At 45.1% G+C, this 69,121-nt stretch overlaps 1 protein-coding gene and 1 pseudogene across 2 annotated transcripts; both read left to right on the forward strand.

Annotated features, from left to right (window-relative positions):
- Positions 1-27,539: 27,539 nt before the first annotated feature.
- LOC127690713 (mast cell protease 4-like) lies at positions 27,540-32,323 on the forward strand (annotated as a pseudogene).
- Positions 32,324-37,395: 5,072 nt separating this feature from the next.
- On the forward strand, positions 37,396-40,602 carry LOC127691496 (chymase). 2 transcript variants are annotated; one of them, XM_052191382.1, is made up of 5 exons: positions 37,396-37,553; positions 38,170-38,320; positions 39,338-39,473; positions 39,674-39,928; positions 40,256-40,602. In XM_052191382.1, exons 1-5 carry the CDS (start codon positions 37,496-37,498, stop codon positions 40,397-40,399), a joined length of 744 nt encoding a protein of 247 aa, XP_052047342.1. In that variant the 5' UTR covers positions 37,396-37,495; the 3' UTR covers positions 40,400-40,602. The 2 variants fall into 2 exon arrangements, with proteins under 2 accessions (XP_052047342.1, XP_052047343.1); XM_052191383.1 differs by having other exon boundaries at positions 37,467-37,553; positions 38,267-38,320.
- The last annotated feature ends 28,519 nt before the right edge of the window (positions 40,603-69,121 follow it).

Here is a 69,121-nt window from a genome sequence, read left to right on the forward strand (position 1 = left end):
CCTCAGCCCAGCTCTCAGGAGTCTCCACCTGCTCCCCTATGACTGTGGGCCAGGCTGCAGGGTGTGGCAATCACTCTCTCCTCACCTCCAGTTGCCCAGCTTCAGGGAGGAAGACTGTCCCAAGTCCATGTGGTCCTTAGACTGTGGGGTAAGAGGCAGTGTGCCCAAAGCTGCAGGTCAGTGAGTGTTCCCATCTGCTGAGAAAGACACAGCCACTGTCTCTGCTCTGTGCTTCACAGTTTGAGCCTTTTGTGTAAGGTGAGGGTGGTGTAGCAGGCTTGGGGACCCCGCACTAGGGAGGCTGAGGCTGAAGGATCATGAATTGGAAGTCAGTCTGATCCATACAGTGACAGTATGCCTAAACCACACCAATCTAAGTACAGGTGAGAAAAGACTCTATGATTTAGTTATACAACTATAAATAAAAGTTATAAAAAAAAAATGATGGTCATCCAGGTAACAATGAACTAGCATGGATTCTCTGTTGTTTAAAGATCCTTTTAGGTTGTTTCATGCCATATGTGCTCCCTGCCCCCATAGAGTTAGAACAGAACTTACAGTCAGTCTTGTATTTGATAGCTATCTTTACATCTGTGCTGAACAGTGCTGAAACCAGAAACCCACACATGAGTCTTACAGGCTGTGGGGATAGCCGAGGTGCTGAGGTCCTAGTCTGAGACTGGTCATAGAAGCAATTTTCATAGTACAGTAGTCAGAGGGCCAAGCCTCTTTGGGGCACCGAAGTCCTCATGTGTGGTCTCTTCCCCCTTCACCTTCCTTAGTACCCTGTAGTAAAAGCCTTGTTTCCCTTGACTAAAGACACTGGGGGCTTTAGATTGTAAGAGGAGAGCAGGCCACTTACAAATTCACCTAACTCAGTCATTCTTCTGAAAGACTGGATCTTTGAGGAAGATGGCAGGTTTATGTGGGTGTCTCAGAAGCAGGTCTAGAGCCACAGTGCTTAAGTACTAGAACATGCTAAGTGCTAGGCAGTTTCTTTCCAATGGTTGCTAGTTCTGACCTGTGTTTGGTTCCAAAAAGTGCTGACGTGGTCTCCTGTTGTGATTGCTGCAGTCACAGTCATGGTCCAAGGACTTCTGAGGGCAGGCTTTCCTCTATGCAGGTGCAGCACTGAGAGGATGATGATAGCAGGGTAGGTGGTGAGGACACAAGGGTCGACAGCCATGTCTGACCTAGACATGGCTGCTATGATATGTGGAAAGTCTGTTATGATATGTGGAAAGATGCAGCACTCAAGGCATGGAGTCTGTGGGCAGAAGAGCTGAGAGACAAGGATGGCGAAGTTGAGAAGACAGGACAGAGGAGGAGAAGAACGGAACAGTGTACATCACCCTGGATGTGGAATCTTACTGTACACATCCATGCATGTTATTTAATATTCAATAATCACAGTGGTACACCTATTCTAGGAAGTCAGGATTCATATTGATTAACATGGCAAGAGAGAAGCACAGATAGAGAGGGGATTGGATGTTTTGAGCACAGCCTGGAACCACACAGCTGTAAAAGGTTATGTCTTTATTGGGGTCCATTACAGGGAAAAATCCATTATCACAGACTTGTGTATCTTTGAGATTGTCTTGGGGATAGACTGGGAACAGGTTGGGGACAGGCTGGAGCCAGGGTGGGATGGGCTTTGTTAAAACCAAAGAGCACCAGATGAGCTCTGGCTTGGAGAGTCTGACTCAGGCTGATCTCATTTTGGAGCTACTTCCCCTTTATGACTGTATTAATCCAGGGCACATGTGAGGAGACCGGGTCAAGATTATAGGGGGCCTTCCTTTTCCATGTCCATGAGATACAATGCCATGGGCCACCCCAGCACACACTAGAGGTCCCCCGGAGTCTCCCTTTAGGTGAGAAAAATAAGACTATGAGCAAAGAATTCTCTCTCTAAACAAGGGCCCTTCCACCAGAGTCAACCCCAAAGTGACATAAGAGGACTTAATTCCTACTCCCCCCCCCTCCTCCTTGCCCCATTGTTTAGACTGTGTCCCTTTACTCCCTTCCTTTCTGTTCTGGAGCATCATGGGAAGGTTGCAGGAAGGGCTTGGGCACAGGGAAATGAGACAGAGGGAGAATTTCAGTTCCCAGAGCCTCGGGATTAGACTTGAGAATCCAGGCAGAAATCACTGCCGTGGAGAGCTGTTGGACACACTTCCTCCACTGATGTTGTGGCCTGGTGAGGGGAGGGAAAGCAGGTGTGGACTCACCTTGTATGCTAATCCTGGGTTCCTGGGACTCCCACGCAGACCTGGAAGGTATTGCTGTAACGCCTATATTCTTTACAGGCCTCTTTTCCCATGATTCTCATTTCAACCTCTCTCAAGGTGGATGAGAGAGGTTCTGTCACTGCAGTTCTTCCCCAGCCAGCTGCCCAGCACATTGTCCCAGGCTTGATAAAGTCAGAGGAACCGGGCAGGGGAATTACATCCACAGCAGGAGTCAGCTCAGCTTGCTCTTCAAGCTGTTGGGGGAAGGAGAGAGGAGGTGGCAAGCCAGAGAAGGGGGCTTGGACATATGTTCTTTCCCAGTAGGGCAGCAATGACGTAACATTCCGGGGTAGGTTCTAAGGAAATGGACTGGATGAGAAACAATTTGAAGTTCTGAGCCATGAGGAGAGTAAAGGGCAAGAGACTTAAGAAGAGTAAGAATAAAAATGGCACCTTCAGTAACATGATGTCATGGATTTGGAAGATACATTGTACTTTGGGTGAATGACTTGTTTTTCAACTTTAATCTTCTGCTGTGTGGATTCTCTCTTGTGCAGGTTATGAGCTCCAAGGGTGACAGTGATTCTTCTGCTGACAGAGAAAAGAAGCAGTGTGAAGGGCTAAAGGGCAGGTCTTGGGGGGAGGAAGGGAGGACTCCTTCCAAGGAGAGAGGCACCAGGGTCTTTCTTCTCTATCCCAGGGCAGAGCCCCTACAGAGACTTGAGATGGGGCTCCACAGCCTTGCCAGAAGGATGCAGCTCAGGGAAATGCAGAACAGAACACGCTCCCCACACCCGACCCCCAGTACTTGCATTGAAACCATGGCTTTGCCCATGGCTGATGATGAGCACTCTACATTGTCTTACATTCCAGCACATGTCTGAGCTCTGGTGACACCAGGACAAGTTAAGAGCTGTAGTTTTCATTCTGACTGGAGCTCTGCCTAAAGCTCTGACCTCTGAAAATGGAGACCACACATGAGAAGGTCCACTGCATGGCCTTGTGCTCCCTTTGTCCTCTTGGTGTAGGGAGAGCCCATCTGGAGATGAGGAAGGATCAGAGCCTTCCTCAGAGCTCTCCTGCTCTGTGACTCTGGCTCCTGCATTTCCTCACAGGAAGAGAAGCCTCTTACCTTCCTCTACAGTGTGCAGCACTCAGCACAAATTGGCGGGTGATGAGAAACCCACCACAGACATAACTTTTCTTACGGAAGATATTCAGATGCCCCATGTAAGGGCAGGAGTGTGCTTCAGACTCAACACCACCAATAATCTCCTCTGGAACAATAAATCCCCAGTCCCTAGCCACACACTTGTGGAACACCCCAGCACAGCACTAGCAAGGGAAGATGGGGCTATGACTGAGTGATTGCTCCCCAGCTCACCCCGCCTCGCATGGGGCTCAGGCCCCTCCATACATCCTTTGGTCTTTTCTCTCCTGCCGATCTGTCCTCCCCAGTCCTCCCTGCCCACCATCATCCTTCATTCAGAACACACTGGCCATTCACATTTCTGGGTTTTCATTTCATTAGACTTTTCTCCACACCATCATCCTGTCTTGCTCAACACTAAGGGAAGGCCAGAGAAGAGCTGCCTGTCAGAGCAGAGAGTAATTTGATGAAATGAGATGAAATGTCGTGAAGGGGAATTAGTTTTTCATTCTTCTTTGACCTACAGATTTGCCCTGGACTATGTTAGTTTAGGATCCTGCCTCATGTTAGGGTCTCTGTTACCAAAGCTAACAGATTAAGGGCAGATTCTGAAATCTCAGAGGTTAGGGAGATGAAGACAAACTCACCAGCTCTAGATGCAGAAAGCAAGAGAAGTGCTACCAGGAACAGTAGGGCCTGCATTTTGCCAGTGGTGCAGCCTGGGTGAGCTTCTGGTGTGTTCCTGTCCTGGCTCCTCCAGTGTGGGAGAAAGGGAGGGTTGCGAACCCCAGGTCTGACATGGACAAGCTTTATTTTCTTTATCAAAATTTATCACAACTCTGTTCTCTGGGGATGTTGAATCTGTGGCCCGATTCTGAGACTCTTGGATCGCACGATGAGGGGGTGACTGCACCCTTCAAAGTGGCTCCCAGGAAGCAGGACAGCAACACAAAGGGAGGGGGATCTTGATCAGGGATCCTGGAACTGTTCTTGTAAGCATCCAGGTGTTATTGTCAGCTTTGAGACCCATGCTGCATATGTGTAAAGTCTTGTAAGACCCCAAAAACCGAGGGTGCCCCAACACCCCACGCCCCGGGAGGCGACACCCAAATCACTCGTAAGAAACAGTCTCAATGCAATAGCATGAGGATTTCTTTATTCCAGAATTCTGGGTTCCACAGCTGTACACCATGCAGGGGTAGAGGACTGAGGACCCCGTGCAACTGAAGTCAGGGATATTTAAAGGGGGAAAAAATCACAAGACAAGGGTTGGAGGACACAATTCACAAGGCAAGGGGTAGAGGACAAAACATGCATGGAATGGGGAAGTACAGAATGAGGAAGTAAGGAAGGTTAGAGATTATCTGGAGCAAATGTCCTTGGGGCATTGTATAGTTAAACTTTGGAACTAGAACAGGGTGGGCTACCTTTCTCAAACTGAAAGCAGAAAAACAAGTTACTCTGTGCTGGGCTAGTTGTTTAGGGGTCTAAAAACATTGAGTTGGGGGTCTCTCAGTCTCACTTCTGTTGCTGTAGCACAAACACAGGCATCTGTAGTGTGTGAACATATGGGGGAGAGGGAGTTCAATTTATTCACCAAAACTGTTGTTGGGCTGGTTCAGCCTGAGGCCATTGCTTGTGTTGACCAGTGAGCTGTTAGGATGTGGCTGAGGGAGGAAAGTGTGGGGAGAGTGTGTGGAATACTCAGCATGCAGGGCCTGACCAAGACCTTAATTAAGTCAGTGGTGCCACAGTAGCCCAGTGATATCTGTAAAACAAAATTTTACAGACAGAGGCGAGAAATGTCTCCTGGGAATGTGGAACACCCTGTACAGAAGCTGAAAATCTCACTTGGCAATTTACTATACTTCTGAAACTCTCCTTCCTAGTGGCCGGGACTAAGAAATACTGAGCATATTAAGATGTAAAAGAATCCATCTTGTAGCCCAAAAATTCTGCAATGCTTTGTTCCAATCGTTTATGTAATTACATTTACCTCCCAACAGGATATACTATAGTATGACTCCAAATATGGTAGAAAAAAGCATTTTTAGCAGACAGTAGAATTCTCCTGGAACTCTAAACTCACAAATTCCTTTTTGTTTTTCAGTCACCCTTGCAGGACAAGTGGATTTGAAACTATACGCCCAGACTATTTGAGGAACTACTTTTGTTTTGCAGACCCCACTTAGGGAGTCTTTTGGGCAAAACAACATTTTTAGCTTATCCAGGTGTGATTTAGGAGACAGTATAGACTTTTTACTCTGAGAGACACTCTGGGTAGTTAGTTGGTTAGAAGGTAGTTAGTTCACCAGGCTGAGCCTAAGGGTTGCAGCTAGTTAGTTCATCGGGCTGGGCCTAAGGGTTGCAGCTGGTTAGTTGCAGCTGGGGGCTAGAGGCTGCTACCGGAGCTGATCGCAGGGGGGGAGGGGGCAGGTATGGCACAGAGAAGAATGCAACTGGCAGACTAGGCAGAAGTACTCTTGGAGGACAGTGCAGGCCAGGCAGCTCTCCAAGCTCTGCAATGCCGCCATCTTCACCCGGAACAGCAGGCGTGGGAACCGTCCTTCCTCAGCTCCCGGGCTAGCATGACAGCGGGGCACCGTGAAAAAGCAGTTTAACCGCATGCGCACTGGACTATGGGTAAACACCCTATACTGCCCAAGAAAACTGAAGTGTTAACAGATGAATGTGATGCTTAATTTGAGATGTTAACTGAAAGGGCTTAAAAGGGGAGAGTATAGTGAGTTAGGTCAGTGTGGCTAGGCAGCGTGGGGGAAGGTGTCCAGGCGGGCCCTTGCCTGGGCACCTCTGTCCCTGAGGGACCCCACACACACACAGACATGGTATAGAATAGAGTTTATTCAGAGTAGGGGATGGGAGTTAGTGGTAGAGAGAGGTAGAGGGAGAGAAAGAGAGAGAGAAAGAGAATAGAGAGAGTGGAATGGAGGCCGGCCATGACCACGTGGAGGGGGGAAGAGCCCCAGGGACAGAGAGGTAAGAGAATGTGGGAGAGCGGAGAGCAAAGAGGGAGAGGAGGAGCAAGTAGTCCCTCTTATAGTGGGCCAGATCTCTGGGGCAGGGCATACCTGGCTATTGCCAGGTAGGTGTGGGGTGAGGCTTAGACAAAACCCCAACATTTCCCAATGTTTGATTAATTAATAAAAGAAAAAGAAAAAAGAAAAGAAGTGACGGCGAATATGGCGAAGCAGGAATAGGGTCGTTGTTGAGATCTGGCTGCTTCATGCTGACATTGGGGCGGCGTGTCTCTGGGGAACCTAGAGAAAGGGGTATGGGGGTGATTGTCCAGTCTCAGGAGGACTGGCTGCTTCTTTGCTGTCCAGGGTTTGTAGAGCCATTTGAAGATAGGTCAGGAGAACAGGTCCAGTAGAAGCTATTGGAGCATCTGAAGGTTGCTTCTCTGGAGCTTTCCTGGATATGGCAAGGGCCTGGACTTAACAAGATGTTGGAACACATTAGTATAGGTAGGGAAGAAGACTAAGTACATTTGGGAGAAAGGAAAAAAAAATTTTAAGATGTACAATTGAAACCCAGAGGAATCCCACCCTTTGGAAAGGTAGTAAAGTGGGAACTTGGGCAGATGTACTTATCCGGATGGAGCCTACTTGGTCCATGAGCAAGTAGGTCTGGGTAGGTTTCCTGTAGCTAACAAGTTTACTAAAGAGATAACATGAGTTAACCACATGAACAGTCTTTAAGATGAGCCTTTATGGATCAGAAGGAATAGAATTGAAGGTTGGGACAGTGACAGAGCAAGAAGAGGAAATATGAAGCATTTAATGGAAACAGAGTTTAGGTAAGGAGATAACTGTCTAGCTGTCAATGTAGTCAGAAGTCTGAGGAATAAACAATAACTTAGCAGTTATATTATTAAAGAATGACAGATTCCAGTAGCCAGCAGTTCTTTGTGGTCTCTGGTCCCCATGGCGGCTTTGGCTGTCAGTCTGGCTTTCAAGCACAGAAGATGCACAGCTTTTTCTCTGTGGAATGGATACCCATGACATGAGAAATGGCTTACCATTGTTTAGCTAAGTCATTTGACTCAAGGTATCTGGTTTTGTCCACCGCACTCTTTCACGCAGCATCCTGTGGCGGTGTCCATCTTTCTTCTGAGACCTCCTGGGAGAAGCTGTCAGGCCTTTGGGAATTCTGTCTGTCTTAAATCTAATAACAAGCTTCTGACAAGATTGAGAACAAGATAGGAGAGCAATAGTTAAGAGAGAATGAGAATAGTTAAGAGGGAATGAGAATCTTAAGTATCTTTGACAGGTTGCATAGGTAGAGGAAAGTATATTGCCTTGGTTAGTAAAGATGCTAGGATCAGAGTAAGAAAGCTGTCAGCAATGGATTAAATTGTGGTGACAGAAAATGAGTTTGTCTAGGCAGATTTAGGCTTGTTAACATCAACTTGAGCACGCAGGCTATAGGAGCAAATGAGTTAAGGGTGTAGGAACACAGAATAGGTGAAGTTCAGATTCTTTATCGTTTACCACACTGTTAATTTTAAAGGTATACAGTCGAAGACAAGTAGCACCCACTGGGTAGGGGAGGGAGTTGTTAACTGCAAACTCAGCGTCCTGAAGAGTGCAGGAACAACTGAAAGGCAGCTAAGCCAAAGAGCCCAGACTGTCGTGAGGGCCCTGGGGAGCTGGGGCTTTAAAAGCCGGAGGAAGTGTCCCGCCTGGACCAGAATTTTGTGGACGACTGTAAAAGCTAATGGGAGACTCAGGATCACTTCTGGATTAGGATATACCTGAGGGTGGGCCTAGAAGTCCTAAGCAGGAGTGTGGGCTAGGCATGAGAGGAAACTCTTCGTTCCAAAAGAGGTTGGCCAGACTTCATTTGAAAGCTAAGGGTTATTTACTATTATGGTTACTGTTTATTTAAATTTCTAATCTGGTAGAGGGAAGAACCTGACAGGTAGCACACATACTTGTGGAAGCCAGTGTGGACCGCTTGGCTGTGGGACCTGGTCCCCCAACCTTGCTTCTCCTGCCTGTGCGTGGCTGAAAGACCAGTCATGGCCTGCTGTATTAACAGTAGAGGCATTGAGAGTGGTGGGAGGGAGACCGCGCAGTGAAGAAGAGGGAAGACAGGGTGGTAGGGAGAAGCGGTAGAGCTGAGAGAATCGGGTAGTAGAATTGGTGGAGCATCCCAGCAGCCAGTGTGGAGCTGGGCGTGGGCGTGGGCTGTGGCTAGACTTTTGCAGGTGAAGGCCCTAGAAATCTGCGCTGTAGCCAGCAGAGCGGGACAGTATGGTGGTGGGGAGTGGAGGCTTGCTGTAGCGGGCTCTGAGAGCAGAGGAGGCATTGCTCCGCAGGGATGGAGCACAGCCGATTCTGAGAGCCTGGAGAGACTGCGCCATGGGTAACAGTTGCACTACCAGAACCTGCAGTGGTTCTGATGGTACAGACTGTCAGCGAGAAAAGCTGTAGCGGGGAAAGTTAGTGATCGCGCAGGCGCAGGGTGGAACTTCCTGTCAGCAGCGGAAGTCAGAAGTTAGGTAGCCTGCAGTGGCTGGGAAGTAGCTTGATTCATATCTTAGCAACGACGCTGGAGTGGCAGTGGCTTTGGCAGCAGTTCTGGCGAGGGAGGGGGTCTGGTGGGGGGCTTCGAGGGTGGCAGCAGCAGCCGCTCTGGCAACTGCAGCCAAGGCCAGGGCTTGGTGGCGGGGAACAGTTGTGTGAGGCACCCGGGAACGACCACAACCGTGGCCAGCAGGCCATGAGCACCACGGGCCACCGAGCCAGCATAGGAAAACAAGGGGAACCAGTAGAATAAACGCTGCTGTCCAGCAGGGACGCACTCGCATGACCTCTGTGAGGCTGTGGTTTAGCTTGTTTTGTATCCTAGCAATAAGATGCAGGGGTGAATTAGACAGCCGCGCTCGGTAGCACTCACTGCACGCGCGGGGCATTGCCGCTGCTGCCGCTGAGTTCCACCGAGAAGGAGGGACAGAACAGCGGCGGTCCTGCAGGGAAACGCGGGAAGTGCAGAGATTATTGCTCTGACCAGTGGTGGGTGTAAGACTTACCCATTGATGAAAGAAGCTTAATATCCCATGGTGTTTCTCGTTCCCGGCTAACGCACCAAGAAGAAAGGGCTTAAAAGGGGAGAGTATGGGGGTTAGGTGAGTGTGGCTAGGCAACGTGGGGGAAGGTGTCCAGGTGGGCCCTTGCCTGGGCAACTCTGCCCCTGAGGGACCCCCCACACACACAGACATGGTATAGAATAGAGCTTATTCAGAGTAGGGGATGGGAGTTAGTGGTAGAGAGAGGTAGAGGGAGAGAGAGAATAGAGAGAGTGGAGTGGAGGCCAGCCATGACCACGTGGAGGGGGGAAGAGCCCCAGGGACAGAGAGGTAAGAGAATGTGGGAGAGCGGAGAGCAAAGAGGGAGAGGAGGAGCAAGTAGCCCCTCTTATAGTGGGCCAGATCTCTGGGGTGGGGCATACCTGGCTATTGCCAGGTAGGTGTGGGGTGGAGCTTAGACAAAACCCCAACATTAACTTGACTGGACTAGGAGATACCCAGAAAAATACATTCAGATTCAAACCACCTCTATGGTTGTGTCTGTCACTTGCCGGACCTGTTTCCTCTCCTGATATCCATCCAGAATTCCCCCTCAGATTTAGTTCCCGGCTGGCAAGTGGTTCTCAATGTTCCTAATGTTGTGGTGACCCCAGCCATAAAAAATTATTTTGTTGCTTCTTCATATTTATAATTTTGCTACTGTTATGAATTGCAATATAAAATATGTAATATGCAAAATATCTGATATTTTACTCCTACAGGAGTTGTTACCCACAGGTTGAGAACAGCTGCTATAAACACATGTTCTGATTTAGTCATACTAACAGTCCCTGTGGTATATGTTTCTATACACATTTAGGAAGAATTCGATGAACTTTCAGGATATCATAGAATAGGAAGATCATACATTTAATTAGTTAGTTTCTATAACTTACAGTTTTCTTTCCAGTGGGATGAAAAGAAAACACAATGGAATGTTTAAAGTTCCCCCTCTGTGTTCCACACGGGATCGCAGGCCTGCTAGTTATATGTGGAGAGTCTCCTTGCTTGAGAACAATGTTTAATCTGTGTGGATCAGTACTGGGACTTGGTGCTTTCATCTTTTCATGTGTCACTGGAAATAAAACACGACTCGCAGTTACACAGGAACATACCATTGATTAAAATTTTTATTCTTGCTTAAATAACAATTTGAAATTCTGTGCATTGTAGAATAACTGACATATTGTCATGTTTTTCTGGTCTTAACTTTCTTAAGACCCCCACCAACCCTGAATATTGCTGTTTCTATTTTACAGTTGAGGAAATAGGCCTTTCCAAAGTGTCATAGTCATTGAAATATCAGAATTTGGTCTCAAAACAGTAGCTACCTGATTCCTGTCTAATAACCTTTCTCTGTGGAAGTCTGCTTTTCTTGATTGCAAAGACAAAGCAAGAGAAAGCAAACACGAAGACCCAATAGATTCAGTTCACCTGTTCACAAGCCCACCAAGAATGACCTTAGAACTGATGCCCTGTGTTGAATTGCTCATGCATGCTCTTGCCCCTGGTTGGACCTTACAGAATAGAGATCCCCATTGGAAGGATGAACTGGAGAATGTTGCTGTTCACCAACCTAGAAGTAATTTAAAGGCTTTGCAGATCCTGTTGTAAGTAATAAAAAGTCATAGTTGTAGGTGTGAGATGATTACTTACGGCACGTAAAGTAAACCTGCCACTTAAACAATGTCACCCATGGGTATCTGCAATGCAAGACAAGACTTTGTGTGACCAGGTATTTATAACCACAGATCATAAGAGTATACAGTGGTTCCTCATTGTGTCTAAGTACTCAAGAACATAGACAAAGAAAATCCTGGGCTTTAGACATTATTTTTTGGTCTACATAAGAATGGAAACTTTTTTCTTTTTTAAAGATAAAAATAAATTATTGTGAAGAAATTACAAATAAAAAGGTATCATGCGGCGGCGGCGGCGGCGGCGGCGGTAGCAGTGGCTGCTCCAGCTGAAGGGCCATCAGTGGTGGAACCAAGGCGACACAGGGTCCAGTTAGGCCCTGCGCCCACGACCACTGACCTTCGCTGACCAGCCGGGCGGCAAGCAACTGCGGTTCTGCGGAGCCTTTCGCTGCACGGAAGCCACTTCAGAACTCGGCTGCCCGCCAGTCAGGAGAGACTCACCGCCATCTTGATCCTGGGCTCCAGAGATCGGTCAAACTGAGGTACACAAACATAATCCTAGGCCCAACACCGCAGGGGTCGGAGCCAGACCGGCGTTGGCCTGCACCCAGGCCCTGGGCTGTTCGAGTGGCCATCGGGGCGCCAACCCAGCCAGGAGTTTTTTTTTTTTTTTTTGCCCCGGCCGGTGCACGCGCCGCCATTTTGCCTACAGGAGCCAGAGTGCTCGGGAGGGCAGAGACTGCTAACAAGCGTAGCCTGAGGCTAACAAAACGGGGGTCTAGGCCCCAAAAGGCACAGGACTGACCCCAAGAACTGGGCGGCTTGGTGGGCCATCTGTGTGTCAACCAGCCCAGGAGGTTATTAGCACAACAGACTCTCCCGGTGCTTTCGCGGAGCGCGGACGCGCACGCCCGCCATCCGGGTCACCTGGCGGACCCAAATAACAGACATAGCCCTAGGGGAACTTTGCTCGGACCTTGGCCTCCCAGGCGATTGCCTGGACTCAGGGCCCAGGCGACAAGGCTAACCTAGTGTGCGCCAGCCCGGTTGGGGAAATCGGCTGCCCAGCGGAGTGAGCGCAGCACAGGGGAGGTCACAGCAACATTCACCTTCGGAGCTCCCTGGGGGTGCACACGGGTTCCACCTGGTCCACAGACACAATCTGGGGCAAGGCCTCAGGCAGAAGCCCCCAGCTCAACTCTCTCCGCTTCAGATCAGCCTGGGTGGCCGCCACATCCCCAGGTCCCTCAAGAGGCTAGTGGGGGCTTCCGGGCGGCCAGCTGGGAGAAGTCAGTGTGCTCCAATAAATCCTGCGGGCCCCAGCGGGAGCCTTCAGGTGCCTGCTTCGGGATCTGAACAGCCTGGACAACAGCACCCTGTCTATAGGCAGTGCAGAGTGTAAGCTGTGCACCAGAGGCCAACGGGGAAGGGGCAGCTTGCACTGGTGAGTCCAGCACTGACAAGACCAAGTAACACCAGTGAGAGCTAGATGGCAAAAGGCAAACGCAGAAACGTCACTAACGGAAATCAAGGCAATATGGCAACATCTGAACCAAATTCTCCTCTACCAGCAAGTCCTGGATACCCCATCACACCAGTAAAACAAGATTTGGATTTAAAATCACTGGTCATGATGCTGGTACAGGAACACATGAAGGACATTGAGGAGAAAATGGATCAAAAGTTAGAAGCCCTTGCAAGGGAAACACAAAAATCATTGAAAGAAATCCAGGAGAATACAAAAGCCAACAAGGAGGAAATGCAAAAAACACTTAAAGAAATACAGGAGAACTTTGCTCAACAGGCTGAGGTCATGAAAGACGAAACACAAAAATCTCTTAAAGAAATACAGGAGAACTTTGGTCAACAGGCTGAGCTCATGAAAGAGGAAACACAAAAATCTCTTAAAGAATTACAGGAAAACACAAACATGCAAGGGAAGGAGCTAAGCAAAACCATCCAGGATCTAAAATCAGAAGTAGAAACAACTAAGAAAACTCAAAGGGAGACAACTTTGGAGATAGAAAGCCTTGGGAAGAAATCAGGGGACAGAGATGCAAATATCAACAACAGAATACAAGAGATAGAAGAAAGAATCTCAGATGCTGAAGATTCCATAGAAACCATGGACTCAACAGTTAAAGAAAATGCAAAGTGCAAAAAGCTTGTAACCCAAAATATCCAGGAAATCCAGGACACAATGAGAAGACCAAACCTAAGGATTATAGGCATAGATGAGAGTGAAGATTTACAACTTAAAGGGCCAGCAAATATCTTCAATAAAATTATGGAAGAAAACTTCCCTAACCTAAAGAGAGAGATGACCATGAATATACAAGAAGCCTACAGAACTCCAAACAGACTGGACCAGAACAGAAATACTTCCCGTCACATAATAATCAAAACACCAAATGTTCTAAACAAAGAAAGAATACTAAAGGCAGTAAGAGAAAAAGGCCAAGTAACATATAAAGGAAGACCTATCAGAATCACAGCAGACTTTTCACCTGAGACTATGAAGGCTAGAAGGTCCTGGGCAGATCTCATGCAGACTCTAAGAGAACACAAATGCCAACCAAAACTACTATATCCAGCAAAACTCTCAATCACCATAGATGGAGAAACTAAGATATTTCACGACAAAACCAAGTTCACCCAATATCTATCCACAAACCCAGCCCTAAAAAGGATAATAGGAGGACAACACCAATACAAGGAGGGAAACTCCACCCTGAAAAAAGCAAGATAGTAACCTTTCATCAAACCCAAAAGAAGTTAAGCAATCAAATTTAAAAAATAACGTCAAAAATGATAGGAAGTAACAATCACAATTCCTTAATATCTCTTAACATCAATGGACTCAATGCCCCAATAAAAAGACACAGACTAACTGACTGGATACGTAAACAGGACCCTACATTTTGCTGCTTACAGGAAACACACCTCAGGGTCAAAGACAAACACTACCTTAGAGTAAAAGGCTGGAAGACAATTTTACAAGCAAATGGTCTCAGGAAACAAGCTGGAGTAGCCATTTTAATATCAGATAAAATTGACTTTCAACCCAAAGTCATCAAAAGAGACTCTGAGGGACACTTCTTGCTGGTCAAAGGAAAAATACAACAAGAAGAACTCTCAATCCTGAACATCTATGCTCCAAATGCAAGGGCACCCTCTTTCATAAAAGAAACTCTATTAAAACTCAAAGCACACATTACACCTAACACAATAATTGTGGGTGACTTCAACACTGCACTTTCCTCAATGGACCGATCAGGAAAACAGAAACTAAACAAGGACACAATGAAACTAATTGAAGCTTTGGACCAATTAGACTTAACTGATATATATAGAACATTCTATCCTAAAACAAAAGAATATACCTTTTTTTCAGCACCTCATGGTACCTTCTCCAAAATCGACCATATAATTGGTCACAAGACAGACCTCAACAAATATAAAAAGATAGAACTAATCCCATGCCTCCTATCTGATCACTATGGAATAAAAGTGGTCTTCAATAGCAACAGAAACAACAGAAAACCCACATACACGTGGAAATTGAACAATACTCTACTCAATGACACCTTGGTCAAGGAAGAAATAAAGAAAGAAATTAAAGACTTTTTAGAACACAATGAAAATGAAAACACAACATACCCAAATCTATGGGACACAATGAAAGCAGTGCTAAGAGGAAAACTCATAGCCCTGAGTGCCTCCAAAAAGAAAATGGAGAGAGCATACATTACCAACTTAATGACACACCTGAAAGCCCTAGAACAAAAAGAAGCTATTTCACCCAGGAGGAGTAGAAGGCAGGAAATCATCAAACTCAGGGCTGAAATCAATCAAGTAGAAACAAAGAGAACCATACAAAAAATCAACAAAACTAGGAGCTGGTTCTTTGAGAAAATCAACAAGATAGATAAACCCTTAGCCAGACTGACCAAAGGGCACAGAGAAAGTATCCAAATTAACAAACTTAGAAATGAAAAGGGAGACATAACAACGGAAACTGAGGAAATCCAAAAAATCATCAGATCCTACTACAAGAGCCTGTACTCAACACACCTGGAGAATCTGGAGGAAATGGACAATTTCCTTGACAGATACCAAATACCAAAATTAAATCAGGACCAACTAGACCATCTAAACAGTCCCATAAAGCCTAAAGAAATAGAAGGAGTCATAGAAAGTCTTCCAACCAAAAAAAGCACAGGACCAGATGGTTTCAGTGCAGAATTCTACCAGACCTTCAAAGAAGAGTTAACACCAATACTCTTCAAACTATTCCACAAAATAGAAACAGAAGGAACACTACCCAATTCCTTCTACGAAGCCACAATTACGCTGATACCAAAGCCACACAAAGATCCAACAAAGAAAGAGAACTTCAGACCAATTTCCCTTATGAACATCGATGCAAAAATACTCAACAAAATTCTTGCCAACCGAATCCAAGAACACATCAAAACGATCATCCACCATGATCAAGTAGGCTTTATCCCGGGAATGCAGGGTTGGTTCAATATACGGAAATCCATCAATACAATCCACTACATAAACAAACTCAAAGAACAAAACCACATGGTCATTTCATTGGATGCTGAAAAAGCATTTGACAAAATTCAGCATCCTTTCATGCTTAAAGTCTTGGAGAGAACAGGAATTCAAGGCCCATACCTAAACATAGTAAAAGCAATATACAGCAAACCGGTAGCCAGCATCAAACTAAACGGAGAGAAACTTGAAGCAATCCCACTGAAATCAGGGACCAGACAAGGCTGCCCCCTTTCTCCTTATCTTTTCAATATTGTACTTGAGGTACTAGCTCGGGCAATTCGACAACATAAGGAGGTCAAAGGGATACAAATTGGAAAGGAGGAAGTCAAACTATCATTATTTGCAGACGACATGATCGTCTACCTAAGTGACCCAAAGAACTCCACTAGAGAGCTCCTACAGCTGATAAACAACTTCAGCAAAGTGGCAGGTTACAAAATCAACTCAAGCAAATCAGTGGCCTTCCTATACTCAAAGGATAAACAGGCTGAGAAAGAAATTAGGGAAATGACCCCCTTCACAATAGCCACAAACAGTATAAAGTATCTTGGGGTGACTCTTACCAAACATGCGAAAGACCTGTATGACAAGAACTTCAAGACTCTGAAGAAGGAAATGGAAGAAGACCTCAAAAAATGGGAAAACCTCCCATGCTCATGGATCGGTAGAATCAATATAGTTAAAATGGCCATTTTGCCTAAAGCACTATACAGATTCAATGCAATACCCATCAAAATCCCAACTCAATTCTTCACAGAGTTAGAAAGAGCAATTATCAAATTCATCTGGAACAACAAAAAACCCAGGATAGCTAAAACTATTCTCAGCAACAAAAGAAAATCTGGGGGAATCAGTATCCCTGACCTCAAGCAATACTACAGGGCAATAGTGTTAAAAACTGCATGGTATTGGTACAGTGACAGGCAGGAGGATCAATGGAACAGGATTGAAGATCCAGAAATGAACCCACACACCTATGGCCACTTGATCCTCGACAAAGAGGCTGAAAACATCCAATGGAAAAAAGATAGCCTTTTCAACAAATGGTGCTGGTTCAACTGGAGGTCAGCATGCAGAAGAATGCGAATTGATCCATCCTTGTCTCCTTGTACTAAGCTCAAATCCAAATGGATCAAGGACCTCCACATAAAGCCAGACACTCTGAAGCTAATAGAAAAGAAACTGGGGAAGACCCTTGAGGACATCGGTACAGGGAGAAAGTTTCTGAACAGAACACCAATAGCGTATGCTCTAAGAGCAAGAATTGACAAATGGGACCTCATAAGGTTACAGAGTTTCTGTAAGGCAAAGGACACCATCAAGAGGACAGATCGGCAACCAACAAATTGGGAAAAGATCTTCACCAATCCTACATCAGATAGAGGGCTAATATCCAATATATATAAAGAACTCAAGAAGTTAGACTCCAGAAAACCGAACAACCCTATTAAAAAATGGGGTACAGAGTTAAACAAAGAATTCTCACCTGAAGAACTTCGGATGGCGGAGAAGCATCTTAAAAAATGCTCCACTTCATTAGTCATTAGGGAAATGCAAATCAAAACAACCCTAAGATTTCATCTTACACCAGTCAGAATGGCTAAGATTAAAAATTCAGGAGACAGCAGGTGTTGGAGAGGGTGCGGAGAAAGAGGAACACTCCTCCACTGCTGGTGGGGTTGCAAATTGGTACAACCACTCTGGAAAGCAGTCTGGCGGTTCCTCCGAAAACTGGGCACCTCACTTCCAGAAGATCCTGCTATACCACTCCTGGGCATATACCCAGAGGATTCCCCACCATGTAATAAGGATACATGCTCTACTATGTTCATAGCAGCCCTATTTATAATTGCCAGATGCTGGAAAGAACCCAGGTATCCCTCAACAGAAGAGTGGATACAAAAAATGTGGTATATCTACACAATGGAGTACTATTCAGCCATTAGAAACAATGAATTCATGAAATTCTTAGGCAAATGGATGGAGCTAGAGAACATCATACTAAGTGAGGTAACCCAGACTCAAAAGGTGAATCATGGTATGCACTCACTAATAAGTGGTTATTAACCTAGAAAACTGGAATACCCAAAACATAATCCACACATCAAATGAGATACAAGAAGAAAGCAGGAGTGGTCCCTGGTTCTGGAAAGACTCAGTGAAACAGTATTTGGCAAAACCAGAACGGGGAACTGGGAAGGGGTGGGAGGGAGGACAGGGGAAGAGAAGGGGGCTTACGGGACTTTCGGGGAGGGGGGGGGCTAGAAAAGGGGAAATCATTTGAAATGTAAATAAATTATAGCAAATAAAAAAAAAAGACAAAAAAAAAAAAAAAAAAGGAAAAAAAAAAAAAAAAGGTATCATGCAGCTAGATTAATGTAGCCACTCATAAAAGCACTTGTTGAGACTACAAACCATGCATCTCAATAAATCACACAGTTGGAAACAAAGTTCTAGAGTCATGGAGCTTTACAGAAAGAATCTCAGTCTGACAAAAGAGGTATTGACTATCAGATAGAGGTGCAAAGTTTCCATTCTTGGACCTGACAATGCAGATCTCTTCACATGATGGAGACTGGATACCATTGAGGAAAGTTCTGGAACCTCTATCCTTCTGTATTTCCTTCCTTTGCTTCCTTGGAGCTACAAGGGTCTGTCAAAGCACAGTGATATGAATTACAGAAAAGTAGAAGATCAATATTTTTTAATACTGGGCATTGGATATGACCTGATAATACTTTGTAAAGGGCTCAAATCCTTCCATGAAGCTTCAGTTATAGAACAGGCTTTGGAGATGGTCCACATACAGGGTTCCAAATGATCAGTCCCTTTTTCCAATTCCTGAATACAGATGTAGGAGAGGCATAGTCACTAATTGGTATCATCCCCATAGTGGTTGACATGACATCCCCTATGGAAGGGATGTTATGATAGAAACTAGTGGAAAACTTCAAAACTGCCTCTCCTAACCAAAAAGGAAATGAGAGCAAAGAAGGAGATATCCAGGGGACAAAGTAACTATGTGTTATTGAATCATGCAGACAAGGTGATCCCTGCTAGCTCTCCCTTCAGGATATCTATTTGCATCTTGGATAACTACAGTAGATTATTGTAAACTTAAGTGGGTGGTGAATCTAGCCATAGATGCTCTTGATGTAGTTTTATTTTTGCTACAAATGACACATGCCTGGCAGCTAATAATCTGGGAAATACATCAACATATATCATCAGGAGCAGTAATGTCTATTACAGGGAACCCAATCTTGTCACACTGTTGGCATCATGTTCATTTGAATTAGAGTGCACCTACTGTAGACACCTTGGGATGACAAACTCTTGCCTCAGAGTAGGAAGTAAATTTAAGAACATTGACTTTAGAGAAGTAGCCATGGTCCATGATCTTCATAAGTCCAGTTTTCTCTTCCTAAGTCAGGTGGTTGCATCTGGCTTATCCATCTCTAAGGAAGAAGAAAAATCTTCTCCATCTATTTTGAAGGAAAGTTTGCTGAAAAAAAAAATGATCACACAGGATGGCTCCCTAAGTAGCATGCAACTTGAGTGTGGGTGTTTGGAATGATACAATCCTACCTGATGCAGTCATGAAAGACAGTGATGTACAGAAGTTCAAACCCAAAATTAAAACTCCTTCAAACTAGGAAAAGACCACCTAATCTATAACCATAATAACAAGTCCCAATCAAAATTATATTTCTTGACTCACTTTTTCTTATGGACAATGATAGATGCCTGTGCACTTTTTAAAAAATAACCAGTACCATCTTGACCTTCATCTTGTCAAGACACAATTTTTTAAGTTTAAATTTTTGTTTTAGGAATTTCATGCAGAAGTATTGTATGTATAGCACGATCATGCCTCCCTTTCCCCCTCAAACTCCTTTTCTGTTGTATTTTACATTGTCTTGTGGGGAAGACACATGGTAGAGGGATGAATGGAACCCTTCAGCTCTAAGCCCATGGCATGGAGTCCTAGTTTGTTGAGACACAGCAGTGATCCTCACCTCTAGCCTCTTGAGAATGCTACTCCTCAAAAGGAAACTATTCGCTGGGTGGTGGCAGCGCACACCTGTAATCCCAGCACTCTGGGAGGCAGAGGCAGGCGGATTTCTGAGTTTGAGGCCAGCCTGGTCTACAGAGTGAGCTCCAGGACAGCCAGGGACACCCAGAGAAACCCTGTCTTGAAAAAAACAAAAACCAAAAAAAAAAAAAAAGAAAAGAAAAAGAAAGAAAGAAAGAAACTATTCACCCATAATAATAGGAAAAGGTGTCTTATCTTAGAGGCACTGGAATTGCTGGAGAAGGGAGGGAGAGAACAGGCAGGGGATTAGGAGGAGGAGACCAGGAATGCCACGTGTTTGATGGCACAGCCCTTTCCCAATGCACCCAAAATCCAGAGACAGGAGTGGGAATCATAGGGATGTGCCCGGCTCACATAAGCACAGGTGTAAAAGCATTTGTCTAATGCTTGAGGGATTGTTTAGAATCATAATATGTTAGGCAATGGTGACCGTGTTTAGGGAGCCTTCACAGTTTGGGTAATTTCTCTTATGCATGTCTGCAATGCTTATGATCCTGAAATACTATCTGTCTGTCTGTCTATCAGTTCTCAGCATCAGTTCAGTCCTCAGCAGACATCTTGGAGTCCAATCTGTTAATGGTTTTCTCATATCTGGTAGGCTGTAGGGGAACCACACTACACAAACAGTCCTTCCCCACGCCTCCATGAAGCTCATTTATCATACCATTGCTGCTGTGTGAAGCTCCCCAGCTCCTGAACCAGGGTGACAGAGCAGAGGCCCTGACCTCAGAGAATGTGCTTTGTGCTCCCTCCTGTGGTAACTTTTGGGTGGGTACCTACTCAGTGGAGGGCCCACGTGGGACTCCTCCCTTTGCTTGGGATTCCCGGTCTCCCACTCTCTTTCTCTTTCCTCACTCATTCGGACTTGGAGAATCAAAGTGGTATAATCTTCATAACCCTATGGATTAGACCAAGGAGATAGGTGAGAAACCGAGGCTTCATCTCTATGCTTGTGGATTGGAGGTCAATGGGCTCACTTAGTGTTTCCCTCTGAAAACCCAGACCTAAGTGGGAACAGAGAAGAACAGGGAGAAAATGGGTCTAGAAAGAGGTGATAAGAGGTTATTTACTAAAACTTCCCCCTTTTTCTGCCCACAGGGGAACTCTGGGGGACACTTTTGCATGTGACAGAGTGGCCCAGGGCATTGTCAGTTATCACTTGTGTCCTTGGAAACCTCCTCGGGTATTCACCAGAATCTCCAGCTTTAGACCTTAGATTCAGAAAACAATTAAACTCCTGAGACAACCCTAGAACACAAAACCTGAATCTGGGCCAGTGTGCAGCATCCTGGGGACCACTGTCTGAGTCTTAATAAAGAAATCTGTCTGCAGGAAAGCGATGGCGTCACTCTGTCCCATGAGTGCAGAGCTTAAAACATTTTTATACACCGCCTTCTTCTTCACTCTCTCTTCATTTGTTTCTCTCTTCAGATACTCTCATAAATCTTATGCATCAGACCTGTGCACTGACCCCATCATAAGAGCACACACAAAGGCCAGGACTGTCAGTCCTGGAAAGTCCTGCCTTTGACAATGGTGCCTTCTTTCTTTCTAATTCTTCACATTTAACAGGCTACCAAGGGTGAGAAAGAGCAAAAGCCTTTACCTCCCACTCTCCCTCATGCCTCTAAGGAAAGTCTGTGGTCCTGGGAAGTCCACTCTTCTCTGAGACTCTGCCCCCCCCCCCGCCCCGCCCCCAGGTCCCCTGGTCCAGCTCCAGCTCCAGCAAGGCCTTTCTGCTGAGCTATTATGGCCTCATCTTAGAACTGTATTGACTTCTCTTCACCTTGCCTAAAGGAACCCAGGAGATGACACGGGACAGCCCATTTTCAGAACAGAAACTTTAGAAAGTGACCAAAATGTTAAATGCCCACACCAGTATGTAGACTCACGTACTCTGCAGCAGGGTCAGGTCAGCACCTCTCATATAACATATCTTGGCTCAGAGCCCTGGTGTGAGCTTAGAGTCATGAGCAGTCCACTGACTAACCACTGTCCTAGTCACCCTGTGCCCCTAGTCATGGAGGCAGCCTGATACCTTTAAAAAAAAACAACTTTTCACATGTATACCATGCATAGTGAAGATTCTCAACCCCTCCCACCTCCCTAACACCCCTGGACACTCTAGGCTCTCCTCACAAATCTCTCTCATGTTCATGTCTATGTGCTTAGTTTTGTAACCCACTAAGGTTAACAATGACCATCTGTGTAAATTGGAGCCTGGTAGGCTCAGCGGAGGATACTCAGCTAAAGACAGTGATTTCCTCCTCCCCTTCCAGAATCTATCAATAGCCAATATTTCAAGAGATAAAGAGTGGGACCCCACAAGCCCCTCCCCCTTCCTTGACTGGTTGTTGATTGGGCTTGTCTTACATGGGCCCAGTGCTGGGAACTACAGTTGGCATGAACCGATGGTTGTCACAACTGTATCCAGTCTAGAGAATGGAGTTTTGCAGCCCTTCCCCCACCTTCCAGCTCTTACACACTTCCCATGCACTTCTCACCTTAGTGTTCCTGAGCCTTAGAAGGGGTGGACTAAGTGACTTGATTAGGGGTGGACCCACCACCACCACTTATTTGTGCATCCTGGGCCCGAGTGCTTCTCTGCATTCACCCCACTATTCATCAGATGGAGAGGGGTCTCTGAGTAAGACTGGGATCCACTTTTTTCTATGGGGGAAAGAATGGTCTTTGGAAGGCAGTTTGCTGCTGTGTAAATTGAGTTTACCATCAGAGGGAGCATATGTACTTCCCATGTAGGGCTGCTGCCTTCCCTGGGTGTCATTAGCCAGGCTTACACGACCAGATATCCATTAATAGTTGAGGTAATCGATGGTGGGAATGGGATTGATCAAGTTATGTTTGCTGGAGAGATTGCTCAGCAGTTAAGAGCACTGACTGCTCGACTAGAGGACCTGAGTTCAATTCCCAGCAACCACAGGGTGGCTCACAACCATCTGTAATAGGATCTAATGCCCATTTCTGGTGTGCCTAAAGACAGCTACAGTGTACTCATATAAACCAGTCTTTAAAAATATTCTAAAAAAAAATTTTCAACATGGCTTCACTAGCTTTGGTGAGTTCTCCCAACCAGGCAAGAACCTGTCCTGCCATGCCCAACCTCTGGTTCCTTACCACAGTGCTACCCTGAGCACTGTGATCTTTTCCCAGAAATCTAAGCCCACCCCATCTCCAGTTTCCTGTCACATTGTTCCTCTACAAGGGTGTGTTTTCCCACATCATCATGACCCCAGCCTACCCCAAACGCTGTGAGATGGTATCTCACAACACTCCTCTAGCCTCAGACCCAGCCACTTCACAGGATTGCTGTGGGCCTAGACCAGACTAAGATGTGGTAGGACACTGCCCACGACCCAGATTCCCAGCCAGGGCTACATCCCTTCAGATACCCCAAGACACCCAATCTAAGACCACCTTAGGATTCAAGCCTATTGGAGAAAAAGCACGCTCGCGCACACACATGCACACACACACACACACACACACACACACTACCAGCCAACAGTCTAAATTAATTGTGTGTTCCTATCAGAAAAACACAGTGTGAAAAATCCAGACAGTATGCCAACCTACTAAATAACCAATTCTATAGCTATGTCTCCAAAAGAGAAAAACTTAGATGAAACCTAAGCCACAGAGATTCTAGAAAAGATTAAACTCACAAATTGTGGGCAACTGCCAACTCATTTTTTTCCTTAATTCACTTTACATCCTGTTTGCTGCCCTCTGCTGGGGACCTACCCAAGCTCTGGTTGTCTCTGGGAGGCAGTTGAGGGGTTAAAGGCTAGCAGAGGACAAAATTTGGTTTTGGGAGAGTAAAGGTTGGTTATTACTTGTCTTGACTAAGTTTTTGTGAGACCAGAAGCTGCAGAACTCCTCAAGCAATTAACACAATTGTTAAACATCAGGGGATTAAGTAAAGAGGCCCTTTGTTCTTTCCCCCAGCAGGTCCTCCCTGGCCCAGGCCCTGAGCCTGGGAATTTACTTAACTCCTTGTCAGCTAAAGTCCTCACAGAATGAAGCATTTTTACACAAGTAATATGCACAAAAACACACATACACTCACACACATACTTAAGTCAGGCCCAGTCATCTTTCTAATCAACTTACATACTTAAACACATATACACACACACACACACACACAAAGCCCAAGCACCAGTGCAGAAAAACTCACTCATTCTGGATGAAAATTAAGCTCCAACTTTTATTGCATAAAGAAAGAAAAAACTTCTACCTTTGTATTGCTAAATGAAAGAAATCCAAGTCTGTAAGAAAAAAAAAGAAGCCCTGTCCTTGTCAATAAGAAGAACCCCTGCTGTTTAGAAAAACTGTATCAGGCTGGAGAGATGGCTCAGTGGTTAAGACCACTGACTGCTATTCTAGAGGTTCTGAGTTCAATTCCCAGCAACACAAACATCTCTAATGGGATCTGATGCCCTCTTCTGGTATGTCTGAAGACATTATACTACACCCATCTAGGTTTCAATTGGGTTGGTTATTGCTTGACCATTCCCTCAGTCTCTGCTCCATCCCTCATCCCTGGATTTCTTGAAGGAAGAATAAAGTTTTGGATGAAAGTTTCATGTGTGGGTTGTTTTCCTTATTGTTCCACTGGGTTCTTCTCTGGCTACAAGAGGTGGTCTCTTCAGGTTCCATCTCCCCAATGTTATGAGTCTTACATAAGGTCACCCCCACTGATTCCCTATCTCTGGCATGTCTTTGAGGTGTCTCCAACCCCTAAAACACCTCAGCCCCCACCCCTAACAGCTGCAGATTTCCAAGTATTTTCATGGCCATCTGAACATCTTCCCTGTCTCTCCTCACATGAGATCCTGAAACCCCACAATTCCTCTCACTATCCCTTCTCCTACCAAGTTCTCTCCCTCCATCTGCCTCCTATGACTATCTTATTCCCCATTCTAAGTGAGATTCAAGCATGCTCTCTTGTGCCTTCCTTCTCATTTAGCTTCTTTGAGTCTGTGGATTGCAGCACAAATATCCTGTATATTGTGGCTAATATCCATTTATAAGTGAGCACATATCATATATGTCCTTTTAGGTCTGGGTTACCTCACTCAGAAAAATATTATGAAGTTCCATACATTTGCCTGCAAAATTCATGATGTCTTTGTTTTCAATAGCTGAATAATAGTCCATTGTTGTATGTACCACATATCCTTTATCCATTTTTTTGGTTGAGAGACATCTAGGTTGTTTCCAACTTCTGGCTATTGTTAATAAGAATAAGAATAATACTCAGATTTTATAACCCACAAAATTATGCTAAAATTGAAGAACACATGAGAACTTTTGACGATAACAACCCATTAGAATAATATTTTCTCAATGGAGACTCTGAAAGCCAGAAGACCTAGATAGATATTCTACAAGCTCTAAGATGCAAATCCAGACTACTACACACAGCAAAACTATCTGTCACAATTGATGGTGAAAGAAAAGTCTATCATGATAAAAAAAAAAAAAGCAATTTCTGTCCACCAATCCAGCTTTACAGAAGGCATTAGAAGGAAAACGTCAATCAGAAGGGGTCAACCACACTCAAAAAAAAAAAAAAAAAAAAAAAAAACAAGGAGTTGTAGGCTTAAAACCTACTTTCAAAACCCTACTTTAATAAGGGTTCTTAAATGCTTCAACCTTCATTACAGCCCACCAACCAAAGGTAGGAGAAGAAGAAAGGGTTAATAGGACAAGGGAAATGTGAATCTGTTGAGAAGTAGTTCTTTGGGGAGATTCCAGTCTTTGACATCAACCATCCAGTCTAAGAGCCTTACACCAAGCATGAATCTGCAGCAATAGTCCATGAATAGTCTTTGAATCAGTAGCAGTGGCTTAATCAACACAAGTCCACAGAAACAGCAGGAAGCCACCGGAATATCACAAGAAGCTTTTTGATGTGTTTCTCTCTATGAAGTCACAACAAGGAAAGATCAGTGAAGAAAATCCATCGAAGACTAGCAAGGCAAACCGATGCCAGAGCATTATTCACTGTTGGGTTATATTTTCACACTTTCCAAACATCATGTGTCCTCCCAACTGTCCACTCCAGCAAAGCATCACATGCCTTTTTACAAGACAGCTTCCAGAAAAACACCACGTCTGTTCTCAGCAAAACACCCTCTCATGTGTCTGTCTCAGTAAAATATCCTCTCAGAGGGCAGCTTCCAGAAAAAGATCACATGACACAACTGAGTCTCCTACAAAACCAGAAATTTCCACTTCAAGGAATAACAAATAATACCAAATCAGTAAGTCAAAGGCACCTGGGGGGATACAACATAACAACAGAATAACAGGAATCAACAGACACTGCTCATAGAAAACTCTTCAATATTAATGGTCTCAATTTCCCAATAAAAAGATATAGACTAAGAGAACAGATATGAAAACAGGATCCATCCCCTGACTGCAGCCAAGAGACACACATCACCACTATAGACATATGTGCTTATGGTAAAAGAATAGAAAGTGGTATGCCAAGCCAAGGGGACCAAGAGTCAAAGAGGTATAGCTGTTTTCAAATCAAAACTGATCAGAAGAGATAGAAAAGAACACTATGTACCCATTAAAGGAATAATCCACCAAGAGGACATCTCCGTTCTAAACATTTTTGCACCAAACCCAAGGACACCCAAGTAAATAAAAGAAACTACTACAACTAAAATCACAATTCTTTCTCACACAATGTTAGTGAGTAACTTCAATACCCTACCCTTGCCAATAGACAGGTCATACAGACAAAAACTAAACAAAGAAATGCTGAAGTTAATTAATATTATAAATTGAATAGAACTAATAGACATCTACAAAACTGTCTATCTACCCAAACATGACAGAATGCACATTCTTCTCAGTAACCCATGGGTTGCAAGATATTTCCTGTCCATTCACATTGAGGCAGTGAGAGGCCAGTGATAAGAGGGGAGAGAGGAGGAGGAGCTAAGGAAGGAAAGAGGCTTGGTGGACCTCGTGAGCGGAGCAGAGAAGGAAACACAGCTATCCAGATGGCTTCATACGTATTTCTTATGTTTTGAAGAGGTTAGAAATTGGTATAAGACCTTTATCATTGCAAATTGGCAGTATGTAATTGGGAGTTTTATATACATAAATGTATTTGGCTAACTATTTAAGTTTAAGAGTCATGCTTTACTGGGTATTTGGGGCGGGAGTGCAGGGAATCCTTTTACAGAGTCTACGCAGCTGAGATGCTGTGAGAGCTAGCTGAAAGAGATTGGCACAGCAGTGACAGTGAGAGCTGCCCAGAGTGAGACCCGCCCGCCAGGCCTTGGTGCAGAGACCAGGTGGGGCGGTACTCTTTTTTAATTATTACCCACTACACCCATGGAACTTTGTTTTTAAGAGAAAGAACTTCCTGGATGATGGTGTTGATGCATTTTTTAAATAAAGGCAGAAATGAGCGATTTCCTGGGTATACTGCATGTGGCTCACTTCCCTCTGAAAAGTAAGACTGTCAAACTGAGGAGGGGTGAGGGTCCATGGTGTCTACACAGACTAGGACCTCCACTCCACAAGCTTCAAGATGAAGCCTCGGTTTATCACCTCTCCCTGTGGTCTCATCCATAAGGTTATGGAAATTGTAACACTTTGCTTCTCCAAATCCAAATGAATAAGGAAAGGGAAAGAGGGTGGGAGGCAGGGAATTCCAAAACAAGGAAAAAGCATACCTGGGGAATCATTGATTTCAGATCCTGAATAGGTAATGGAGGAGTCCCAAGTGGGTCCTCCACTGAGGAGGTACCCATCCTAAAAATTACCCCAGGAGGGGGCACAAAGCACATACTCTGAGGTCAGGGCCTCTGCTCTGCCACCCTGGTTCAGGAGCTGGGAAGCTTCACACAGCAGCAATGGTATGCTAAATGAGCTTCATGGAGGCGTGGGGAAGGACTGTTTGTGTAGTGTGGTTCCCCTACAGCCTACCAGATATGAGAAAACCATTAACAGATTGGAGTCTAAGATTATTAAACTGTCTGATGAGACCTGGGCTAATGCTGAGAACTGAAAGACAGACTATCAGACAAACAGACAGACAGTATCACAGGATCATAAGAGAAGCATCTCAGACCTCACACAAACCATGAAGGCTTCATCTCTTCAGAACATTGATTCTGTATGCACTGACTCTTCCTTCCAAGGAGGATCTCCATTCAACAGAGTCCGTCCACAGAGAAGGAAAGGGAGATGGGAGCAGTGCGTTTCTCCCACCCTCTTTATCGTTCCTCATTCATTTGGACTTGGAGAAGGAAAGTGGTGTAAGCTTCGCCCACACGGGATGGAGTCTAAAGTCCTCCTAGATGAGCTTGTGGACAGGGGAGCTGGTCCTCTGGGGTCTTTGTGATTGCTTCTTCTCACTGTGTCTTTGCAATCAGGGAACACAGGCATGCACAAAGAACAATGATTGGAGTGGAATCAGGTAGCCACTAATTTGAGACCAAATTCTGATATTTTTCAATGACTATGACATCTTGGCAAGGATCAATTTTCTCATCTGTAAAATGGTAACAGCAACAATGTCAGGCAAGTGGATCAATGAAATAGGATTGAAGACCCAGAAATGAACCCACATACCTATGGTAACTTGATCTTCGACAAAGGAACTGAAAACATCCAGTGGAAAAAAGATAGCCTTTTCAACAAATGGTGCTGGCTCAACTGGAGGTCATCATGCAGAAAAATGCAAATTGATCCATTCTTATCTCCTTGTACTAAGTTCAACTCCAAGTGGATCAAGGACCTCCACATAAAACCTGACACACTGAAACTAATAGAAAAGAAACTGGGGAAGACCCTTGAGGACATGGGAACAGGGGAAAAGTACCTGAACAGAACACCAATAGCTTATGCTCTAAGATCAAGAATTGACAAATGGGACCTCATAAAATTCCAAAGTTTCTGTAAGGCAACGGGCACTGTCAAAAGGGCAAAACATCAACCAACAGATTGGGAAAGGATCTTCACCAACCCTAAATCCGACAGAGGGCTGATATCTAATATATACAAAGAACTGAAGAAGGTAGACCCCAGAGAACCAAATAACCCTATTAAAAAGTGGGGTACAAGCCGGGCGTGGTGGCGCACGCCTGTAATCCCAGCACTCGGGAGGCAGAGGCAGGCGGATTTCTGAGTTCGAGGCCAGCCTGGTCTACAGAGTGAGTTCCAGGACAGCTAGGGCTACACAGAGAAACCCTGTCTCCAAAAAATCAAAAAAAAAAGTGGGGTACAGAGCTAAACAAAGAATTTTCACATGAAGAACTTTGGATGGCTGAGAAGCACCTTAAGAAATGTTCAACATCATTAATCATTAGGGAAATGCAAATCAAAACAACCCTGAGATTTCACCTCACACCAGTCAGAATGGCTAAGGTTAAAAACTCAGGAAACAGCAGGTGTTGGTGAGGATGTGGAGAAAGAGGATCACTCCTCCACTGCTGGTGGGATTGCAAGATGGTACAACCACTTCAGTCTGGCGGTTCCTCAGAAATCTGGGCATGACACTTCTGGAGGACCCTGCTATACCACTCCTGGGCATATACCCAGAGGATTCCCCAGCATGTAATAAGGACACATGCTCCACTATGTTCACAGCAGCCCTATTTGTAGTAGCCAGAAGCTGGAAAGAACCCAGGTGTCCCTCAGCGGAGGAATGGATACAAAAAAATGTGGTATATATACACAATGGAGTACTAGTCAGCCATTAGAAACAACGAATTCATGAAATTCTTAGACAAATGGATGGAGCTGGAGAACATCATACTAAGTGAGGAAACCCAGTCTCAAAAGATCAGTCATGGTATGCACTCACTGATAAGTGGATATTAGCCTAGAAACTTTGAATACCCAAGACATAATCCACATATTAAATGATGTCCAAGAAGAACGGAGGAGTTGGCCCCTGGTTATGGAAAGACTCAGTGCAGCAGTATAGGGCAATACCAGAACAGGGAAGTGGGAAGGGGTAGATGGAGGAACAGGGGGAGGAAAGAGGGCTTATGGGACTTTCAGGGAGTGGGGAGCCAGAAAAGGGGAAATCATTTGAAATGTAAATAAAAAATATATCGAATAAATAAAAAAAATTTTAACTAACAAAAAAAAATGGAAACAGCAATACTCAGGGTTGGTGAAGCCTTAAGAAAGAACAGACCAGAAATATGACAGTGTGTCGGTCAGTTATTCAAAAATGCACAGAATTGCAAATTGTTATTATTTAAGCAAGAATAAACTTTGTAATCAATGCTCCTTTCCTGTGTAACTGCGAGCAGCATTTTATTTCCAGTGACACATGAAAAGATGAAAGCACCAAGTCTCAGTACTGATCCACACAGATTCAACATCGTTCTCAAGCAAGGACTCTCCACATATAACTAGCAGGCCTGTAATCTCTTGTGAAACACAGAGGGGGTACTTTAAACATTCCAGTGTTTTTTTCTGTTCATCGCACTGGAATGAAAAAATAATTTATATGTACTGGCTGGTTTTGTGTATCAACTTGATACAGGCTGGAGTTATCACAGAGAAAGGAGCTTCAGTTGGGGAAGTGCCTCCATGAGATCCAGCTGTGGGGCATTTTCTCAATTAGTTATCAAGGGGGGAGGGCCCTTTGTGGATGGTACCATACCCAGAATGGTAGTCTTGGATTCTATAAAAAAGCAAGCTGAGCAAGCCAGGGGAAGCAAGCCAGTAAGAAACATCCCTCCATGGCCTCTGCATCAGCTCCTGCTTTCTGACCTGCTTGAGTTCCAGTCCTGTCTTCCTTTGGTGATGAACAGCAACATGGAAGTGTAAGCTGAATAAACCCTTTTCTCTCCAACTTGCTTCTTGGTTGTGATGTTTTGTGCAGGAATAGAAACCCTGACTAAGACATTATAGAAACTAATTAAATGTATGATCATCCTGTTCTGTGATATCCAAAAAGTCCGTTGAGTTCTCCCTAAATGTATATTACTACACATACCAAAGGGACTATTAGTATGATTAAATCAGAACATGCACTTACAGCAACTGTTCTCAACCTCTCGGTCCCAAAACCCTTTGAATATCAAACACCAGATACCCTGCATGTCAGATATTTTTACATTATAATTCATAACAATAGCAAAAATAGAGTTATGAAGTACAAATGAAAAAAATTTATGTCTGGGGTCACAAAATGAGGGTCACACCATTAGGAAGGTTGAGAGTCACTAACTTAAGACCTCGGTCAGGCCCTGCATGCTGAGTATTCCACACACTCCCCGCTCCTTCCTCCCTCAGAGCCATATTCTATCACCTCCTACTGCTTCTGTTCTCTGTCAACAGGGAAGCCTCTGTCACCCTCGGAGCTCATGATGTGAACAAGGCAGAATCCACACAGCAGAAGATAAAAGTTGAAAAACAAATAGCCCACCCAAATTACAACTTCTCCCAAGCTCCATGACATCATGTTACTGAAGGTGCCATTGTTTTCCTTGCCCTGCTTAAGTCTCCCACCCTTAACTCTCCTCCTGCCTCAGAACTTCAAATTCTCTCTTGTCCAGTCTGTTTCCTCAGAACTCACTAGTGAATTCTATGTCATTATGGACCCATGTCCAAGCCCCCTTCTCTGGTTTGCCATCTCCTCTCTCCTTCCCCCAACAGCTTCAAGAGAAAGCTGGAGTTGACTTCTGCTGTGGATGTAATTCCCCTGCCTGGTCCCTCTGACTCTATCAAGTCTGGGAAGACATGCCTGACAGCTGGCTGGGGGTGAACTGCAGTGACAGACCCTTCTTCAGATACACTCAGGGAGGTGAAACTGGGAGTCATGGATAAAGAGGCCTGTGAAGAATATAGGCGTTATGACAATAACTTCCAGGTCTGGGTGGGCAGGCCCAGAAGGAAGAGATCACCTTATGATGTGAGTACACACCTGCTCTTCCTCCCCACAGCAGAGGACAGCATCAGTGGAGGATTTGTGCCAAACAGCTCTCCATGACAGAGACTAATGCCTGTGTGCTTAGCTCCTATCCCCGAGGCTCTGGAAATTCAAATTCTCCCTCTCTGTCTCATTTCCCTGTGTCCAAGCCCTTCCTGAAACCTTCCCATGAGGCTCCAGAAGAGAAAGAAAGGGAGAAAAGGGAGACATGTTAGCATTAGGGAGGGGGAATAGGAGGGGGTCAGAATCAGGCAGTAAATCACTAACTTACAACTTATAGGGAGCCAGGACCTGGTATTTTACTCTGGAATTAGCTATGGTTGGAGGGGTGGGGTCTGTAGGTGCAGGAGAGTAATCATTGCTCTTCGTCTGTTATTTCTAAAATACAAGAAGACTCCAGGGGACCTCTATTGTGTGCTAGGGTGACTCGTGGTATTGTATCTCATGGACGTGGAGATGCAAAGCCCCCTGTAGTCTTCACTGGAATCTCCCCGTACTTGCCCTGAATTAATAGAGTCATAAAGGGCAAGTAGCTGAAAAGCCTGGCCTGCATGGGTCTGTCTCCAAGAGAGAACTCATCTGGTGCCCCTTGAGTTCAACAAAGCCTGCACCCAGTCTGCCCCCAGCCTGTTCCAGCCTGTCCCCAGCTGTCCCTAAGAGCATCTCAAAGTTACACAATTCTGTGATGATGGATTGTTCCCTGTTATGCACCTCAATAAAGACCTAACCTCCAGCAGCTGTGTGACTCCACTTTGTGCTATAAACACCCCACCCCCTCCCTATGCTCAATGAAGAATTGATTTGAGCTACTATCTTGGCATATTAACAATCTCAACTGCTGACCTACCGGCACAGGTGTGTCACTGTGGATTATTGACTATTATCTAACATGCATGGGTGTGTACAGTAAGATTCCACATCCAGGGTGATGTGCGCTGTTCCATTCTTCTCCTCCACTGCCCTGTCTTCTCATCTTCGCCATCCTTGTCTCTCAGCTCTTCTGTCCACCGACCCCACGCCTTAGCCACTGCATCGTTCCACACATCATAGCAGACTCCATGTCTAGGTCAGACAGGGCTGTCAATCCTTGTGTCCTCACCATCTACCCTGCCATCATCACCCTCTCAGTGCTGCACCTGCAGCTAGAGGAGAGCCTGCCCTCAGAAGTCCTTGGACCATGGCTGTGGACCACAGGAGAACATCAGCACTTTCTGGAACCAAACACAGGGCAGAAGGAGCCTGTGATGGGAAGAGACCCTCCAGTACTTAGCATGTACTATTACATAGCATGGTGGTTCTAGACCTGCTTCTGAGCCACCCCCACTCAACTGCCCTCTTCCTCAAAAATCCAGCCGTTCAAAAGAATGCCTGAGTTAGGTGAACTTCTAACTGGCCTGCTCTGTTCTTACAAGTCAAAGCCCCCAATGCCCTTAGTCAAGGGAAACAAGGCTTTAACTATAGGGTTCTGTGAAGTCTGAAATGGAAGAGACCACACATTAGGTTTAACAGGGCTGGAGGCCTAATATGATGGGCGTGGCCCTCTGACTACTGCACCATGAAAAACTGTCGTCGCCATGACCAGCCCCAGACCAGGACCTCAGCACTTCCACTCTCCTCATGGCTTGCAGCCTCAGGTCTGGGTTTCCAGCTTCAGGACTGTTCAGTAGTAAAGATGGATGTTATATATAAGACTATTAACTTGATTCTAACTCTATGAGGGCAGGGAGCATATATAGGATTAAACAACCTAAAAGGATCTTTAAAAAACTAAAGAATCTGTATTGGATTATAGATACATAAATGACTTTTGTTAATTTTTTCTCTTATTTATAGTTGTGTAATTTAATTGTACAGTCTCTTTTTTTCTCATTTTGACTTATATTGGTGTGGTTTGGGAATACTATCACCATGTGGTTCAGACAGACTTCCAACTCATCATAATCCTTCTGCCTCTGCCTCCCTAGTGCGGGGTCCCCAAGCCTGCTACACCACCCTCACCTTACACAAAAGGCTCAAACTGTGAAAACAAAGCAGAGACAGTGGCTGTGTCTTTCTCCGCAGATGGGAACACTCACTGACCTGCAGCTGAGGGCACACTGCCTCTTACCCCACAGTCTAAGGAGGACATGGACTTGGGACAGTCTTCCTCCCTGAAGCTGTGCAACTGGAGGTGAGGAGAGAGTGATTGCCACACCCTGCAGCCTGGCCCACAGTCATAGGGGAGCAGGTGGAGACTCCTGAGAGCTGGGCTGAGGGCACAGGCTGAATGGCTTCCAGAAAGGTCACCACTGCAGAGCAAACCCCATCACATGGTCCCTGAGTGTCAAAAAAGCAGTTGGTGACCCAAAGGCTCCAAAATCAAGATAAGAGACTCATCACTACCAACGGTCATGGTGGAGGGGGGCAAAAGCAGCAGGCCCAGTGGGCACTGGGAACAAGAAAATAGCGACTGTCTCCCGAGGTCAGCAAGGGCCACATGCAGATAAGGTTTCTCCAGTTATGGGCGCAGCAGCAGTGCTGGGCAGCCTAGCTCAAGAAAGCCTCAAAGAGTGACCCTGGCAGCAGACACCCACTGAGGGGGCCCGAAGCAAAGCACAGCTCAGCGCAGCAGCTGAAGAAAGTGCCCAAGAAGTCAGCAGGGGCTCACTCGAGCTTTGCAAAAGTAGAAACATAGCCCAGAGGTCAGCAAAAGCGAGTAAATCTTCAGACTCAAAAAACAAAACAGAGTGCAATTGAGAGGAATGAGCAGGTCTAAGTGCTAAACAGCAACTAAAGAGAGCTTACAATGAGGAGAATCCAGTCTCGTGAACCAGGATTATTACTCTCCTGCTGCAGGTCTTACCACCTGGCCCCGTCTGTTCTCCTGCCATCCAAAGGAATGTTTTTATCAATTATTTTGTAAATGATAAATGTTAGTAGCTCTGGAAACATTTTTAAGAAGAAAAGAGTATGACTTTGTGTCATTTTTAAGCGCAAACAATTTTCGAGTTTTGTTTCATCCTGATTTGCTTTATATAAGGTCTTGCTTGGAGCCCAGGCTAGCCTTGAACAAGCGCCAAGACTTTTGCCTCAGTCTCCCGGGTACTGAGGCCTGCAGCATGCACCACGGTGCCCAGCTTTTCATCCTGTGGTGCAAAGCTATTACATGTTAGCATGGAGTCACCTTGTGCGCAGACTCTGTCTTGACCATCATAGTTTCTTCTAGCACCACATTGGTAAACTATTTTCTCAGAAACAAATCTTAAGCTTGACATAGCAGTCCGTGCAGGTAACGCTAGCACTCCGGAGGCAGAGGCAGGAGGGGCAGGATTGGAGGCATGGCCTCATCTACACATGGAGCTCAAGACTAATCTGGGCTACAGGAAAGCCTGCCTGCCTCAAAATAACTACTGAGAAGGGAGGGAAGAGAGTAGGAGGGAAAAAAGAGGAACAAAAAGAGAGAAAGAGGTGAGAGGGAGGGAGGAGAGAGGAAGGATATGAATCACTCCTGGGCAGCAGCTGTCCCTGCCCAGAGCTGCATGCACTCTATAACATACTCTATTTTGACAGTACAGTTTTCCCAACAGCCTTTCAGTGTTGTAGATGATTGAAATTTTGATTGAAATATTCTGTATAAAATATTACATTGTGAAATGATCAAACCTTTTAAACAGTTTTTGTGGCTCATGTCTTGGAATACTGGGTCCCCAGGTAGTGGTGCTGCCTTTGGAAGGTTGTAGAACCCTGAGAGGTGCAGCATCTTGGAAGGAAATTGTTAGCTGCAGGCTCTTCATGAAGTTTTATATTGGAGCTTCCTATCTGCAGATGCAGTGCAATTCACCCTTCACAGTCCTGCCACAATGTCTTTCCGTCATGAACTATGTCCTCAAACTGTAGCCATGAGAGGGGTACCTGACATGACTTCCCTGAGGCAATGAAACAACAGGTTTCATCAGCCGCTGTCTCTAAGTAAAGGCAGGATCTCCTACTGACCCCCAATGCTTTCTAAGTAGTCACACTCCCGACTTTGTGATCATCAAGCCATAACTGAACTCTGCAGTACACACCACGGAAAGCAGACAAGGGAGGCAGCAGAGAAAGCAGAATTCTGGGAAACTGTAGCAGAGAAAGAGAATGCGGGAAAATCAGGGAGTCAGTGTTTATGAGGCTGATGCCCTGCTGGGGACCGGACCTTATCTCCTCCCTCACCTTCAGCCAAGAGATACAACCCAATACTGCTGGACCTGAGCCATGGTGTTGTGGAGCCGGCTCCCTGGTTCTGTGTGACCTACACCTCCATTTTCAACTACACAGGAGAACAAGCTTGCCTTGGGCTCTGGGTCTTGGTCTCACCAATGCTGAGCCACCAGACAAGACCTCTCCAGCTCCAGATCCTCCTCTTCCCTGCTGGTGATGCAGTGTCAGAGGACAGTTCTTAGCATTAGCAAATGAAAATAGGACTTGCAGTTAAATTCCCACCTATGAACTAAACCTCCTGTAGGTCTCCAAGAGAAATGGCCCTGCACTGTGTGGCCTTCTCTTCATTAGACTCCTTCTTCCAGTCCAGGGAAGCACCAAGCAGATACTTAAAATGAGTTTAACAGTTAAAGATCGTGTGATCCTGGTCTCAGTTTCAAGTCTACATTTGTAAACAGACAGTAGTAGTATTTCCCAGGGTAGTTTTAACAAAAAAGAGAAAGTGTTAACTCTCAGACACTGATGCTGTATTTTGTAGTTTAGAACCATGCCAGCCTTCTGGAGAAAATTGCTTACCTCATCCCCCTAACCCTCCCCCTCCCCACACCAAGACTCTTTCTCTTGAATGGTTGAGCAGAAAGGAGCCTTAATTCAAAATCAGAAAGATCTAATCCTAAACCATAAATGCTAAAGGTCAGGTCAACAAATTGAAACAGTAATAAGTGTTTGGTGGGGCTGCTGTGAAAATAACAATGTATCTAAAGGAATGACACTAAATTGCATACACAGTCTGAGGGAAAGTTCTTTCCACCTCTTTGCTCTCAGGTTGAAGTCCTTGGGCTCCTATCCTAGACTTGGTTATTGCTTGCTCTCTCTCTCTCTCTCTCTCTCTCTCTCTCTCTCTCTCTCTCTCTCTCTCTCAGACAATAAACACTGGTTCCAAGAAAGAGAAATGCAAGTTAATTTGTTTCACATTTCAGGTAATCCTTATTTAAGAAAAATGCTATTTATGTTTAAATATATAGTGAAATAGAATTAAATGAAATAGTATGAAAACTAATGGGGTATTTATATTTTGTCTTTATTTTTTTGAAATTTCCATATAGCAAAATATGATTATATCCATTTCCTAACTCAACACCTGTACATGTCTATACATGTATATATCCATAGAGTCTTTCTCCAAAGCACATTTCCCACTATGGGCTATAGTAATCACAGCCTGTGTGCTCTTGGATGTTTACTGCAAAGATATTCCTCAACCCAAGATTCTAGGGACCTTTAACAAGTTGCCCTAACTAGAAGGGTAAGATCCCATGATATTCTGTCCTCATACTCCTAACCCACACAGAGACACAGTTGAGAACCCATCTGAGTATTTGGGACATAAAAGTCCAGGCTTCAATTTCACCTCTAGTAAAACAGTGTTATTCTGGGGGAGTGTCCAGTTATCAATACAAGCCAACTTGAAGAAGAACCCATGACCACACAGTTCCTGTGGTAACAGCTCTGCCACTCCCCTGCCTGCTGGGAGTAATAAGGCCTAAGACCCAAAGACCAAGCCTGCAGTGGCCCTGAGCAGCCCCTCTGAGAGGATGCATCTTCTTGCTCTCAATCTGTTGCTCCTTCTCCTGGGTTCCAGCACCAAAGCTGGTGAGTATTGGGGTCCCTCCCTCTCCAACCTGCAGGATCAGCTCCTAAAACAATAAATTTTACTGTGTCATTTGGGACTCTCAAATGGGTCTCATAGCTCTTCTCAAGAGTGAAGTCTCCTCGTGGAATATGCATGCCCAATCTTTATAGCTGTGGTAGTTTCTAGGAACCCAGATGCTTATGTTGACTGAGCAGAGAATCCTAAAGCCACTGGGAGAGGGACAGAGATTCCAGGATAACAGGCACATTCTCTTCATCTTTGCATCCCAAGGCAGAAGATCACCTTGTGATTTTAATGTTTTGCACCTCTAAGGGGACAGGACAGGAGGAGCCTAGACAACATATGCTGCAGGAGGGAAGATGGGACAGGGACAAGGCAGGGTATAAAATTTCAGAAGTAGGAAACTGTCTAAATCTAAGATGGGATTGGATTCTTAAGAAAGAAATGACTCCATGGAGGATGGCAGGTGAGAGGAACTGACCAAGATGCCTGAGAGAACCCTGGGTAGTCTAGGGCAAGGAGGTCAAGGGATGCTTCTGGCAACCTTACCCCAACTGTGCACTGTCTGGAGAGAACACCCATGCCTACCTCAGGTTGTGAGGTTCTCTGTTCCAGGGAAGATCATCGGGGGCACAGAATGCATACCACACTCCCGCCCCTACATGGCCTATCTGGAAATTATCACTTCTGAGAATTACCTGTCGTCCTGCAGTGGCTTCCTGATAAGACGAAACTTCGTGATGACTGCAGCTCACTGTGCAGGAAGGTAGGCAAGACGCTGTTTATCCCTAACAGGAGGTAAACCACAGGGGAGCAACATGGGACACACACCAGGTGACCTCAGAGGGATCCTGGGCCTAGCTCAACTGGCTTAAGATGTCATTAAGTAGATGCCCTGAGCCTCAATCACTATAAATGCAGCTCCCCTTAGAGGCAAGAGAGGTTTTTCCAATGTGGCTCCTCCATACCCACTTAAACATGGAAGACGCCCATAGCTCACTTGTAAGGATCTAGCCAGTAGTTTCCTGGGGGGGGTCTCTCCTTGCTATTTTCCAGAACACCAGCCTTCAGTTCCCAGGTCCACAGCCCAACATTTCTAAGGAAGGCAGAACAAGCCCGCAGGACACGTCCTACTTCCTGCTTTGCTGACTATAGTTGTTGCTGGAAAAAAAAACTGGCACTATTCAAATTTCTCCAAATTGGGGAGGATTAACCATACCCCCAGTTCTTCTATTTCTTGCTCATTCCCCAGCAGTTTCTGGGGAGCCAGCCCTGGAAAGTGTGTCTGTTCCAGATCACATTCTTTCTCTAAGCCTTTCCTCTCCTGAAAGCTGACTTGGGCCCAGGTGCTGCTGTCTCCACATTGCTCTCCTGACTAAACACTGAGCCCTTCAACACCACAAGTCGCCCAGTGAATGGGGATGGGAAGAGGCCCAGGTCTCAGGGCGGAATTGCAGCTCCTTTTCCAAAATACACTCATCTCTGAACCTGTCACTGTCTCTGCTTACCCTTTCTTTTTGTTGTTACTGATGTTGGGTTTATTGGTGGTTTGTTTCTGAGGCACACTCCCCTGTAGCCCAGGCTAGCCTCAAACTTACAATGTAGCTAAGGATGACCTTGAATTTCCAGTCCTCCTGCCTCTATCAGCCAAGTGTAGAGATTATAGGCATAAGCCACCATGCCAGTTTCTACAGAGCTGTGGATCAAACCCAGAGATTCAAGTATGCTAGGGGAACACTCTAGCAACTGCTCCATGCTCACGCCCAATCCTTTCTCACAACAGGTCTATAACAGTCCTTCTAGGGGCCCATAACAAAACATCTAAAGAAGACACGTGGCAGAGGCTTGAGGTTGAGAAGCAATTTGTTCATCCAAAATATGATGACTATTCTGTTCTCCACGACATCATGCTACTGAAGGTGACAAGTTTCTCCCTCCATTGTACTCCTTGAGACTTTTTCTTCTGCTCCCCATTATCCTGAATTTCCCCTGCCCTGCCTTAGACAGTACTCTGCTTATTCCCCTGTGGGACTCAGTACTTTGCTCTTTCCCTCCCTGATTGCCTGGAACTAACCCCAAGCCCATGGCCCTGGCTAAGAGTCCCTCTTTCCCTCCACAGTTGAAGGAGAAAGCCAAGCTCACCCTGGGTGTGGGAACCCTCCCATTCTCCTCCAGCTTCAGCTTCATCCCACCCGGGAGAACGTGCAGGGCAGTTGGCTGGGGCAGAACAAACGTGAACGAACCAGCCTCTGACACACTGCAGGAAGTAAAGATGAGACTCCAGGAGCCCCAAGCCTGCCAACACTTCACCAGTTTTCAACACAAATCCCAGCTGTGTGTGGGCAACCCCAAGAAGTTGCAAAATGTATACAAGGTGATCGTCTTACCAGGTTTTTCTAAAAAAAACACCCCTGGGAGCAGGAGTTCTAGAAGGGTGAGGGGCAGAAGATTGTTAGCTAATCACAGTGTTTAGGAATCACCAAGTAAAGAAACAGAGTATCCATCTTCCCAGGGCTGTCCTGGGTTACTCTGTCCACTGTGCAGCAAACATGGGGTGATATGAGGAAGACAGGTTGGCTGCCCCACAAAACAATGATGTGGCATCAGGCTCTAGACCTAACTGCAAGCTGAAATGGGTGGGTAGAGGTAGAAGCTTTCTCCTACACATTCATGTGTTTCCTCTCTGCCCAACCCCCAACAGGGAGACTCTGGAGGACCTCTCCTGTGTGCTGGGATAGCCCAAGGCATTGCATCCTATGTACATCGGAATGCAAAGCCTCCTGCTGTCTTCACCAGAATCTCCCATTACAGGCCCTGGATCAATAAGATCTTGAGGGAGAATTGACTCTGGAGCTCAGGGCCTGCCTATGAGGAGATCTGGAACTGGAATAGTCAGGCTTTGTGTGCCATGTGATCTGGCCGGTCTGTAGTTCCTGCTGAAGCCCTGCCAGATCCCTGAGCTTCCAGACGGTTCTTACAAGTCACAGAAGGTTCCTAAAGGCCACCATCTCTATAAACCTCAATAAAGACCCAGATTCTAGACTGCAAGGTGTGTCTCTTCTCCCCGATGCTCTCTTCTCCCTGGGCACAGCAATCTGATTTACACCTTAAATAACTTAAGATTTGGAAGAAAGGAGGAGGAGCTTGGGGTGGGGTGAGGGAGCAGGCAGAGACAGAAAGATACTTAATGACGCAGGCAGAGAGATGGAAATGACAAAGGTAAACTAAGAGTATTCCTGGGTAGGCAAGGCCTGTGTGCCCACCTTAAACAAGACATTATACCCACCCTTTCTTTAATATTTCTCTTTCTCCCTTTTTCTCTTTCTCTCTCACCTGTCTCTCAGTGAGTAGGGTGGAAGGGTGGGGGGGGGTGCATGCGCACGCATGCGCGCATGTGTAAAATGTGTATGTGACATATGCACACATATGTTTATAGGTGTGCATGCACGGGCATGCACAAGTAGACCTGAAGAGAATATCAAATATTTTATTCTATCACTCTCTGTCAGAATCCTTTGACGCAGGCTCCTCAACAAACCGGCAGCCACACTGGTGGCCAGGAAGCCCCACAGGTCCTCCTATCCCAAGTGCTGAGGTTACACACACACTTAGCCACACACTATTTTCTGTAAGGGTGTTGGGGATTCAAACTCGGGTCTTCATGCTGTCTGTCACAGCAAGCTCTCTTAGTCACTGAGCCACCTCCCATTCCCTAACTTAACTACTAACACTACACCAGCTCTGATTTATATTTAATAACTCAGAATCACTGAGAGTGTTTTATATAGCAAACCGGATGTGGTATCTTTAAAGTATCTCTGGCCTTTCTCCAGTAGATGTCAGTAGCAACACCCTCTACGCACCCAAACAAAATCTCTCCAGCTATTGACCAATGTCCCTGAGGGCATTTTTCTTCAGAGACCTGAACTTCTTGTCATACAGATCTTTCATTTGTTTGGTTAGAGTCACACCAAGATACTTTATATTGTTTGTGGCTATTTGAGATTTCACCTCACACCAGTCAGAATGGCTAAGATTAACTCAGGAGACAACAGGTGTTGGCGAGAATGTGGAGAAAGGGGAACACTCCTCCACTAATGGTGGGATTGCAAGCTGGTACAACCACTCTGGAAATCAGTCTGGCAGTTCCTCATAAAACTGGCCATGACACTTCCCGAGGACCCTGCTATACCACTCCTGGGCATATACCCAGAGGATTCCCCACCATGTAATAAGGACACAGGCTCCACTATGTTCATAGCAGCCTTATTTATAATAGCCAGAAGCTGGAAAGAACCCAGATGTCCCTCAATGGAGGAATGGATACAGAAAATGTGGTTTTATATATATATATATATATATATATATATATATATATATATATATATATATATATATATACACACACACACACACATACATACACACACACACACACACACAATGGAGTACTATTCAGCCATTAGAAACAATGAATTCATGAAATTCTTAGGCAAATGGTTGGAACTGGAAAATACCACCCTAAGTGAGGTAACCCATTCACAAAAGAACACACATGGAATAAAGTCATTGATAAGTGGATATTAGCCCAGAAGCTCTGAATATCCAAGACAAAACTCTCATATCAAATCATTCCCAAGAAGAAGGAAGGAGAGGGCCCTGGTCCTGGAAAGGCTTGATGCAGCAGTGTAGGGGAGTACCAGGACAGAGAAGTGGGAGGGAGATGGTTGGGGAACAGGTGGAGGTAAGAGGGCTTATGGGACTTATGGGGAGAGGGGAACCAGGAAAGGGAAAAATCATTTGGAATGTAAACAAAGAATATGGAAAAAATGTCCCTGAGGGCCAAGGTGCAGAATCAGCGTCAGCTGAGAGTTACACGGTGGTACAGGTAGGACAGTTAGGATCAAACCATCTTGCCAGGGCTCATCTGGAAAAGATGTCTCCCATCTGTAAAGCTCTAAGGGAAGTTAGAGGAGAAGGCCTACAGCTGCTCAATACAGACATTTGCCCACAAGAGGAATGCTGGCAGAAAGCACACAGCAGGATAAGGACACCATCTCCCGTGGCTGGAAGAGAGCTTGTGGCAGCATGGGGACACCAACCAGAAACTCAGGTTGGCAACCATGACTTCTGAGAGCAGAGTGGATCCCTTTGACCAAGTTATTTAGAGGGAATCATTAAGAAGTGAAAGGGACATGGGTGTAGACTGGTGTGTGAAGATTTGATTCTCAACATTCTCAATCTTAAAGCACACTGGAATCCCATCCATGGAACAGAATTTAAATGGTAAATTTATAAGACAAAATGTTTCGATAATTCACAATTTTTCTCAAACATGTTTAATAACACAGGAAAATTCACTGCAATGCTTTTCAAAAGCAATATGAGAAATTCTCCATAGTAGAAACTCAATTTTAATTATATATGGTGTATAGTCAAACTAAAAGTTGCTGGAAGTGGTTATATCAAAATAATTTTGGAATAATGTTGTCCCTAGAGGGCAGGCCCAATAGCTATTTGTGCTTTGTTCATCCACCCGTGTGTCCTGACCACAGAGACCACAGAGACCGGGTAAGTGCACACCCATCTTCAGTCCCCCACAGGCCAAGCGCTGCTCCACGGGCAGTGAGCACAGCGGAGCCATCCAGAAGCTAAAGAAGCTGAACCCTCACGAGTTCCCCTGGGCCAAGGAACAACAATGACAGTCTTTTCTTTTTCTTTTGAATTAATTTTTACCTCCTAACCCCAGTTTCCTCTTCTCTCTTCCCAAAGCCTCCCCCTCATGTCTTCTCTCTCCCTCCTCAACCACTCCTTCTCCATTTCTCTTCAGCAAAGGACAGTCTCCCATGGGTGTCAACCAAACATGCCAAACTGAGCTGCACTGAGACAGGCACCTCCCCTCCAATAAAGGCTAGATGAAGAAACCCAGTAGGAAGAGAGGGTCTCAAATGCAGACAACAGAGTCAGAAACAGCCCCGCTCCCCCCATAGGCATCCCACCAGAGGATCAAGCTACACAACTGTACCGTATGTGCAGAAGGCCAAGGTTAGACCTATGCAGGCTCCCTGGTCATGGGTTCAGTCTCTGTGATCCCCTATGAGCCCAGGCTCGTAGATTCTGTTTGTTTTCTTGTGTCCTAGATTTCTCTGCCTATAGAAATCCTTCCTCCCCCTCCTCCACAGGATTCTGAAGCTCTGCCTACTGTTTGGCCTTAGGTCTCTGCATCTGTTCCATCAGTTGCTGGATGAAGCCTCTCTGATGACAATTGAGTTAGGCACCAATCTATGAGTATGACAGAATAGCATTAAGAATAGTTTCATTGACTTTTTTTTTCCAATCATGCTTGGTTCTATCATGGGTCTCTGGGCTATCCAGCCTCTGGATCCTGGTCCTCCAGGCAGTGTTGGAGGTTGGGGAGCTCCCTCTTGTTACATGGGCATCAAGCTGGACCAGTTATTGGTTGGCCACTCACACAACTTCTGTGCCACCTTTACCCCAAGAGATCTTGTAAGCAGGACAAATTCAAAGGTTCAGGCTCTGTATCCCTCATTGCCAAGACAAGCTTCTTTGTCCCACGGGTCACAGGAATTACATTAACAACTATTATTTAATCTTCAATTTAAAAAGAGAGAGACCATCTACTGAAGGCAGTTTATTCTTTACAAACAAATGGCTGTTGCCTAGGAGAAAGGCAAGGCTGTTGAGGAATCTTAATCCTGGAAGTGGAAAGTCACCTAGTTGCATTAAGGAAAGCAGAGGGGAGAGTTGGGAATTATTTATCTCATTTGCTTAAGGTAGCCAAGAAAGAAAGCACCATGTTAATAAAATATATCCAGAACAGGAAATAGCAAAGTGGCCATCATCATCAGGTCGTCATCAGTGAAGAGAGGCCATTCTCACTGAGAAACAGTGTTAGCCCTGTCGGCACGGTACGGCCAGCATGGCACACTGTTTACTCTCTTAGAGAGAGCCCTTTTCTCTTCATGAACAAAGAAAGAAGTTAGAGCTGTGCCCACACGTTAAAGTGTTAATCATAACTTCACGAGGAACATTAGACAATTTACCCAACTATACGTGAGTTGTCAGTTAACTATGATATCTCAATTAAATAGAATCTGGAGTCGTAGCAGTTTTACAGGTGCTTGGTAACATAGCGGGCTTCCCTGTGGTGTTTGCTCTGTAAGGTGAGATGCTCTGCTGCTGTTTAAGCCCTTGTTGCTCCCATACTGCACTTGTCCTATTCCCGAATAGTTCCTCTTTGTACTGTCACAGCCTCTTTAGGTTTTAGTGTTTTGTTTCTCCCTTCTGAGATTACTCATTAGCTTTAAGGGGAGATATTATTTTTCAATGACAGATCTTCCAGGGTGAGATTTCCTTTTCATGTTGGAATACTGGTTAGTTTTTATCAGTTTTATACAAACTAGTCACCTGGGAAGAGAGAACTTCTGTTAAGAAATTGCCTCCATCAGATTGATTTGTGGGTGTGTCTGTGGGACGCTGCCTTAATTGGTAAATGATGGGGGAGGGTCTAGCGCTTTGTGAGTGATGCCACGCCTGGACCGGTGGCCCTGGGCTATATAAGAAAGCAGGCTAAGCGAGCCATGAGGAGCAAGCCAGTAAGCAGCACTCCTGCATGGCCTCTGTGTCAGCTCCTGCTCCAGGTTCCTGCCCGGACTTTCTGTCCTGGCTTCGTAGTGATGGACTACGACCTATGAACTCAGCTGAAATAAACATTTTCTCCCAAAATTGGTTTTGGTCAGTGTTTGTCTCAGCAAAAGGAACCAACTTAAGACAATTGGTTCTTCAAGTTAGTCTTCTGTGAGTTGTTGATTTTTGTTTTTGTTTTGTGTTGTGTTGGTTTGTGTTGTTTGGGTTTTTTGTGTCTTCACGTTGTTAATAGAAGTTTCTGTGTATTAGAATGTGGCCCACTTCCTCGGGAACCTTATCCATGGACCCTCTTAAGCAAGTTGTTGCAGGCCGAGAATAGGAAGGGAGCCATCCTTACTCTGACCAGTCTCAAGATGGCATTTTGGTCTCAAGATGAGATTTTTCGGGGTTTGGATAGTTCCCAACCTCGCTCTTGTTCCAGGCCTGTTCTCCCAGTCTCGCTTGCCCCACATGGAAGAACAAAATGGACTGGAGAGTCCCTGTGCCACTGTAGAACTCCCCGGGGATTGGTAGCAGTTCTAAGAATAGCAGGTCTGCCCCTCAGCCTCAAGTAATTAGATATTGTAACTCCCTCTCTATTGCTGCCTCAAAAGGGTGGGGATTTATTCACAGGATAATATAAAATAAAAAGTGTCTGAGGAGGGGTTCCAGAAGTGAAACCGGGAACTCACGCTGATAACGGGAGCAGTAAGCCAACTTTGATTGCTGAATCCCAAGGTACATCATTTGTCTTCTGCCCTGTGTATGTTCCCAAATATGACCATGTGTGCTTACCCTCAGCAAACGTGTGTATTTTGGAGACTCCTACTAGCCTCAGAGGAAAGAAATAAAGATAGAAAGGTGAGGGGTAACTTTCTCAGTAGAACCAAAAGACATCCCCTTGTATAAGGTGGTTGAAGGCCCATCTAAAAGCTATGCCCTCTCCCACATGGATCCGTTGTCCTGGCATTGGTCCTCAAATAACAAATGTTAGAGCAATTAGGAAAAAAAGAATCAGTGTGAAATTGGAGGTGTTTGGTTGTGGGATTATAATTGATTAGGTTTTCTTTTTACAATCTCAAAGTTGCCATATTCATTTTTACAATCATCAATTATCAATTTAGCACAAAACATAAAAAGAACAAGAGGTTTTGTCTGAAACATCTCCCTACAGATCCAGAATACAAACTAGAACAGAGCATAAACCAGAAAGATCCTTCCAGAAACTACAGAGCCAAGTCCCCAGTGCAAAGGGTAGAGGGGAATTACAGTCCTCCAGGCCCGTGGCTGAAGAAGCCACTCAGGAACACATGAGGAAGGTGGGCACCCATGAACCCTGATGCTCTCCTGTCCTCCTGCCATCCTGTCAGCGGCCCCATCACCTGCTCCCCATGGACCCACAGCCAGGAGATCTGAGAGCTCCTGGCTGTAAGATTTGATGCTGAGTTCCTAGGAGTTACTGAAAACCTAAGTGGGTAGCTGTGTGAGCCTTGTGCCTTAACAAAAAAAGTTCCATGTAACCCCTGGGAAAAGGTCATCTGGGCTTGCCCAGCACAGGCTCTGGCCAAGAGAATACCTCGTCAAATCAAGACAGCATGGTCCGCAAAGCTAACAGGGATGGGTGGGTGTAGTTTCTAGGACAAGGTCAACCGTAAACTATCCTGTGATTGTGAACGTTATTTATAAAAACCATCTGGTGGCTGCCTTTCTGGGCACGAGCTCTCTCAGGCTGCCAGGCTAGAGGACCGTGGAAAGAGAAGTCTACAGATCTTCCTGATTGTTTGATCTGTGGCTGGAGCCGTTATTAGTGTGCCTATGGTTTTGATTAAGTGACAAGAGGCTTCCGTCCTAACTTAAGCCTTCAGTACTTATAACTTCTTCAGATAGTTGAAGTATTTTATTTGTTTTTATTTTTGTTACATGGACTCAGGGCTATCAAATGCAACATAGAAAAGTTGGCTATGTTACTTCAAATTCATTTCATTAAAAAATTACACCCACAAGCAGATGACCAGTAAGATGAGACCTTTGTAGTTTTCATGATGAAAATCTGCTGTGGTTTCATCCAGCACATGACCTTATCTTCGCTGAGCTTGTTGACTTTGAAAAATGCACCAAGACCAACGGCATGTTTTCCATTATCAACGCTAGCTCTGGGCTCTGACACAGTTACCTCGGCCTCTCATTCAGACCCTTGTTCTCAAAGGACGCTTCGGCCAGGTGCCAGTCCCGACAGATAGCACAGTGACATAGGACAATTTGAGGAAAGTCACTTAAGGGACTATTTGCAAAGGGGACAGCGTTCTGGAGATTGCTGAGGAGGTGTGTGCGGTGCACCCTAGAGCAGCAGAAGGATATTGGCTCAGCCTCTTCAACACAGAGGCCTGGCCCGGGAGAGGCTGTGGGAGCTCTGAGGAGAGAGAAACTCTATCTCTTCATGTGGCTGCAGCTTAGGAGCTGTGGGCTGTGTGTGGTCCAAAAGTGAACTCAGAGAGGACTCAATAGTCGGGAAGATAAATGCAACCTCCTGCCCAACCCCTGCCAGAGCTTCCAGTAGCCAACCCCAACCACAAAACTGCCCACCAATATGGATCCCAGGGCTGGGTAGAGTGGACCCAGAGTGGTGTCTTAGTCTCTTCCGTGTTATTGTTACAGAATGCCCAATACTGGATAACAAATAAAGAAAGTCTGGCCTGCTGCTTTAGTTGCAACTGAGAGGACAGATGAGCCCAGGCCTCCTCCCATCCTGTGGGTCAAGCCTTGTACCCTGCATGCACGTTCGAGATGTACATATGTGTGCATCTATACATATGTAAATATCTATAAATATGCATTTATACATACCTGATGTATAAACTAGGAGACCAAAATAAGAAGAACTGAATAAAATCTGTGTAACTGTGCCACTGTTGAGTAGCAATTTCCTCCATGTTGAAACTGTCTACCCTGGAGGGAGACTGCCTAAGCTGGCTCACGCAGACTCGGGAAGCAGGGCTAGAGAGGGCTCGGCCATCAGGAGTGTGCCCTGCCCTCATAGAGGACCCAAGTTTGTGTGCCAGCACAAGCACATTGGGAAGCATCCAATGTATGTCCGTGTGTGTGTGTGTGTGTGTGTGTGTGTGTGTGTGTGTGTGTGAAGAACTCAGAAGTCTTCCAAAGTCCTGTCCTCTTCAAGGTTGCACAAACAGAGGACTGCTTAGGAGACAGCCTCTCCAACCTGCCAAACCTCCTGCAGGCTGTGCAGAGAGCCCCAGGGCTCCAGCCTTCTGGAGCATCACCCAAGAGCTTGCAGTCAATCAGCTGCCTTAGAGTCAGTCACCCAGGGAACTCGCCGGTTCACCGAGCTGCACCTTGGCATTAATTTTGCTTTAGTCTGTTGTCATTTCCTTCTTGATGAGATGTTTCTTTATGTCTCCACAGGAACAGTTCCTCCACCACCCCCCACCAACCAAGATGATAACTCAGAAGTAATGTGTTCTAGGTATACTAACAGTTTAGCAGCACACTCAGAAATTTGAAACGATGCAGAGAAAGGGTGGTCTCTTGTGATGGATGGTAGTGGACCCCGTCAACTTCACCTACTGGTGGCCCCTACTACTGCTGATTTGCATGTTGTATCCTTATAGATTAAATAACATGAGTCTTTGGTGTGTGACTTTTGATGATGAAATGTATTTCTTCCCAGTCTCCATCAGGGAGAAGGATCATAGTAGCTTCCCTTCACCGGGTACAGAGATTATCCTTCTTCCTGTGTTTATCCTATATTCTCTCCCGACATAGTCCAGAAGGACTCTCTGTTCAGACAGGTCAGTGGCATCAGAGTACTTTACTGTATTGATGGCATGGAGCCCAAAGAGAGGCAGGGTGTGGTCTCTCTGGAGATTCAGCTAGCACGTAGCGCACTTGGGAATATTAAACTGAACCATTTATTGGGTGCCTCGGATAGCTATCAGTTTTCAGAATATCTCTGAAAACAAGAGCAGGTCCGGTGTCAGGCTCTGGCCGCTGAGCAGCCCCAGCTCTTAGCCAAAGGACACAGGAGCTGCCATGGCAAACCAGGGTGGGCGCTCTGAAAGAAGGGAGCCAATGGGTGAAATACTGCAGCAAGGCCGTGCCACACACCGCAGAAACGTACTTACCACAGAAAAATGAACTCCTGCAATGGCAGCAGCCCCTAGTCAACACTGACTGACCTCAGGACATAACTGGATGTCTGAGCAGAGCTGCCCATTATGAGCTGACTAGCAGAGCCACCAAATCCCAAGGAGGCACCCTAGCAATCCCTAGCAGGGCGAGTCTGGCTCTTCTGTCTCCACAACTTTTGGTTCCACTTCATCAACACGAGGGCCAGGTATAGAGCCAGGCTAGACTAAATCTAAAGCTACCACTTCCAGCAGCCATGCCAAGCTTCTCTTGACAAATGTGTGCACAATAGAGAAGTGACTGTGTGACCCTGGCCATCACAGGGCAAAGCTGTTGCTACATAACAATGCAGTCATGACTCAGGGTGTAGCTGCATTCCTTCTCAGTGAGTCTGCGCCTGGTGATAACTGTAATGAGAAACTGCAGGAAGCCTATCCTGAAAAAGGCACAGTGACCTCAGAGATAAAGGTCTTTGTTATCCTGTTAGATAGCAGCCCAAACCATCAGAACGGCCTGTCAAAGAGGAAGGGCAGAGACGGTGCTAACAGAGAAGATAAAGACTTCGGGACCAACTGTAACGGCCCAGATTGCCGTTTACCCCTAAAAAGGTGTTTTGTGATGGTATTGCCGTTTGAATCAGTAGGGTTTGAAACATGTTATCCCTCATAATATGGGTGGGCTTAAAGCAAAGGGTGTGGCTCCAGAGGTGTGGGTTCTCAAGGCTATGACATGGAAGCCCTGTCTATGGGTCTGGGGAGACAGCGCTGTGATATAATATCTGCTGTTTCATAGAGAACATGAAAGTTTGGGCCAAACGTGTTTATGAGCCTCTTGGCCAACCACTGAGATCATCCAACAATGACGATCCTCGAACTCAGCAATGACCTATGCCTGTGTGTTAAGAATAATGGGGGGGGGGGGGTGTAGTATCCTGAACATGATTTCAAAAGAAGTGAGTCCCATATGGTAAGGAGAGTTTCTTACCCAGTAGATAGTGAAGGGAAAAGTCATTCAGTCATTGTCAGTCTCTTAGGTCAATTTAGTTAAGGTCTCTTTTAGGGTCTTGTTTATCTTTTTATCTGTCCTGAGCTCTGGGGTCTATATGTACAATAAAGTTTTCAGATCACTCTCTGGAAAACTGGCCAGTCCCTAACTTATCTGGCCCACTGTGGGACCCTGTCATCTGAGAAAACCCACGCCTTGGCAGTGTCCTCTGAGAGCTTCTTTGTCACCGTGAATGTAGTTTTATGTTTGGTGGGGAAAGCATTGGTCCAGCTTGAAAAGGTTTCTGTAGACATCAGTAAACATTTGTACCTAATTCTTTCTGGTTTTATCTCTGTGACGTCTGTCTCTCAGTAGGCTCTAGGCTTTTGATTCTTTTTATTCATCACCATGTCAGTTATCTGGCAGGCTTTACAGTTCTTGACCACCTCAGCTACCTTTGAGATGGCATCGCTAATCTTGATATTAGTGTGTTGTCATGTTTTCCGGGCACCCATGTGGGAAGAGCAGTGGCTCTTCTAAAGCATCCCTAGTGTCACTTTTTCTGGCACAATGGGTTTGTAATCTGTTGTTCTCTACCATTTGTCCTAACATTGGGACATGGGCAAATTCCCAGCCCAGATTAGGTCATCTTTTGAATACTTAGGGTGGTCAGGGAACGTAGGATCCCCAGAATCCAAGAAAGTCAGGTGCAAGAGAAGTCCGATTTCTAGGGCAGCGAGTCGGGCTGCTTCCTCCACCCTATTGCTATCCTCTGAAATTGGGTCCTTCCCTCTCTACTGTCCTGAGCAGTGGATGGTGCCCAGCTTTTAGGCCCCCGTAGAATCTTTATTAAGGAGAGGATTTCCTTTTTATTTTTGATAGTCTGTCTTTCTGCTGTCAGAAGGCCTCTCTATATAAAGAGCCCTGTGGACATGAGCCGTAAAGGCACACCAGCCATCCTGTCTTCTATCTTTTCTCAGCTCCAATGCCTTAGTTAGAGCTATCAGTCAGCTTTCTGGGATGACCTTCTGGATGGGAGTGGCTCCGCCCACATGATCTCTGAGACTGCCGCTGTCCCAGCATGCCTCTGTCCGTCCAGAACGAAGCTGTTGCCATTGGTGAACCATGTTACCTCTGAATATGTCAAGGGTCTATCCTGAAGGTCTGGTCTGGCCCCATGGATGTGGGCCAAAATGTCTGAGCAGTCATGTCTGGGTCAGAGAGCAGGGTAGCTGGGCTTAGGGCTGCTGGGGTCTGAAAGGTTATCTTAGGGGGATTTAAGAGGAGAGACTGGTATTGAATGAGTCATTCAGGCATTGGTGGTGGTGGTCAGGTTTTGACCCAGTGACAGGTTGTCAGTATCCCTAACCAGGAGGGCCATGGGCCTGATGATGTGCAAATGGGGGCGGGGAGACAGCCTCTGGCACCTGGGGCTCAGATCTCTCATCCACAAAAAGATGGAAGGGCTTAGTCACTTCTGGCAACCCCAAAGCTGGTGTAGAAATTTCTCTCTGACCGTCTCTTAATATGTTTCTCCCAGATTTAGGGAAGTTGCCGGTGGTTGGCAGAGCTGGATCTTCTTAGTGGATGCCCCTGGGTCTCCTCTAGTCATGTTTTTGTTTGTTTGTTTCTGCTGTCACCAAGAGGTCATTCATAAACTGTTGAAGAGACTTCATCTTTAGGTTCTAGCGAGACAGAATGTTAAGCTCTATTATCAACAAGGAAGCTAGTAGGTTTCCCCTCTATTTTTAGGGTTACCCTGGGCATCTTTTAAGGCAATGGTTTGAATGGACTTTTTCTTCTTGGGGCGTTCTCTAGCCCAGTGGCCCTCTTTCTTATAATAAGCACATCAGTTCTTTCTCAAGCAGGGACTTTTTATCTTCAGGGCCCCCTTATCTGGAAGCCATCTGTTTCCGGGCATCTCTTACAGTCTTCTGGTTCAGCCATAGCTGACAGCAGGATCTTTGTCAGGTCAAGAGTCTGTTGCCTCCACTCTTTACCTGTCTTTTCTGTGGTTTTTTTTTCCATAAGTAGGTTTGGCCTCTCATCTTGAGTTCAGATCCTTGGCACATACATAAAAACCTGGGTGTGGGGCTGGAGAGATGGCTCAGTGGTTAAGAGCACTGACTGCTCTTCCAGAGGTCCTGAGTTCAATTCCCAGCACCCACATGGTGGCTCACAACCATCTGTAATGGGATCTGATGCCCTCTTCTGGTGTGTCTGAAGACAGTGACAATGTACTCACATACATAAAATAAATAAATCTTATTAAAAAAAAAAAAACCTGGGTGTGGTGGTGCCTACCTATGACCCTAGTGCTGGCAGCTAGAGATAGCCAGGCCCCTGGCACTGGCCCATCAGCCCATCAGCCCTGGATTCAGTGAGAGAGCCTGACACAAAACAATAAGGAGGAAGACGCTCAGTGTTGATTTCTGGTCTCCACATATGTAGGTGCATGCACCATTACAGATGGTTGTGAGCCACCATGTGGTTGCTGGGAATTAAACTCAGGACCTCTGGAAGAGCAGTCAGTGCTCTTAACCGCTGAGCCATCCCTCCAGCCCCATTTATTTATTGATTATATACACAGTGTTCTGCATATATAGCCACATATCAGAAGAGGGTGCCAGATCTCATTATAGATGGTTGTGAGCCACCATGTGGTTGCTGGGATTTGAACTCAGGACCTCTGGAAGAACCATCAGTGCTTCTAACTGCTGAGCCATCTCTCTAGCCTATAAGACAGATTCTTAAAGTAAATCTCTCATACATCTATATATCACATTTACATGTATACCAATAATGTATATAGGATATACTCTATCTCATTGGCTCGGTTTCTCTGGAGAATCCTAATATATCTCCTTTTATAAGGTGCTTTTTATGTTTTTATTAACACATTAATCATACATAATAATGGGCTTCATCATGACATTTTCATACATGTATATAATGTATTTTGATTACAGTTACCCCCATTGTTTTCTCTTTCCCTATTCCCATTCCTGCTGATATCTTTCGGTTTTGTAAGGGAAGAAGGGACATTTTGGCTTACCAGCATAGTTGTTTTTCTTTTATTTTTGATATTATAATATAATTACATGCATGTGTGCACATGCAGGTATATGTGTATGTGAGACCCAATGAATTTCATTAGGGTTGCTTCCAAGAACATGAGTACCTTGAAAAAAAATGTAACTATCTCTTCTTCTTCTTCTTCTTCTTCTTCTTCTTCTTCTTCTTCTTCTTCTTCTTCTTCTTCTTCTTCTTCTTCTCTCCTCCTCCTCCTCCTCCTCCTCTTCCTTGTTCTTCTAGTTACCATTAAGTATCTGTTCCTGAGAAAGAGAGGGGCCCTTGCATGTCCCTCCCTCACCCATGATAGGATGCTCAAGGGCCTGACCTTGTTCAGGTCTTATATAGTTAGTTACAGTTATACATATACAACTACTTCCTGCTCTCTATTTTATTGGATGTATTTTTCAGATCTGACCACTTGGTATGGATAACCAACTGGTGTGCTCTTCCCTGGGGAAGACAGTCTGTCCCCTTCTCGGTCCTGTTTATCTCCTCAGCCTTCCCATCAACAGCTACAGTCTTACCATCTAGTTCTGGTAGGCAGCCAACAGCCCTGCCAATCACCTTCTTATTTTGGAGTGCTTAGAAGGAAGGCCTCCCTGACCAAAGGCTCCTGGGAAGGCAGCCTGCCCCTGACACTGTGGTTTTCATTTAAGAACCCATAGCTCCTGGGGACAGCGTTATCTACCTATGCATGACATCTCCAGTCTAGTTTTATGTAGACAGGTGGTGAATGTGTACACGTGGGTGGCTGCCTTCAGAGCCAAGACGAGGGCGTGAGATTCCCCTGGAGCTGGAGTACCAAGTTGCTGTGAGCTGCCTGACATGGGCCCTGAAAAGTGAATTCTTCTAGAGTAGCAAGTGTGCTTAACTCCTGAGCCATCTCTCCCACTGCTAATTTTACCTTTTTATTAGCTTGTCAAGTATCAGCTTTTCATATATCCTTAGTTTTGGCTAGCTCGCCCTGCCTGAGTTACTTCATTTAACATAATGTTTTCCAATGTCATCTAGTTTTCCCAACAAATGTCATACTTTATTTTTCATTATAGCTGAATAAATTCCATTGTGCATATGCACCTTGTTTTCATTATCTGTTCAAAAGCTTTTTATTAAAAGGTGAGAAGACAACTGAAAGGAACTCAGTGTAGGGCATCAGTGGGGCAAACTGCTGCACAGGAGGAGGGAGGCTGGTGCCAACGCTGTCCTGCCAGGGTTGCCAACGATGCTCACCAGAGCAGATCTCTTGAGAAGACCTTTTTGTTCCACTGTTCTCTGTGCGTGTGTCTGTCTGTCTCTCACTCTCTGTCTGTGTGTGTATCACCATCTCTGACTCTCTCTCTCTCTCTCTCTCTCTCTCTCTCTCTCTCTCTGCTTCTCTCTCCCTCCCTTCCTCCCCTCCTCCTAACCTTCCTCCCTTTCTCCCTCCCTTCCATCTTTATTCAGTTACAGGAATATTCTCAGCCAGCACACAGCAGACCACAGCCGACAATCAATGTTGGAAAGTGAATGTCCCTGACGTAGCTTCACTGTAATGGTTGAAAACTGAAGCAAGAAGAATCCAGTTTCATCATTTTTCCCACACTCCCCAGGTCACCGAGGTAACCCCTCGGTTGCCCACAGAGGTTAATCTCTCAGCAACATGCACTGCACGTCCTTTCTTCTTTCCTTCTGTTTCATTTCTTCCCTGCTCCAGGGACACTTCTAAGAATTATCACATCACTGATAAATTATACTTGTATTCAGATCTTTGTCTTGGGGATTGTTTCTGATGGGAACCAATCTAAAATAGGACCAGGAATCAAATTATTTAAAAAAGTATTGTGGTTAAATGTTGTGGTATTGTAAAGGAATCAACTAAAGCAATAAAAAATCAGAATGGAGTCCAGAAAGGGACCTATATGTGTATAAACACTTGGATGTTCCAGGGAGCAGAAAGGACAAGTGTCACGTGGATTAAACCTGACCCCTATTCATGGACACAAGCACCAATTCCTGGTCATGAGCTGGATTTCCAGAAAATTCACTAGGAATAGACCTGTATCCATTTTTAGGAAGTAGTAGGTCAGGGAGATTTCTTCTACATACACAAACAGCACAAAGCCAGTTCTCATCCTCACAGTCGTAACTAGTAAATTCCTGCCACAGGAGACGTCCCAGTCTATACAGCCTGTGCGCATCTGACCACTAGATGGCAGCAGAATGGCCCTGTTTATCATCCGTTATGACAACTGTTTCCAAAACAGTGACAAATGAGGGCTGTCGTTGAAAGACCTAAAAGGGAAGGAAGGAAAACAGGATGTCCTATGAAATTTGAACTTTGAATAAAGAAGAAAATATATGAACATCCACACATACCCATGTAAACACACAGAAAGAAAAACAGTAAGGTGTCTTTCATACTGGACCCCGGGGCACAAGCCTGTTGTTCCAGTTTCTCGGGAGGCTGTGGCAGAAGGATCGCAAGTTCAAGGCCTCCCTGAGCACCAAGGAGAATCTCTCACCTCAAAATGATAGAAAAATCTCTGGAGCCATCCAGATGGTTCGGTGAACAAAGCGTCAAAGGAAGGTTTGACAACCTGAGTTCAATTCCCAGGACCCACAAAGTAGAAGAAGACTCATCCCACAAACAGTCCTTTTACCTACACACACACACACACACACACACATCAAAATTGTGAGTTTGCAGAAGAAGACTGGGAATACAGCTGAGACACACGGCCCTACATTTAATCAAAAGGTGTATTTCTTTTTTACTGTTTACCTATTTATCCATATCTACTTGAGTGTCTTATATTTTATACAATTTTATATTGAAGGGTACAAAAAAGTCACTCCATAATTGAGAGTTATTGTCTTGAAATAAAAGTTATTTGAAAAATTGGACTATAAGAAAGATTTCTAGTCATCAAAAGATGCCATCAAGTGGGAAAGGAAAGTCACAGAGTGGGCACACCGTCAGAGATCTGAGCAGAAATTAAATATTACCTGAATATATAGGAAGTACAAAGACCTAGCTTCCAAAATTATACAATGTAGACACAGCTGGCAGCCTGAGCAGTCCCTTAATTCCTTATAAAGATGCTCAATGCTCATACATCAATTCCACTTCTAGGAATGCGCCCAGATGTCTGCACTGCACGATGATAAGACATGAATGAAAACAACGCCGTGTTCTGTGGAAGAACTCAAGGTCCATCAACCACACAGTGAATAATTAAAACTGTGACAAGTTCAAACAACAGGGACCAGCAGCAACAAACAGTAACCAGTCACAAAGCAGGTGAATCTCATAATCAAAATGTCACCTATAAGAAAGGATAGATTTTTGTTTATTTGTTTGTTGGTTTGTTTGTTTTGAAACAGAGTTTCTCTGTGTAGCCCTGGCTGCCCTGGAACTTGCTTTGTAGACCAGGCTGGCCTTGAACTCAAAGATCCACCTGCCTCTGCCTCCCAGATGAGGTATTACAGGCATATGCCACCACATCCAGCTTGCAGATGTCTTTTAGTTTATTCTTCTCTCATACAACAGATCCCACCACAGCCCCCTCCCTCCACTCCTCTTAGCCGCACACATACACACACATCCCCTCATCCAAGGACAGCGTAATACAATATAATAAGACTAGGCACATACCTCATATTAAAGCTGGACAAGGCAATACAGTAGAAGGAAAAGGTTGTCCTAGGAGCAGGAGGAAGAGTCAGAGACACCCCCTCTCCCGCTGTTAGGAGTCCCACAAACACCCCAAGCTAAACAACCACAGCATATAAGCAGAGGACCTGGCACCGACCCAGGCAAGCTCTGTGACTTGTGTTTCAGTCTCCGAGCCCTGCTCAGTTGATTCTGCAGGCCATGTTCTGGTGTTCTCTGCCCCTCTGGCTCCTATAGTCCTTCTACCCCACCTTCCACAGGTTCCCCAAGCTCCCCCTAATGCTTGGCTGTGGGTCTCTGCATCTGTTTCCATCAGAAACAGATGTTTTGGTTTGGTTCTTGTTGTTGTTGGAGGTGGTAGTAGTTAGGTTTGGTTTCTGGTTGTTTAGGCTTTTTTTTGTTTTGTTGGGGGGTTTTTTTTGGTTGTTTGTTTTGGTTGTTTGTTTTGGTCAGTATTGTTTGGTTCTATCCTTGGCTTCTGAGCCCTGCAACTTCTGGCTCCTGGCCCTCCAGAATGTGTTGGACATGGGCTCCCTCTTGTGGCTTGAACCTCAAGGAAGACCAAACATTGCTTGGCGGCTCTCACCAGCTCTGGGCCACCATTGCTCCAGCAGATAGGACAGTTGTAAGTGGAAGGTTTGGGGGCTGGGTTGGCACCTCACTGGAAGCCTTGCCAGCTTACTAAAGATGGCCTGTATGGGCTCCGTACCCTCCATTGCTAGGAATCCTCTCTAGGTGCACCCTCTAGGTTCCAGGAAGTTCCCACTGCACTAGGTTTCCACATTTCCCTAAATGCCCCCATTCCGGTCTTCTCTCCCTCCGTCCCCCCCCCACCATCGGATCCCCCCTGTTCCTGTCCCCTCCTGCCCCAGTCCACCCACAAAATCTATTTCCTCTTCCCTGAAAGATCCATGCGTCCTCCCTCTGTATTACTTAGCCTCTCTGGGTCCATGAATTGTAGCCTGATTATCCTTCCCTTTACAGCTAATGTCCACTTAAAGGTGAATACAGACCAGCTGCCTTGTTCAGAATGATATTTTCTAATTCCATCTATTTGCCCTCAAATTTCATGACGCCATCTTTGCCTAGCAGCTAAGTGATACTCCATTGTGTAAATGTACATTTTCTTTATCCATTCCTCTACTGAGGGACATCTAGGTTGGCATCTAGGTTGTTTCCAGTTTCTGGCTACGATGAATAAAGCCACTATGAACAAAGATGAGCAGCTGTCTTTGTGGTAGGGTGGAGCATCTTTTGGGTATATGTCCAAGAGTGGTTTAGCTGGGTCTTATGCTAAATCAGTTCGAAAAGGGCATATTTTAAAGATAAGTTGCATCAGTTTATTTACATAAACCTTCAGAAGCAGGCAAACATCATCTTAAAATTTTAAGATGGCCATCATGTTTGATGAGAAGGAAGAGGTAGAACCAGGAAGAGACACAGCTGGTGCGAGGAGGCGGCCACACTGCTGCTGATGTTCTGTTTCCTGGTAGGGAAGTGGTTATGTGAACAAATGCTGTGGGTTCAAATTTTGGTGAGTGAAGACCAAAGAACACAACCGGGGGTGGGGTGGGGGTTGGAGCCAGGATGGAGAGGGCAGGAGTTCACTTCCTAAGTTGTGTTTTCTCCAAAGGAAGCAGGGTGCTTTTATGGAGGAAATGCTGAATACACATTAAGTAGCAGAAGACTCCTCAGCACTGTAAGAGCAGGTAGGTTCCTGGATACACTCTGTTCAAGGCCATAGTCACAGGGCTAAAAAGACAAATGTGGAAACCTCTAGGCAGATAATACCATAATGAGCAAGTTTACCACACACCACCTGTACTGGCTGGTTTTGTGTGTCAACTTGACACAGGCTGGAGTTATCACAGAGAAAGGAACTTCAGGTGAGGAAATGCCTCCATGAGATCCAGCCCAGGGATGGCACCACCCACCGTGGGCTCTCTCCCCTTGATCATTAATTGAGAAAATGCCTTATAGCCATCTTTGGGCTGGTATTCTTGGGTTCTATAAGAAAGCAAGCTGAGGCCTGAAGAGATGGCTCAGAGGTTAAGGGCACTGACTGCTCTTCTGAAGGTCCTGAGTTCAAATCCCAGCAACCACATGGCGGCTCACAACCATCCGTAATGAAATCTGATGCCCTCTTCTGGGGTGTCTGAAGACAGCTACAATGTAATTACATATAACAATAAATAAATCTTTAAAAAAAAAAAAAGCAAGCTGAACAAGCCAGGGGAAGCAAGCCAGTAAGTAACATCCCTCAATGGCTTCTGCATCAGCTCCTGCTTCCTGACCTGCTTGAGTTCCAGTCCTGACTTCCTTTGGTGATGAACAGCACTGTGGAAGTGTAAGCTCAATAAATCTGTTCCTCCCCAACTTGCTTCTTGGTCATGATGTTTTGGGCAGAAATAGAAGCCCTGACTAAGTAAGATACTACCTACCTAAAAAGAATGAGTTGGAGTGACTCCATGATTTGGGCCAGTGTGTCTTAATTAAAACAAAAAGGCGCGTTATAATCTTCTACAGGGTCACCAGCCCTGACAATGACATTGCTCCTAACAGAGCCTGCCTGTCTCACCAGACACTAACAATTACAGGAAATGTGTGATCAATTTTCCTCTACTTACTCAATCTCTTTATCTGGTCCATGTGAGGCTGAGCAACTGTGAGGGAAGAGCTGTAGGAAGTCTGGGAGGTAGAGAAAGGTTTCTTCACAAATTTCAGAGACCTATAAAAAAAAAAGCTAGAGGAAAACATACCCAGAAAAAGTCAGAACCAAGGCAGAAGTCTGCATCCTGCAGCCCTCCTTTAGGAGGAAACTGAATGTCTGGACCAGTAAAGACCTCAATTGATTCAAGAGAAATAATCTCTAACCTGGACAATCCAATGACCAGTACCATCCTCACCACCCTCCACCACACAACACACACACACACACAAAACACACACACACACACACCATTGATAGGACACACACAGGGACAGTCCATAGCCCACTTTTTATTCAGTGCCCATGAAACCAGAACATTAAAGTCTTAAGGGTACTAGGCTGTAGCGTGTCCTTTCTACTATCCGGCTTTAAGCTCCAGGCAGACTGGGCTACCAGCCACTGCCCTGGTTCCCTTGGATTCACAAATCACACACACACACACACACACACACACACGTTAGTGTCTGGGTTCTTCTGAGCCTCCCTCGGCTAACATGCCCTTCGCTTTACTCCTTGCCCAACATCTCTGGATCTGCCCTAGCTTAGTTATGCTTCTGCTTTCCTACCTGCTACCTCAGGCCCAATCGGGGAAGCAGCCAACGGCCACTCTATCCTAGATCTCACATGACTGATGGCTCTTTCTTCCTCCAAAGCATGGTAAATCTCTTTCCTCCCCCTGCATCTCCTAGACTGCCTGCAGGAACCTAAAAGCCTCTTCCACTCAGCCATTGACCTCTGATATCTTTTTTTTTCTAGTTTTTTGGAGTTTGGTTTTTTGGAGACAGGGTTTCTCTGCATAGCCCTGGCTGTCCTGGAACTCACTCTGTAGACCAGGCTGGCCTCGAACTCAGAAATCTGCCTGCCTCTGCCTCCCAAGTGCTGGGATTACAGGCGTACGCCACCACCGCCCAGCTGACCTCTGACATCTTTATTGATCAGTCAAGAACCTATTGGGGAACAGGACCTTCAGTGTTCACAGGCAGATTCCCAATCAAAGCAGCAGAATCACCCCCTATGAGTTGAGGCTTTGGCAAGGGCTTGCAGCAAACTTGGATTCCACTCTGCCCTGGTCCAAGTTGAAGGGAGCTGTCAGGATCCTCCCAAAGTCCTTGCTTCCTATGCTGCTCCACAGAAATGTCCTGACTACCCAAGGGGGCTGCACTCAGTTCCCTCAGCTATCTTAGGATGCAGCTGAGTGGGAAAACACCCCATTTCAGTGAGTGAAGTCCCTCTGATTGCTACAGACTCAGAAGGAACCTCTGTCTTCCCAGGAGGCAAAGATGCTGCACTTGCCCTATACCCAGATACAGATAGAAATTTTTCACTTCTAACCCATATTTGAATATTTAAACTACAAAAGTGCTAAATGCCAAGACTGCAAATAGTTTAACTTTAATAGTTCAGTTGTTAAAGGAGAAACTGCAGAGGAAGCAAAAGACTGACACACTATCCCCAGAGCCCAGAAAATGAGAGCTCAGAAGAGAAGCAGACTGCTCCCATCAGCCTCCCTAACAGGGGGCTGACATTTAGGATCACAGCTCTACCCCTAATCATAATAGGCACAAAGCTTTGGAAAGACTGTTCCAGAACACGGGTTTGATTTCCAAGATCCATGCACACAATTACCTGTAATTCCAGTTCCAAGGGGATCTGACAACCTCTTATGGCCTTCCAGGTACTACATGCACGTGGTACACAGATGTGCATTCAGAAAAACACTCATGCACATAAAAATTAAAAAATAAGAATGAAAATTTCAACAACAACAAAAAGCCTAGTGGTAGTGGCATATGCCTTTAATTCGAGCACTCAGGAGGCAGAAGCAGGCAGATCTCTGAGTCTGATGCCAGTCTGGTTTACAGAGGGAGTTCCAGGACAGCCAAGACTATGAAAAGAAATCCTGTCTCAAAAAAAAATAGCTGGTGTATTTATGGGTGAGAAGTCCCTGACCATGCAGTAGCCCAGCCAGGTCTTTACAGTGAAAATGAAGAGTAAGGGCTCTGTCTGGTTCAGCAGCAGACACAGAACACAAGTCTAGCCATTCAGAGTCTTTCATAGTTATCCACAACTCAAAGAGGGCACATGACTCTAATCATTCCAATGGCAGTCAACTCTGGGATTCCTTTTTAAAACTTGGAATAAAGGAAATAATTACTTTTCTAAACATAAAAAACAAGAATCTATCCTTTAAGAAGGAATCCTCCTGAAGGTGGAGGCACTCTACAAAGGAACTGAGGAGAGGAGAATTCCTGATGACTTTGGAGCCTCTGCACACCGTCATGAGCAAAACCAGTATGTTCTGCAGTGTGAACCAGTGTATCTCTCTGCCCTAATTCATTTCACTCCAGTCTAAGGGAACATGTAAGACAGGTCTCAGGATTGATTCTAAATCTTCTTTTTTCCCCCTATCATCAAGTATGAATTTTATACTCCGAAGTAGGTATCTTGCACACCAACAGCAAGATTTTGATTGGTTAGTTTGGTTTGTTGGTTTGTTTTGAGGGAAAAAAAATATTCAGCTAAGACTGAGCTTAAAATTAGTTCCCTAAATCAGAGATCAGGAAAGAAGCCCGTTACGACATTAGAGCAGTGATCCTTCACATCATTTCCTGTGGAACTAGAAGAGAATGACAGGAAAGTCTCCTGAGTCACTGTGAAGATACTCAAAAACCAAGAGTGAGTCAGGCATGATGGCTTTAATGCCAGCACTGGGGAGACAGTGACAGGAGAATTTCTGTGAGTTTGAGGCCAGTCTGGTCTACATAGTGAGTTCCAGAACAGCCAGTGCTACGCAGAGATACCATGTCTCAATAAACAACAATAATCCACAAAACCCAGAAGGACATCAGGGTGTGTGAAGAGAGCAAGGTTGGTGGTATAATTCTGAGGCACGCCTGCAAGGCTGCTAGCTTCCAGGTGTGGGCTTTACTTCAGCAGAGCTTGCAGTGGTCTTGACATCTTTGAGATTCTTCTCTTCAAAAGTTGGAGCTAAAAGTGATCCTCCCTGCCCCAACACCCAACCCTCTTCCCCCCTTCCCCCTTCCCCTTCCCCCCCCCCTTACTCAGAGACTCTGTTCTACTACTCAAATTATGATGACAGTGACTGACTGGCACTTCTGGGACTAGGTCAGTAATTACAGGCAGTAAAGCTTCCTCCCTAGCTTCAACCTCTGGGGTCACTCCCTCCTGAGGGGACAGCCCACGGACCTACAAACACTAAGGAAGAACTATGAAAGGTCAGCGTGGTCAGAAATAACACCCAAGTTGTCAATAGTGTATGAGGGAGTGTGGGAAGCCATTAGAGAGACCTCCACTTTAGCTGACAGGGCTAAGGCCCTGAGAATAGCAAACAAGAGCCTCTCCAATGGGTATTTGTTTAGCCATTGTCTCGAGATTACTGCAGAATGATCCTGCCTGCGTCAACATCGCCGACTCCGGGTATCTTCATCAGATGACCTTCTCATCTCCTGTCGTAAATGCCAGGAATACCTCTGCCCCTCTTTGTCCTTACCTTGGGGTACTCCCCTCCTGGAAACCTTAAAACCTGGGTACCCCAGAACAATAAACGAGGCTTTGACACAACTCAGAGTGGCTTTTCATTCTTGGTGCTTGGCCTCCGTCTCTCTCCCCCCCTTTTGACCCGCAGGTAGCACCCCTTCGGAACCCTGGAATAACTGACCCGCGGGACGGGTTACAGTGGCGCCCGAACCAGGGACCCGAAGTACGGTCAACTACCGGACGACTGAGGAGAAATCCCGGGAAAAGGAATCAAGGACCCCACAGACCGCATCGCTCGTGCGTCGCTGGAGGGGCAGGTGAGTGGCCAAACATTGTCGTCCGATTGTCATTGGGGAAAAAAAAAAAAAAAGAGGCTAAAGAGGCTTGATTCATAGGAGAAATCAAGCATTAATTCAGGGAGAGAGGAATAAGAGTTAAGAAAAAGGATTTAATTAAGTGTTTTTGTTTTGTCATGAGAAATGTCCTTGGTTAATTTTAAGTGGACCTGATATTCACCCGCTAACTTGAGATAAGGTTGGTAAAGAAATTAATAAGATTTTAAAAACAGGTACAGGTGAACCAATGTCTGATACATTCTTTAGTTACTGGAGGCTCATTCAGAGTGCGAACGAGGACCCTGCTGAATATTGCCTCCGCCCTTTGTCGTGGGCAGCTTCTGTGACCTCGCTTTCCCCTAAAAAGAACTCTCCAAAACCTTCCTTGGTCGTTATAGACAGGACTGAGTCCCCGCCATCCGCTCCTGTAACTTCTCTTATCCTCCGCTCCTGAGGGACCCATCCCTTGCTGATATGCCATTAAGTTTAGAGACCCCCTGGGGAGAAAGCCAACTTGGAGGAGAAAAGCTGCAGAGAGCAAGCAGTCCTCTTAAAGGAGCTACGAAGGACAAATGGTCATTCTAACTTCAAGATTTATTTCAAAGTCAAATGCCTAGAAAAAGCCAGAGCCAAAACAAGCCCCTCCACGTGGCCCGCCACCCTATACCCAGCGATAGGCATGCAGCACGGCTCCTCTCAGCAAAGTCCCTCAGACCTTAACTGGGTCCAGGCAATCACCAGAGATCGTCCTATACTCAGCCTTAAAATAAATGGTAAAAGCTTTGAGGGCATCTTAGACTCAGGTGCCGATTCTACTGTGATCTCGCAATGTGCTTGGCCCCCTGCTTGGCCTTTGCAAGCCTCTCTGACCCATCTGCAGGGGATTGGACAATCAAAAAAATACTCTCCAGAGCTCAAAGTTGCTGACTTGGGAGGACAGAGGGAAATACTGGCTCTACTCAGCCCTTCGTAGTTCCTGGTCTGCCTGTTAACCTCTGGGGAAGAGACATTCACTCTCAAATGAAAGTCCTTTATGTGTGGTCCCAATGAGGTTATTGCTCAACAAATGCTCTCCCAGGGCTATCTCCATGGACAGGGACTAGGCAAAAATGGACAGGGGAGACCCATGCAGGTAGAAGTCAGAGACTGCTGCTGAGGCGGCCAGAGAAAAACTGCTCATGGGCAGCATGTAAGACCTGGACTGCAGAGAAATTCCTGGGCTCTCCTCCCCTCTCCACAGGTGTGTGTGTTCGACTAGGCATCCTCCTTCCCCCTTGTTAAATCTTAAGAGAAAAAGCAGGTTGCAGAAAAGCAGTTTTTCCATGTGTAGGACACGGTATCAAAAAAAAAAAAAGAAAGAAAGAAAGAAATAGTTAGAAGCTATTTTAAAACTCTCCTGGAAAGGAGAAGAAAATGGGAGACGTCCTGTTTTCTCTCTGAAACCTACTGGAGATCTCCTTAGTTCAGGTTAAGATATTTGGATCTTTTGGGACATCAAGTTCCCTCGTTGTCTATTGTACGTCTTTGGTGCACCAAAACTTGTCTATATGTGTGTCAATTCATGTTGTCTATTGTTTTGTTTGGCTGAATGATTGGTTGTTTTTTATGTTTTATGTAAAAAAAAAAAATGGTAAAAAGGCGTTACCTTGCTGGCAGTCCTGCCAATTGTGGTTTACACAGAAGAGGCTAATTTGAGGTGCCTCACATTCTAAGGTAGGAGTCAAAGACATCTGGGAAAAAAAAAGCTGCTTCTTAAAGGGCCAGGTGCCGGACAAGCGGAAATGGTTAATTCTCCTAGAAAAATTTCTATCATGATGATGATTGGGTTCAAAGTGCTTTATTCCTCTGAAGTTACAGCTAGAAAAAAATATATATTTGGTTTAAATTTATGAGATTTGTATGATCGCTTCATTTTTATTTCTAATTAGTCTTAAAGGTATAAATGTTTTACATATCTTGACTATAGAATTATAAATTAATTGGTTATGATTTAAAAGGTATAATGTTACAAAAAAAAAAAGGGTTAGTTTAAAACTGCTGATTCAGTGTCGGAGCCATCTTAACTAGCTACATGTGGCATGACGCAACCCAGGAAATACAGGCGTTTAAGATGCTTCTAAATTGACATGGTGTTTTGTGTAAATCTTGGCCTGGAGATTGGACTTATAAGAAATACGATTTAAAATAAAGTCTCTTCAATAAGTTACAAAGTCATACATTCAAACCCAAGATGATGGACAAACTTTACAATGTAAAAATGTGTTTACCATTAATTTTAAGGAGAAAAGATTGTTTAAAACTGGGTTTTGCTTTCAACAAACTGTAGTTATGCTTTGATATTACAGGTTCCTTTTGTTATTTGACCTCCATACAATGGGGTCTGGTTACTCTTTACAGGACCGGTGGGTGTAGGTCTGACCTTAGAGATAACAAACTCAGATCAGGAGATTTACATTTGAGTTAATACAAAGCTCAGAGCTGCCTCAAAGCTGCTCAAAGCTGCAGAGGCTTGAGAGATGCAGTTTTGTCTTGCAGGCCTCACTTAGAGAGTTTCTGGCCAAAAGAACATTTTTAACAGATCCATACAGATGTGGTTCAAAATGAAGTTCATACTTAGATCTAAAATTTGGCCTGCCTACTACATACAAAACTATTATAGATTTAAGATTTTCATTAGAAAGTTATTCCTCAAGAAATGGCTTGCTCTTAACATTGGGCGTTTAAATTTTTTAAGAAAATGATTTTCAAAAGGTGTTAAGATAAATATTTTGCCTAAGACACTGCTTTAAGTTTGTCATTTAAGTCTCTGATGTTCTCAAGATAGATGCAAAACAAATACTGAGAGACATAACTTGGAGAAAGCTACCATAAGTATTTGTCAACAGTTTATGTTCACTTCCATTCCTTAACAAAGAGAACATTAATGTAAAATCTCTCCAAATATGATTTTGACATCCTCCAATAAAGATTTGATATAATAATAAAATGTTACAAAATAAAATCATAAAAATATTTTTAAAAAAGAATGTTTTAAGAAAATGATAAAATGTTTGCTTCTTATTTTAAACAATCAAATTAATTATTATTAATGGTTAATCTATTACATGACTAGCCTTTTTGACAAAATTAATAATTGTTATCTAAAAGATAAATTGTTAAAAATTTGCCTCTATACAGATTTTATTGTTACAGATTTATACATGCATCCTATAAAAATGCATCTACTATGGGAGTAAAGCTCATATAATTAGATCACATGTTTATTCTTTTGAGTGTCCCCTTGCTTCAGCACAGATAATTGAATTGGGTGCTGTAGCTGTTCTTTTAAAATGTTGAAAATCAAACTTTTGATTTTTATATTAATAATATACATATATAGCTCATGGCTTGCAATTGCTTAAAGTTGTTTCCTTTTAATGATACTAATTCTTAACTTTTACAATTGTTTGTACAAATACAATTCAAAAAATTAATCAAAAATATACATATGACTATTGACAGCTTTTCAAGCTTTCTAGTTATAACTATTTTAACATAAGAAACAAAATATAAATTTAGTTGTTACATATGTTATTTTTTAATACTAAATGTTCCAAATCAGATTAAGACAAATATTATAACTGATTATTATAATCAGTCATTTGAGATGTCTTATTAACAATTTGATATTAGTCATATTACTGAGATTCCCCATAATTTGCAGAGGCAAGATATTATGGAACAGGCCCATAGAACTTTACAACAATATTTTTATAATAAAAGAAGGGAAAATAACATCTCTATATACCACAAAAATTTAAAAATTTTAATGCCAGGGAACTCTAAGTGTAGAGAAGAGGTATGTTTGTGTTCTTTCTACAGGATGCTGAAGGAACATGCTAGCTGCCAGAGTATGCTGATGCTGAGATTTCACCCTGGCTTTCCACCTTGCTCTCCAGCCTTTTGGGGCCCCTCCTGAGTCTTTTGTTTCTTTTGTCATTTGTCCCCTGGTCCTTTAACAGATTAACCAGTTTTGTTAAATCACAGATTGATTCTGCCTTGACAGACATGGAGGTAGCAACCATCGGCCTTCAGTTCTCTACCCTTGCTGCAGGCACAGAGCTTTCTTGGTTCCATAAGCGGTAGAAACGTCAATGCCAGGGAGGGTGACCTCCGGCTCCTAATAGTGGCTGAGGGCCATAAGCTGTGGAGTAGCCAATGACGGGAAATATTGTGGTGCCACGAGCCAGATGCACACCGCCTATTGGCTGCAGGGTGACTCCATGACGGGATTATTGTGAGTCCGCTACCTGGATGCCCGTCACACCCACCAAGGGCCTGATTAAGCCATTGGAGTGGGATGTGATGCCAGGAGTGGGTGCAACTTACATAGCCTAAGGCAGAGGCCCTGCCCTACTAGGATCTAAAAAGGCCTAGTTACTGCGGTGCTGGACGTGGGGGCAAAACCACATAGCCTAAAACAGGCTCTCCACCGACCCTCTTTCCATAGCCACCCCTCAACTTAAGAAAGAAAAAAGGAGGAGCCAGGTGGCTCCCTGAAAGATTGATAAAGCCTTATAACAAATTCCAGGGTGGCGCCTGAGAAAGACAATGTTTTCTCTTTCAGAACAATGATTAACTCCTGGACTGCAGGACCTCTTCTCCTATTAACGATGACCCTGGGAAGGGTGAGCCCCCAATTGAGCCCCTATCGAGTCTTTAATTACACATGGCTCATCTTAAATCAGGCTGGGGACATTGCTAACTCCACCTCCAAGGTTGCAGCCCAAATACCCTGGATTCCATTAGAGGTAGACCTTTGCAAATTGGCCCTCGGAGCCCACCCTGATTGGGGGGTGCCCAGCCACTATTTACCACAGGCTGCACCGCCAAATACAGACGATAGAACCCGGGGCCAAAATCCTGCATGCCTCAATGCAGTTACCCGCTCATGGCTACAATATGCCTCTATTTATGTATGCCCTGGGGCTACTCATAGAGATCGTTCTCTGGGCGATAAATGTGGCTATGATGAGTCTTATTTTTGTGCAACCTGGGGCTGTGAGACCACAGGCGATACTTATTGGAAGCCCTCCTCCTCTTGGGACCTTATTACAGTAAAAAGGAAAAACCCTCCTCCGGGAGAGTTAGATTCTGGCCCTAAGCCTTTCAACAAGAAATGTCAAAACTGGTGCAATACCATTGTAATATCCTTCACAGCCCCTGGGAAAAATTACGATTGGCTACATTCCCGTGGGGCCGAATGGGGATTGCGCCTTTATAAGAGTGGAGAAGATACTGGATTGACTTTCACAATAAAACTAACAAAGAATATCCCCAATATACATCGAGCTTCCATAGGACCTAACCCTCAATTACATGATCTGGCCCCTCCGCCACCTAAGGAAGCCTCAAAGCCTAAGAGTCTCTCAGCCACACGAGCCCCAGGAAAGGCCCCATCAATTACCTTGTTTCAGCCCACCATACCCCCGGGCCCTATGCCCTCTTCCAAGCTGATTCTTTCCCTCCTCAATGCCTCTGCCT

Source organism: Apodemus sylvaticus, chromosome 8, assembly GCF_947179515.1.
Source record: "Apodemus sylvaticus chromosome 8, mApoSyl1.1, whole genome shotgun sequence".
Classification (NCBI taxonomy): domain Eukaryota; kingdom Metazoa; phylum Chordata; class Mammalia; order Rodentia; family Muridae; genus Apodemus; species Apodemus sylvaticus.

Coding starts and splice junctions, on each gene's coding strand:
- LOC127691496 (XM_052191382.1), top strand. CDS start 37,496: ATGCATCTTCTTGCTCTCAATCTGTTGCTCCTTCTCCTGGGTTCCAGC. Junction 38,321..39,337: donor GCAGCTCACTGTGCAGGAAG/GTAGGCAAGACG, acceptor TTCTCACAACAG/GTCTATAACAGTCCTTCTAG. Junction 39,929..40,255: donor AGTTGCAAAATGTATACAAG/GTGATCGTCTTA, acceptor AACCCCCAACAG/GGAGACTCTGGAGGACCTCT.